General features: G+C 32.0%; 2 protein-coding genes and 1 pseudogene across 2 annotated transcripts; all 3 read right to left on the bottom strand.

Moving 5' to 3' along the window:
- Positions 1-17,451: 17,451 nt before the first annotated feature.
- Positions 17,452-37,589, bottom strand: LOC133194859 (uncharacterized). The gene is made up of 13 exons (XM_061330767.1): positions 37,459-37,589; positions 37,042-37,126; positions 33,050-33,150; positions 25,856-26,071; positions 24,209-24,340; positions 23,059-23,214; positions 21,842-21,970; positions 21,563-21,700; positions 20,044-20,172; positions 19,852-19,905; positions 18,998-19,115; positions 18,631-18,769; positions 17,452-17,848 (listed from the first exon to the last, which is right to left on the bottom strand). The coding sequence occupies exons 1-13, from the start codon at positions 37,484-37,486 to the stop codon at positions 17,531-17,533; spliced, it is 1,743 nt and encodes a 580-aa protein (XP_061186751.1). The 5' UTR covers positions 37,487-37,589; the 3' UTR covers positions 17,452-17,530.
- LOC133194289 (uncharacterized) lies at positions 30,823-31,628 on the bottom strand (annotated as a pseudogene).
- Positions 37,590-68,646: 31,057 nt separating the features above from the next.
- On the bottom strand, positions 68,647-69,553 carry LOC133194858 (piggyBac transposable element-derived protein 4-like). The gene is made up of 2 exons (XM_061330766.1): positions 69,244-69,553; positions 68,647-69,085 (listed from the first exon to the last, which is right to left on the bottom strand). Exons 1-2 carry the CDS (start codon positions 69,489-69,491, stop codon positions 68,728-68,730), a joined length of 606 nt encoding a protein of 201 aa, XP_061186750.1. The 5' UTR covers positions 69,492-69,553; the 3' UTR covers positions 68,647-68,727.
- Between the last annotated feature and the right edge of the window lie 2,536 nt (positions 69,554-72,089).

The raw sequence follows: 72,089 nt of genomic DNA, 5'->3' as shown, positions 1-72,089 counted from the left end.
TATATATATCTATATCTATATCTATCTATCTATCTATCTATATATATATATATATATATATATATATATATATATATATATATATATATATATATATATATATATATATATATATATATATATTCTTAAAAAATATATAATGAATACATTGTGAAATAGGAAATAATGACAAACCGGGCTGTCTGAAATATCGTGATACTCAGTTTCGTCCTCTTTTGCATGAATTGAAAATTTCCATTCAGTCTCAGACAACAAATTAACATTTTGTTTCGAGAAAACCATGATGCCGTCATTTCTGCAAAGGGAAAATTGGGAAGATAAGTATTGATGCAAAGCAAGTTATGTATTCAAATTATTTCTGTTGCAAAAATTAACTTCCACGGGTGAATAAAAAATGGGAAAATTATTTAAAAATACACTACATATACTTCGATAAGGAAGTTAACTGATCACCCTGACTGTCTATGAACAAAAATTCGCAAAATAGAGAATGAGCTGATGTTAATGGTTACATGAATGGGTTACCCTGAAGGGTGTCGAAAATGCGCGCGCGCGCGCGCGCGCGCGCGTGTGTGTGTGTGTGAATAAACAAATAAATATTGCTGATTCAATCTTAGAATGTATTCAACTAATCAAATGCAACGCGTATAAAGGTAATTCAACATTATATAAAATATGTCAGATTGCTACCAAATTCTACCTGTAATTCCATTTGCGTATTTTAATAAGAAGGCATACGAGAGTTGTTGATAAGATTCCAACGAGAAGTCCACCACCTCCACTTCCAACAGCAAAAAATAAACATTCCTCCTCCCGAGTTGGTTGTGCTGTGTCTTTGTACATTGACAAGTATGTTTAATAATAAAAACCCTAGAAATTTCACCTACATTAGATATCTTAAATAAATGAATTATGATATGCCGTATATCGGTACTTTTTGACGACAATCTAATTTTGGCCTTATTTATTAGCGATGGTCTTGACAACACTAAAAAGAAATGTTACTAATTATTTCATTACCAATTTTTTCATAAAAATCACGCTATACGGTTATTTTGCAAATTATAGTATATTTTTGTAAAGTTAAAGGACATTTTATAAAGGGAAATGCCTGACTCTGTATAATAATTGAAACAGAACACAACCTTTCAAATGACATTTATCATCACAGTATGTAATAAACAGCTGGATATATTTACAATTATAAAATTAGATATGTCCAATATTTATTGATATTTGATTACAAGGAGATTTTCAAAAGCCTCATAATTGATTATTATTTGTGACCTTGTTACTTGTCTCAGTTTGTTTAGACTTCTAAAAGAGATGAAACAAAGAAGATGGGTGAACAAGGCGTACAGAATTCCTATAGCTTCAGATATTGAAAAAAAAAATCATATTTAATTTGTGAATTAAGTATTTAAAGTAGAGTTCTCATTATTGAAATTTATGAACTTTTGATCAACAAATCTTTTCTGAGAACAAAAGATGTCGGAAAAACATTATTCTTATATTAAAAAATAAAATGGTATTCATGGGATTCAAACCCTAGCAATAAAAATCCGGAGTATCATACTGATTTAAGACTAACACGCTAACCACTACGCTACACAGCTCCTGATGAATTGTGACATTTAAATCATGTTTGTGATATGACCCTTGACTTAATGGACTTCAAGTATTTCTCGGAAAGATGCGAATGCTTTGTCATGAAGGTGTACTTTTAAGGCGTAGTGGGTCTTTGCTCCATGTTTTTGTAAACCAAAAAATATATATTTTTATGGAGCGAAGACCCAATCATTTCGAAAAATTTTGAAAATGATCCTTTTTGTCCTCTTTAATGTGTGTATGCTATTTTATAGGCAAATAATTTCAGTCTTTGTGAGATTTTTGTAAATTGTAGAGATTTAACATAAAGTATACTTTAATGTTAGATGAAATAACAAAGAAAATTTTATTATAATTGAGATTTTATTTTACACTTCATGTTTGTCGCACTGTAGGCACTTCGCCCGCCTTTTTCACCCATCTTCTTTGAACTTTCTACATTCCTTCATTGAAGACAAAAAAGAGGCTGAATAGAATCATATGAGCATAACTGTTAAAGTGTTGTAGTAACTACATGTGTAATTTGAAACTCTTTAGTTTTAGTTACATGTATGTCCACCATGCTTTCACTTTCATTTATTGCAGTGCAAACTTGATACGTAATCTATGAATAAGCAAGTTAACTTTACCAAAAAAAAAAAAAATCTAGTTTTTATGGTAAAAGTATAATATTGAGAAGAGATACAATCTTGTCAGTCATAGGTAATAATGTGAATTTTTGGATTGAAACACATCAATGCCCCATATATATATATATATATATATATATATATATATATATATATATATATATATATATATATATATATATATATATATATATATATATATATATATATATATATATATAGCCAACATATGTTTAAGAATTTATGCGATTTTGACACTTGAGATATGACCTTGAGTTATAAACATGACGCATCTATGAGTTTGGAATTTACAAAGCATACCTGTAGAAACAATATTACAGAAATTTTGAACTCATTTAAATGAAGTTATGTTTTATGTTTAACACTTTAAAGAGTTTAACATCTCAGTGACTCTAATGAAATAGAAAATACAACCTGTACAATCATGTAAAAAAACTAACCCTAACCCTAACCTCTATTCACTTGGAGTTGGCCACAGATAATAATGTCGATATATATTGGAACTATATGAATATCGCAGTTAATTACCTGTAATGATGTTGGAAATCTTTTCCATTTCGCCAATAGAACAGTTTTCTAATTTACGGTGTCTTATGTTACAGTATAATGTTGGAAGATCGTAAACACCCCACTTGTCATAAAAAATGGCCGGTTTGGAGAACACTGACATAATTATTGCGTCTTTCTCTACAAAATCAAAGAATAAGAGACAATATTTCTACCCGTTTTTCATTTTTTTATGTAGCCTCTTCGTAATTGCTTCGCGGAAAATAATCATGCCAAAAGCACAGGAGTTTTTTTTTTTCATCTTAAACTTTTTTTTCCTTTAATTTATCGGTTATTTGAAGATATTTACCCTTTTCGTTAATACTAGAACAATCGACCGACATACAATCTGAAAGAAATGCAAACATTCTTATAAATATCCAAATTTTTGGAAAAGTGACAAAAGAATTATTATTACATGTATTAAATTCATATTCTATATGTTAATACCAAATGCCTTCCTAAAAACTCATTTTTTTTATGTACCTTGAAAAAACGGTGAGTTTGGTTGTTGGCAATAGAAGTCTACATTTTTGATATTTTCTCCACAATTCTTATCTTTAATGGATACAGTGTACTTTGTCCTACACAATGATCGTTTTGTGGTTTCATTTACTACAATATATCTCTGAACTGTTTCCAGTTGAATGTCTTGAGAAGAACAAGGAGAAGAAGGATTAGTATCCGCTGCTTTGATGTAAATGTCTATACCTACGTAAAACGATATAAGTAAATTAAAATGCAAAATTATCCATGTTTTTAAAATGCATAATTATCCATGTTTTTATATATCATTGATAAACTACCAAAATACCAGGGCAAAGTCATACGCGGTATATATTCTTACCTTGATATCTTCTGTTAACAGTTTCATTTGAGATTTCAAAGCAAGTATCCTCTAAAGTAACCGGATTGATTTCGTCAGTATGAATGAATGAAAAGCAACTGAAATAAAACGACTTTAGAATATATTCATATGCAATGTACGAGGGTTGTCCAAAACGTTCGTGGAAAATGCGTTTTTGTCAAAATGAATGGATCAAGATAAAGTTATTGTATACCAAAATATTAGTTATGAAAATAACACTCAGAATAGTTCGGTTTTTATTCTTTGAACTTAATATTTTTGTAAAAATCATTAAAGGTCGCCATAGTGCGCACGGAGAATGGTTAAAATACCATAAATTTTGAAATAAAGTATTCTATTTAAAATGATTATGTTCTAAATAAATAATAAATTAATAAATAAAGTCAAAGCTTAAAAAAAATTGAATTTGTCGCAAATAAAGTGGCTATCTTCATTTTCTGATATTTAAGCATTTAACTTTTAACATCAAAAGATAATTGTACGATGTGAATCAAGACTGTTGCCTGTATGTTCTTAGAGGTGTTATAATTATGCAATACTTTTAAAAACACTCTTTGTCAACGATGAGAGAGTTTATAATAAAGTCAGGGAAAATAATTGGTTGAATGTGTGATTTTTTTTTCAAAATAGATTAATTAATTTAGATGAAATATATGAGCAAGAAATAAAAAAAAGCACGTAACCCCCCCCCCCAACACACACACACACACACGCACACACACACGCACACACACTCACAAAAAACAAACAAACAAATTACAAACATGCCAAAATTTGTAAAAAAAAAAAAAAAAAAAAAAAAAAAAAAATTGAACCCTAGGTAGATTTTACTTTTAATTGCGGAGCTATCCAAATTAATGTTTTTCTGTTTGGTCCTTCAAACATGGGTAAATGTAATAAGTCTTGTATAATTTTTGGTGAATTACTTAAATTGTCATGTTATTAAAATTCTGTAACTGATATTGTTTCTGTTAATGGATCTTCGCTACCCACCTTCTTATATACTATTCCTATTAAAACAATTATAGCTGAAAATATGTACCTTGCATCTCTGTATGCATCAGCATTAATCAAGCCGTTGAAATTAATGACAATTAAGCAGAAAATACCTATTAAAATAATAACATATCACAAATCTACATATTTGGTTTCTCACAGACGGTTCAAATATGTAAGAATTAGAAACTATGTAATCAAGTATCATCTAAATAATCATGCATACTAGTAATTCCATATTTATGAAACATTTCATTAAATTTATAACCAAAATATATTTTAAATGTAAAGAACACATTGAAGATTGATATTATAATTTAACAATCTGCATAACAGCAAAAAATATTGACCTTCACTTTTAAAAATGTTGTCCAAATTGTTGTGTGAATTTTAATAACACGAGAGATAATTACATGTGATGGATATAAAATGAATATCAGTACTTACTGTGTATAGGAATGATTATACCCATGGATGGTGTTAAATAAATGTTTTAACCTAAAAAGTGAATATTTGTCAAGTGAAATTAACCACATGTGCAACATACATGTAGATGATTAAATTTGTAACTCTGACACTGATAATTTAATAGGCATCTAATTTTTTTATCAATTCAATTTCCTGGTACAACCTACTTCATATGAATGAGGCTGTTTTATTTGACTACAATATTCTAGCTATATAAGAACACGGCAGGGTTCCATAAATTGTGTAAAGGACGTTTTGGAAAGCGTCTACATTTTTTTTTTTTTTTTGACTAACCGACATTCTACAAAAATGTTTTTGTTTTTATTGAGGAATTCTTACGGTAGTTTTGGTCAGCTGTTCTATTCAAAATTAACCTTAACTTTTTAAATTAAAGACAATAATTTATCACTAAGGTTTTACATGATTTAAAATGTAAGTTTTATGCATTTTTTAAAGCGAAATAAGATGAAACATTACATTCTTTAAAAAAGTAAACACTTTCGAAAAACATGTAGATTTGCGATATTTAAAAAAAAAAATATTTATTTGTTTATTTATTTGTTTGTTTATTTATTTATTTGATTACACACCTTTTCTGGTCTGCTTAAACTTATTTCATGGAAAACTACAATGCAAATGTGATTTTAAATTATTATCACGTTACTAGTCTTCTCTTGATTTTATTGGATAACGACATATTTCCACGTTATAAGTGAATAGGTTTAGCAGATGTAAAGAAAAACTAGAGTGCATAACTCTCATTACTCACAACTGCAGACTTTATGAAAAACATCGTTAAATTCAGATCATACTTCGTATTTTTTGATTAGAATATATCTTTATTTTTTCTATGCTTACATTCCATATTTATGTTTCCTCAATACATTATTTTTCTATGCTCAAGTGTAAAGGTACAGGTGATAAATATATTATTTAATGAATTGGTGGAATTTTCAGAGGAGAAACAATTAAATCGTGGGGATTAAGAGTCTTTTGTAAGAAATGTATGCTAAGGATATATTGAAAGTTTAAGGTATAAAAAATGTATCTGGCTAAAACTCAAAAATTAAACAGAACATGATTCAAACTTCATGATGATTTTGATTCCTGAAAATTAACATTCCAAACTGAAATATTACTCTTTTTGTCATAGTGTCAAATGAATTAATTTTATTAATTAATTAATATCCATGCTATTAGAATTTTTTGCGAATAATTTGCGAAAAGTCTGTCTCCATCAATGGTTTATGAATTCATTTCTTTAAAATAAGAATACTTGTTTAGTTCACAAGTGAAAGTAATGTGAATGTCAGTGAAAATGTAGTTGGACTCTGATAGTATTTTAATTTATGAAATAAGCGTTCTTTAGATTTCATTTTCTACATTGTTTATGACGATTATAGGCAACGGATACAGACCTTTTTCTTTGGATGTAAATAATTATTCGAATTGAATCTTCATCTGAGAGATTGTTGGGAATTCAACTTCTGCATAATAATTACCAGGTATATAAAATAATTTTAAAAAGATTTTTTTGAAATCTAAAACAGAACTTTACTTCAACAAATTAAAATAAATTCCTTTAAGACAGATTCCATGAAAACACTGACAGTATTAGATAGAAATTCAGAATAATGCAAAATAGTAAGCTTTGTATACAAATTGAAATTGTAAAAAAAAAATAATAATAATAGTCTTATCTTAATTACAAGTAATTTCACCGATATCCTAGAGTTGTATACCTTTGAATGATTTCTTAATAGAAGAATTACCTTGTTAGCTTAAATCGCGGGCACTTGTAGACAGGAAATAATCCCCATATCCACCAGCATTTTTAAAATTCCTTTTTATAAAGTATTCTTCTGCTACTCATTTAATTGTATTTAATATGAAAAAAAATAACATTATAAAATAGTGAAGGTAGGTCTCACAGATTCACAAAACTCTTCTTGCATATTAGGTTTAAACAATTACACACCTACTTCATGTTACCAAAATATGTCTTGGTAAATATTTTCATATATACTTAGTACATTTTCAATTTCTAAGCATTTTAGCCAAGATTGATGATTTTAGACAGGAATCAAAGTTAATTAAAATGAAAGTTTGTGTTTAACACTTCATTAAACCGATTTACACATATATAATTGCATTGAAGGGTAATATGATTGATTGATTGTATGTTGTTTTACGTCCCGTTCTAGAATTTTTCACTCATAGAGAGACGTCACCATAAACCGGTGAAGGGCTTTAAATTTAGACATTACTCGGCACTCATGGCCAGTGAGCAGTGTGGATTCTTATCATGCCAACGCCTACCGTGACACGGGGCCTCGGTTTTTAAGGTCTCATCTGAAGGACCCGCAACTTTCACTTCGAAGTGACGAACGATTCAAACACACGAGTTCCCGATCGCGGAGCGAGTGCTCTACCGACTGAGCTACTGTGTCGGTTTTTGAAGGGTAATAACTGTACAATTAAAAAAAAAATCTTCTGTAGCTACATTTGAAATTAATTTTAAAATGTATTTCCATTATTTGTATAACCATATAGATTCATTACAGTCTATGAACAGGATTTTTTTAAAAAAAGTATACTGTAAAAAATAGATTTCAAATAATTATGTTAAAACGTTTTTTTAATATATTTTGATAAATAATCGCCGTTTACTCTGATGAAATTAGTATCAAGTAACGAACCTTCACTATTTTTAAATGATTAAATACTATATCTCAAAACATATTATTGATAAAAAGCAAAGCTGCACCTTTTTAATGCAAAAACCATTTCCTATTCCTCGACAAGGAAACCAAAGGACTCGCGCCAGTAAATGACTCTTTCATTTAATGTGAGTTTGACAAGCATACACAGCTATGTTAAGGCTGCCCTGAGCATTAATTTGCATTCAAAATATATCATAATATTTCCAGTTCGGTTCGGATCATACATGTACATGATCATAAATACAGACACTATGTTCATAGGGATCTCTCAACTACATATCAACACATTCGTTGCTATATCACATGACCCTGTTCATCACGTGACTGTCAATTTATTATAGTATCCTATCCTACATGAAAAGTGCTTTGGACTGGTCATAGCATTTATTAGTGTACGAAATATTTCATGAGAATTTCAACCTACCCATACATTTGAGGGTATATTCCAATCTTCATCGTAATTTATATCAAAGCGAAGCTTAAACTTCCATCCAAAACTCATTTATAGAACATTTTTCACAAAATATTAAAAGTTAATCATTATTAATCATTTGCGCCAGCTTGTTATTTACACACATATAAGTTCTATCTGTAATCACGGTCATGTAAATGGGAGCATTTCAAAGTCTCGTTTTTGCAATATCGTATTGAATACACCTAATTCCACTCTAGAGGAATTAAACAAATAACTTTTTAATATTCAATAATAATTACACACACTCAGGCTGAAAACTACAATCAAGACAAGTAAATTTTAAAATAACGTTCTAACACTCTACAGGTTGTTTGATATAAGTTGTGAATTTTATGACACTCTCCCCATCGTGACTGATCAATATTGCAGTGATCTGACATTATATTTAATTATGAAGTCATATCTTGGTAGTTCAGAGAAGGATGACTGCACATGATGTATTGTGATATTCTTCTGGAAACCTTAACGTTACTATGAAAACGTATCTTAAGTTAGCAAATTAATTACATTGTATCATGTAAAGAGTCAATAAAAGTTCAATTCAGCGAAATCATAACAAAAGACGAGGAACTTAACGGTACCCTAAGTATAATATAAGATAACTCAGTTAAAGATCTACAGAATGACTTTTTTGTTTTTTGTTTAAAATAAAGCAAAATAAACTGATAGAGGAAAAAAGTGTTGCTCAAAATCAAGAGAAAAGACCGTTCAGGACTACAAACAATACAACTCTGTGAACAAGACATATAACATGGACCCCTGAAAATTGCAGAGATCGGATCAGGTGTCAAGAATGAGTAAGCATCCGATGTCCACCTGTCACACCTGCTATGAGCCCTATCCAAATCGGGTAAACTGAATTTTCCCTAGTCAAATGTAGTATGAAAACAAATTTAGTATAAGAAACCAACAGGATAAATCGGAATTATTATCTTCCAGTTGAAAAATCCAAGTATAGGCTTGCTTTAGCTTTTTCAAATAGATTATTCAAAAATTCAAGAGAATTGAGTAAAGTATAGTTAGAATATGATGAAGAACTAATAGGTAAATGTGAATCAGAAAAGACATCGTGTATATTTGGTCTATAGTACATGTACAATCTATGTCAATGATTACGCCTATGTCTCGGTGTATTTCCAGAAAGTCCTTTCACATTCACATTGCCACACTGGGGGCTAGACAGATTCCCAAATCATTATAATCATTGCCATCATACGGAATTTCAAATGCAGTGCCTAGTTTTCTGCTCCAGTATTTTTCTCGCTGTCTATGAAATGGAGTTGATGGCCCCTATTACTAGTATTTTATTGAGTGAACATTTTCCTATGTAGGCCAATATTAACAACATTCCCTTTGTAACTTAGCAGGAAACTGTAGCGTTCTTACCCCCTATAAATTGTCTTTATTTAATTTAAAGTTTCAAAATTTTCTTTTTTAACATTTATTAAATTAATTTTCTACAAATGAAAACTATATGAATATTTTTTTTGCATTACGCATTAAAATTTAATGAACAAATTCTTTTATGCAAGTGACAATTTATCATGGATGAATAAAAAAAAAGGGGGGGGCGGGGGATTTATTTCTCTCATAGTAGAGTGAAAATGTCCCTTTATGATCAATATAGCCCAGCACTAGCGCAAGAACCCGTTAACTAGTGGTAAGGAATTTCACATATCTTTTAAAACATCCTTGCTTATTACAACTATGTATACGTACTTCACTAGCTATAGCCCCTAGTTTCCAATGTAAGAATCAATGAAAAAGATTTTCAAAATATTAATGCATATTCATTATATGATCAGTAGAGTTCCACCCTAACACCAGACACAAGGGTCATGAATTTCACAAATTTTGTATCAGGTTCAGTGTTTATCATAATCATATCAACAATCTTAATGCATACTGTCCAGGAATAATGAAGGCTTTTTTTTAAAAAAAAGATTGAATAAATTTTAATGTTTTTCTCCAACCCATTATACCCTGGGAAGGCAGAGACCATTGGATTCTCAATTTATTTTTTTTTTGCCTACCATAATGTTGTACATGTAAAGAAAAGTTGGTTAAAGAATTATGTACTTTATAGTAGATAAAAAGTAACTAGATGAATCAAAAGGTCCCTTTATTGCTCAATGTCATATCTGGTATGCATGTACAAATTTAATGTTCATCCATATTTTTTTGGCATTTTTTGTATTACAAAATAGAGTACTTCAAGTACATCGAATTAAGGTTCCTTGTTCGAAATTGATTCATAAAGGACATAATGCAAGGTAAAAATATAGAACAGGCAGCACGTTATTATTTTAAATTGTGTTGTCCCCATTTTGTACATATGCGTGCCAATTCTTCCTGTGTGATCATTTTCTTTTGCGTGAAATTGTTAATTTGGGGTCCTTTAAATTGCTTTCTTTTTGCGATTGTTATATAAAAAAATGTAGCTGTTATTATTAAAAGAGCTAAATCCACGAAGTGCCAAAATCGTCCCAGTCATCAAAATAAATAAAACTTTCTCACATAATACTCTCAGATTTGTATGTTATAAAACAATTTATTTTTTAACAATATCTTCTCTGGTTTTCTTTTTAAAGACGTTTGAATTTAGTGTTGTTTTCCTTATCAACACTATCACGCCATTACGTTGACGTTACATACTTAAACGTGGTGACGTTGACATTTTTTAAAGAAAGTTAAACATGTACGTAAATGGAATAAAAATCTTCAATATATTATGGGCTCTTTTATAAAATTTAAGGAAGTTAAGCAGTCCAAAATGAAAATGCCTTACACATTTTACATCCTCAGACTGCTGTTTTACACAAATCAAGAGTTTAATTTCACACAAGTTTTAAACATTTTGTAAATGATTGAAATTTTGACTTAAGTATAGGGTGAATTAACCATGCATCGGACACATACCTTGCTTCGGACAACTTTAAGCAATACACTTTCATTGAACCTGAGTCTCCCCGTGTTTTTACTTGTTTCTGTCTTAAAGGTGAAGATTAAAACTTTTTAATGAAGACGACTTTTATTTGCATGTTGTGATACAAATACCACAAGAATGGCCTTGTAATAACGTCATATTTTGCATCATCAAAGGGGAGTTATAAGAATTTTACGATTTTGCAATTTTAGAGTTGTTTTTTACTAGTATGTTTATTTCACCATACATCGGACACAAATTAACCATGCATCGGACACTTTCCGATGCATGGGTAATCACTTCCATTTTCATATAAAACCCAAATATCAGCTTTTTTTTTTTTTTTTTTTTTTTTTTTTTTTTTTTTGTTGTTGTTGTTGTTGCGGAAACAGAAAATACAAGTTATCAATATATGACCACTAGAAGTGGACTCAGTTTATTTCTTAAAACTAGATGATAATAACCCACGAGACAAAGGCGCGAGTTGCCATATTACTAGCAATGTAAAGCCCTTCTAAGGCGATGTGATGAAACTAAAATCTCTTCTCATTTGTAGATCGAAATAGTCATTCATATTTTACAAGAAGGTTAATTCTTAAATAAAAGACAAAAATGTTTTGATATCACTAATTTTAAAGCACCGAGATCAAGATATGATATTTTCCGGTTTAAATACCGTATGTCCGATGCATGGTGAATATTGTCCGATCCATGGTGAATAATGACTTATTTCGAAAAAATCGGTATTTAGTGATATTTTCTCAATAAAAAGCACACAATTTATGTTTTAACCATGTACTACATATTAAGCCCCATTCGGTCGGTAGCGACATCGCTAGAACTTGTTGAAATGCGAGGGTGTCCAATGTATGATGAATTCACCCTAAGTCTGGTTATACCCCCCCCCCCCCCCCACTCCCCACCCCTATGTATTCACACTACTATAAACATGTTTGCTTAGCTCGGTTCTCTCTTCCTTATAACTAGGTCTGTTACATTTAAGAGGAGTTACTCAAAATAGAAAGAGATAGCAATTAGCCTCCTTTTTTTCCAGTGTGTTGGCTAGGTCACAGCAAGCAGGTGGTACTGAAATTACTTAAAACCATAAAGAGTTGTCACTACATTGGTAGTAAGTTATTCGTTCATTATTACACGCGACCTGTAAAACCATTTCTTTTTACTGTTTATTTGATTTGTCAACTCGAATTTTCTAGATTCAATATTTCGTAAAATGTGTTACAGTCCCTGAAACGTTCCACTTTCCCATTTTTCCGTTCGCTCACCGTTCGTTCAGCGTGCGTTCACCCTTCGTTCACCGTTCGCTCTCCGTTCACAGTTTTGCGTTCAGCGTTCACCATGCGCCCGCGTTCACCGTTCACAAAGCGTTCACCGTTCGCTCTTCGTTCGTTCATTTTGCGTTCACCTTGCGTTCAGCGTTCACTCATCGTTCAGTCTTCAGTGTCATTCGGAACTCAGAAGTTAAAGGATTTATCTTTTTAAAGTAAGGATTTACAGGTTTTGAATTTAATAAATAACATACCGTGTTTAAAGAATCATTATTTCATGAAAAAAAATTATTTTTATTATTTTAACTTAGCTGTTAGGTTATTTATAAAATTTATCTGGAAAATAAATGTTGTTATAAGTACATGTATGTACCTATGTAGAACGATGCTGAAAAATTAAATTTAAATACAGACAAAATACTCATACTTCAAGCACGGCAATATTTTGTTGTTATGTTAAAGACGACAAATCGTTAATGGATAGATAATAATCGAAGTCAATTAATTTACCAACTGCAGCAAAAATACGAAAATATTTATTTCTATCACATTTTTTTAATACGGAAATACATGTTAGAACTTGTTCTGAGAATGATAAACAGTACTGCGGATATCCAGTTCATTAAATTTCTTTAGAGCGAATTAAATTGACAGTGTGGTATAAAAAATGTTTGTTTCAAATGTAATACATAAAAGAATTTTTTCTACTTTACATATATAAAGTCTTTAATTAGAGAGAGAGAAATGCCTTATTAACATGATTATCATTTATATAACCAAGGTGATTCTCCAGTAATGATATTTTTCTCCGTAACTTTATATGTTTGTCATTCGATATTATTAAGAGCCCCCCCCCCCCTTTCCCCTAAATCGGTTACTTAGTTGATATTTCCAGTATATTTTAATTAACATTTAAAAAGAAGTTATTGTGTTTTGTAGCACAAAAATTTCAGTCTCGAACAAACATGCATCAAAACCAAGTCATTAAACAATAGTAGTTCAAAATATACATGTGCCGGCGGTGATATTTTAAATTGGCATGGAGTATGTTTCAAATTCAAGCAGCTTAATTATTCCAAGTATTTATTCCCAATGTATTTTATTTATTTATTTATTTTTTTAGAAGTGTTGGAATCAGATCTAGAAATGATAAGAAAAAATATTAAAACTTCTTGGAAATACTGACACTTTGCCTTCGGTGTGACGAGACTTTCACACCTGCACAGTGTCGAATGATTTTGATTGACAGGTCAAGCACGTGGACTAACTTGAAGCAGGAAAATAAAAACCGATTATGACTGTAAAACAAATGGATTTGTTGATAAAATAAAGGTTACTTTCATTGCCTGATATATTTAAAAAAAACAAAATTTAGAATGTTTGTTTGATATAGGTACAAACATTTGAGGAAGGGAGGGGGCTAAAACCGAATCTCTCTCTCTCTCTCTCTCTCTCTCTCTCTCTCTCTCTCTCTCATTTGTCTGTTTAATAAAAACTATGACAGCATATTACTTAAATATCAAGTTGTGAAAATTTGATATATAAAAAATAACATGATTGCCTCTTTGTATCATCTTGTCCGACTATAATCACGGCCGGGAAATGTCTACAGATACATGTAGAAGTCTGCTCAATAAATCATCATTAAAAATAAAACTGACACATAAATATATCATTGCATTAAAATCTTAAAATACGAGTGTATTTATGCAATACGTCAACATACCTTTGTAAAATTTATTTCTTTTTTTCTCATTATTTTACACGGAATCGCCTTGTATGGTTGTTACAACCGTTATAATTCATTCTATAAGTCCGTAGTTTTCTCTTCTTTAATCCACATTATTTGTAATGGTTTTATATATCAAATAAGAATAAACATATTTATTTTACAACTAAATTAATTTCATCTGTTATACTACAGCGTTCGGCAACAATTACAATGATTTACAGCGATAAAAATCGTGTTATCAAAAAGTTGAATTTAAACATCGAACATATGTGCAGAAAATATTGTAAGAAACTTAAATTAATAATTTTACTTAATGTGCATGTATCGTCTTTCTTAAGACAATTTTCATTGATTTGTTTATTTATTTATTATTATTTTTAGCACCAGGCATGCGAATACAATAGAATAGTTTCAATGCAATGAAAAGATTAGAGGCATTCCGAATAAATCGTTCATCTTGCGTTCACCGTTCGTTCACTGTTCACCTTGCGCTAGCGTCTGCGCTCCGTTCGTGTTCTGCGTTTGCTCACCGTTCACACATCGTTCACCAAGTTGCGTTCAGCGTTCACACATCGTTCACTCACCGTTCGCTCTGCGTTCGTTCAGCGTTCGTTCAGCGTTCGCTCACCGTTCAAGTGGGAAAGTAGAACGTTTCAGGGACTGTATGGGGTCTTAGATCTGAAAATGTTTTCACTAATAAATATTAATTAATCGTTTGTCTAAGAATGTCAAAGGAAATTTCTGTAACACGTATTGGTATGGGATAATCTAGATTCTATTAATCTTTAACTATAGCCCAACGTTAACAATTTTTATGACCATTTTTATTGCAATGCCTATCGATGTAGGCTTACGACATAACAATTTGTGTTTTGTAAGGTGCTAAAAAATCATTACATAAACGTTCTGGTATTTGCATCCGATGTAATCTGTGTATGTTGAATCTCCTAGTATATTTCGACTCGGCCACTCAGGAAAAACAAAAGACGTACATGTTTTTCGGGTGATCTCCCTTTGATTACATAGTGACCATGGTGACGAGGAGCCGGGAGGTGGAAAAATGAAATATATACATGTAGAGATAACGAACAGAATTCAAGCTCAAAAGTCCATTAAATAATACAAAATAGGAGCAGAGCAAACAGGGACCTCCAAAACATCAGAGATGGGATCAGGTGCCATGGAGGACAGAGCATCCCCTGCAAATTCAAAACACAAACAAATAGGCTGAGGAGAAAGACGATAAAACGTGTAAATTATTTCAAATGTTTCTTTCGGTGCACGATTCTATTTTTTAAAAGATATTGTTATATATATTACATTGTCATATATATTATTATTTCAACAATATATCAAATCACTCCAACTTACTTTGATAAAAGAAAGAAATCTCGATTTTACATTATCTTTACAACGAAATGATATATAACAGTTATGATACTATATACGAATGCGATTTATAACTATTGAAATCTCCTTGTTTCATTCTTTTGTCGGGGACAAAGTAGTTAATCTATATAACATTTTCATTCTCCTTTCTTTTATCATGACCTTTGTGGTTTGAAATTTTACTAACATCCCTGAGTGATCTCTAAAAGTTTCTGTTACTGTTGTGAAGCACGAACAGCATTGTCAATTGTCATTGTGCAATATATTTCTATGGATCAGAAAAGATTATTTCAGAGAAAAAAAGATATATCCTGATGACTATCAGTAACTTATCTCCTATTACAAAACTAAAATAATAATATTATTAATAATTATCATACTCTAAATCAATCATCTAAATCCGTTTTTCATTGCAGTAAATGATAATGTGCCTTTTTTGAAAAATAAATAAATACTATTCAAATTATTTTCATTGATAAATGAATAAACATTTATTTTCCTGATAAACTGTACGTGAGTTAATTATTAATTTTATAAGTTATATGAAAATTATAAAACTTTTTTTTAAAATATTCATCTTAACCATACTTCTTTTCTCCCATTTTTTTTCAGATTTCCTTCGTGTCAGTCACCCCTATCTTCAAATACATGCATATTTGATTAAACTAGACATCTACAACAAATTTTAATGTCAATTGTTTTAGAAGAAAAGAAAAAAGTTCCCTTTGTCAATTAAAAGATCAGACATTTCATTTAGTCTAATGATAAGAAATGGTATCAATATTTTCAGTTAATTTAGCAAACCTGTTTTATCTCATACATACATCACGTCATTTTTCTTAAACTTACAAAATGTAAGTAACTCATGACAATTCCATTTTGGAATTGCTAAAAAAATGGAAATTAAGACGAGAAGATAAAATTGATGTACTAAAGAATGTTTAACATAATAAGCAAAGTCATATTAAATGAGTTATAAAAAAGAAGCAAAGATGTTCCAAAGTTTAAAACCAATGTCAAATGACGAATGTATATGGCAAAATGTCAGAGGAATGTCAGAGGAATGACTCTTGTAACTGAAAATGGAGGGGCTTCCAAAATATCTGCTTTTTCAAGTTCATTTCAGTATATGTTATCTACATAATCATATATAAATAAATAAAGTGTTTTTAGTGTCAATAACTAGTTTAACGTCCTTATTGGGTTTTGATGAGAAATAACAATAACTGGCTTTATTTTAAATAACTACAGGAAACAAAAGTGGCAAATACACCAAATGTATAGACATGCATTTTTCTATTACATCCTTATGTTATATGAATTTGTCATTACTCTAATTATTTTAAATCATGTTTAAAAGTAGAAGTAACTTTAAAAAAAGAAGATAAAATACAATAAATGTAATAGAAAAAGACAAGCATAACGTGTTGTGCAGTATTAAAGACAGTGAGAACGATACATGAATTTTATTTCAAGCGTTTCTCTCAGGACAACAAACCGTTTTTTAATGTTTCGATATCACAATTCCCTTTTCTTAATAAACAATACATTATGCACGATTTAAAGTAGAACATGCAAAATATCGAATAAGACTAACTTAAATGTTTCAATTTTTCATTAAAATAGTATTAATATATTAATAATGTAAAAATGATTGCAATTGCAGATAAAATGTACATCAATTGAACTTACAATCTATAGCAGTTATATCAGTTACTGTTTTAAGTTAACTTTTTTCCCATGCAGGGAAAAAATATCAATTCTGATAAAAGAAAAATATCCTGTTCTACAATGTTTTTACAACGAAATGGTTTATACCTGTTACAATAGTATATAAATATGAGATTGATATTGACGGTGTATTCAGATCACCTGGTTACACTCCTTTTCGAGCACAAAGTAGTTATCTTCATCGTTATTCTCCTTACTTTCATCCTGATCTTTGTGGTTGGAAATTCTAATAGCATCTGATAAAAATCTATCATTTTCTGAGTGATCCCTCGAAAGCTTCACTTCCTGTTGTGCAGCACGGACAGTTTCAGGATTGTCATAATTTCCAGTTTCACCCTCGTCGTTCTTTTCAAAGAGATGATTGTATACACCTACATCTTCTGATGGTTTATTTGCTGTGTCATCTTTTGGATCCGTCCTTGGTTCAATAACGCAATACATACTACATCCCTAGTAAACCAAAACAAAGAAAGAATACTTGAAGTGTAAATATACTCCGTGTTTCATATTACCTGAATCATATTTGGTGTTTACTTTGAGAAAAAAATATATAAAGTTATTAAAGAGGGATAAATATGTAATTAAATAAATAAAACAAGTTAAAAAACCACACATATATATTCACATATATAAACGGTCCGTTTCGCTTTATGCACGGTTCGTTCTGCTTTGTGAACAGTGCATTTCGCATTTTGCACGGTACGTTTCGTTTCTTGCGCGGTACGCTTTGGGTTAACGGTATGCAAATGAAGTTGCCGGAGCCTGTTTACTTCAGTCTATGATTGACTGCTAAACAAAAAAGTCTTCACTTATTGATTTTTTGTTAATCTATTTTTGTTTATTTTAATATAACAACAATGCTGCAAACGTTTTTAACTACCCCCCCCCCTCCTCACCCGTATCCTTAAATTAAAGCAGTCAGTTACATGTAATTTATTTATTTAAAAAAAAATATGTAAGATTAAACTAGTCTATTTATTTTCACTGTTCACTACAGTAAAGTAAATAAATATTTTGTTCGCAGTCACAATGCTGGCCTTTTTGAAATATATAGAACATGTAGATACTCCTATTTTTAAAATCTCCCTTATAATTCATAGAATAATTTAAAGTATTTTGTTGTTCTTTATTTATATATTTTTTTTAATTTCATTTAATACACTTGTCAAACGATTATTTTAATCTTACTAAAAAACAGCAAAAATCGAAAAAAATAAAATAAAATTGTGTACCTTATTAGTGTTGTTGAATTTTGCATTTTCTTTCTTGACATTGTTTAAATGATCATAAGTTTCACGCTTTGAAGCAGACCCAGACTGCATTCTTGGTTCATAAACTTCTTGGCCATCTCCTGATTTCGGACTTTTATTCCTACCAAGATTGTAAGGGAAAAAAAGGATATGCATTTACTTGCTGCATACATGTAAATATCTGAAAAATGACTTACATATAGTTCTGAATAATTATCAAGTCATATAAGTTTTAATTTTTTTTTTATTTTTAATTAATCTACTTTTGCTAAGATATTACTTGACCGGTAAGTAAAGATTAATTTTTGGAATGCATAAAAATAAATGAAAGAAAATATGATAAACACACCTTTCATTTTGACTTGATCGTTTCCTTTGAATAAGAAACATGATGAGTAAACCTATCAGAACACCAATGATTAAGCAAGAGATACCTGCTCCTACTGCTGAGGCAGTTACATTATTATCTAAAAAATATAATGTTAACGATTTATTTAACATGTACATATATATGAGGAATATGTTTTTCAAAGATTTTTTTTTTGATTTTCGAAGAACGAATGAAAGAATAAAATATTACAATTTGTCTTACGATCGAAAAAAAAATTCATATTTGTAACAAGAAAACCGATTTTTTTAAAGAAAATAATTTCATTTCATTTAGTTTTCCAATGATAGCTTAGCGATTGTGAGACATCATGGTTCAGCGACTGTAATATTGAAAACTTATATGTATTTGACAACCAATTTTTGACATTTTGAGTCAGCTCACTTGTCATGTTTGCTTATTCTTTCTCGTTATCTCTATTTTTCGTAAAAGGAATGGGATTTGTCCTTAGAAGTTCCTGTTTTACGTCTTTGAAAGTTTTAGTTTTATTTATAATGTGTAATGAAGTAAAATAAAAATTCCATGCTGAATGTAAAAAAAGTACATATAAATTTTAATGTATATACAAAGGCAATTATTTGACTATAAAACGAAACAAAGACATATAAGAAAACATACTCATTATGCCGTATTCTTTAAAAGAAACTAGTTTCAGAGGAAATACTCTCATAAGACTTTTCGATTAATTAAATCTGTAACAAAATATAGTTATTTTTAGATATAGTATTGAACTTTTCTTATTTGAGGGAAAAAAAACAGAAAAACGAAGTCAGTGAATAAATTCTTTAATTTATAAATTATTAAAAATGAAGTACCTTTGTCTGCCTTATTGGCCATAGATTCCAATTCTTTTGGTTCTTTATCAATTCCTCAAAGCAAAATAGAAAAAACTTTTTTTAAAATTTAAAATATAGAAATAAAACGTTGACAGCGCCATTGAGATTAGTTTATCTATATTTTTACGTAAAATCAAATTACTGAATCATTTATCCATTTAAGCCACTCACTTTTACAATTATTTTCCACTGGGACGAATCCAAAGTCACAAACACATTTCCCTTCATAACAGACAGTTGCGTTGCTGGTTCCCGTACATTGCAAAGATATTCTGCATGGGATTTGAAGCTTCAAACCAGCTATTTATGTACAGTAAATCTTTTAGAGATTATATAGAAAACTATATCTAAGTTTATAATAAGAGTTTTAACACTATGATTTTGTGATATAATGTTGATTTGGTTTTTATAATAAGCTTTTCTTTTTTACTTGAAGAAGTGCATCTAAGATTCAGAATAATGTAATTGTTTCAAAATATTTCCAATTTTTATTGACAAGATCTAGATAAAATTTAAGTTTTATAAATTAATTCTGTTTATTACATTTTCAACAGTGAAATGCTTCGATTTATTTCTTGAATAAAAGTGATATTCTGTCACAGTGTGAAAGGATGTCAAAGTAAGTAAAAAATAATTTCCGACCTCTCTTAAGATAACGGAATCTGAACCGTCTTGATACAGACTGAAAGTGCCAATTTCTTCAAAAATATGTTGCTAAAATCCATGTTACAAATGTACAATGTTTTCAGTCTCATAACTGCTAAAGTATGACCTCTCAGCCACTCAACTATGACATCACAGCTTTTGATGCTGTGTTAAGAAAATACAGAGACAAAGAGAAAATCACAGAAAATGTAATAAACAGAAAATTCAGTGTTTGTGGAAATGGAAAGTATTTCACTCATGAGACAGGATTTTTTTTTATATTTTCACTCGTGCTTAGCACTCGTGAAAATAACAAATATCCTGTCCCAATCATGAAATAAATCCAATATCCAACAACAAATCATTGAATATCCTCTATTTAGTTTATAACATTATTAGAAAAATCTAAAATTGTTTGTCATTTTCTTTGCTTTTATTGGTAGAATTAGGGTATGGTACATGTATGCAGAAAGGTGGCGTGTACTTCATTCAAGGTTGCATGTGTATTTCTAAAAAAAAAAATAGCATGTCTCCAAAGTCAATACAAAAAGACTGACAAATAAATGATACCCGTGCTTGTTCTCGTTTAGGTTAATAATTAATGTTTAAAGTCATAATACTTAACTAGAAGGAGAAGTTAAAAGTATTTTAAATACTTTGCTTTTAAAAATATGTCAGGAATATTTTTAGATAGAGGAATTGCCCAGAATGAAAGTCAACTCAAGCTATATTAATCTTACATCTTGTTGTCAGTTGATTACATCAATATTCATGTGAAAACTTAGTATATATGCATACAACAATTCATTTTTTTATGATCACTGTGTTGTCAACGTACTTTTTTTTTAACTTAACATCTAATATACGTGTATAAGGAGCACATTGAAAATAAACCCTTGGATTTCATGGGTTATCCTTGGTATACGAACATGTTTTATTTTTATTCTCTTTAAAATTGACTGATTTTGCCACAACGCGCTAGCTATAGTTAATTATAAATAATAAGTGATCTAAATAAACTACGTTGATTTTACATCAATATTACCTTTTAAACACACATTTTGAAGCCGAGTGTAGTCTTTCTTACAAGTACATTTGCCGTTTAAGCAGGTAAGCGATTTTTCCGTTCTCTCGCACTGGATTTCCGAGTTACATTTATCATCTATTTGCAGGGCTATGTCATCTAGTGGATACAACATCGATTTTGTATAATGTATAACAGATTGATATGTATATCAAAACAGTATGAAATGATAAAAAATTCCTTCGTTAATCAATTATAAAGCAAAACACTAAAATAAAACAAAACAAAAAAAATATCCACCTCTGATACACTTTTTGTCAATCTCAAGGAATTCATCAGTGCAAGAACAGCGATTCCTCAGACAAACCATTGGATAGTCAGTCTGATAACATTGATCTTCGGAGTCACAGGTATCTCCTAGTTGTTTAACTAAAGAATTAACAATCTAACTATTACTGGACGGAAGATGTTATATAGGTAAAAAAAAAATCATTGACTGTATCGAATTAAAGGTATTCAAAAGTAAATTTGTGAACATAAAAAAAAAGAAAAAAAAATGAAAAGATGATTAATACATCTATAGCTACTTAGCCTCTCAGCCTCTCAAGATCATGACAGAGGAGAGACAGAAAACCAAGTTCGACATGGTCCTGAATATGACGATAGAATAACATGTGGTTGGTAAATTCTTATTCAAGAGCTATTTATGTTTTTAAATAATCATATAACATTATAATATGTACTTAGTAAGAAAAACATGGTAGAACATTTTTCTTATGAAAGATTAATGAAACACCTATGACGCCATTCTCACTATTTATAGTTTTCTGTTATCAATATTGCATTCTTTAAATCAGAAGTGTTGCCTACCGTTTTTTTTTTTTGAGTCCCCCATAATCAGATGTCTTTTTTGATATGATCAAATTATTTATATAAATTCAGGTCATTTCAGATGCCTAAATTTTAAGCTTACTCAGATCCAAAATTTATATCTTTTTCATTCATTCAAAAAGTGACATTTTGGTTTTTATCTACGCACTATGCTTTGTGTATTAGTTACATATGTTTTTACGTAGGTAAGCTAGAATTTCCTGCAATATATTTGATGTACATTTATGAAACTCTATTGTCTAGTTGTAAGTTCAGGTACGTTTTACATATATCACGTTCGGCCGTGCGGCTCTAGGAGTGCCTGGACGTCGAAAAGAATTTCAAACTATTTTTTTTTCTTACAATTTATACAATCATGATAAATTCAGGGCGGGCTTGGGATGGCGTTTACAATCCCATACCCAATGTCCTGACTCTTCAATAATTACCTTGCAAAAAAGTCACGCAATATATACCTTTGTACTATTCTGAAGAATTAGTATGTCGTTATCATGTTCATAATATGAGCATCGTCCCAACCATTCATGGACGAAGATATTATGGACCGTATATTTACATTGAATACATCTTGATTTTAATATGATGACTTTGAAAAGACTCTTCTATACATTGGTTGTGCAACTTACCCTCAATGCAATTGCTTCCACTATACACATAGCCAGAAATGCAGGAACAGGTTCTTGAACAGACACCTCCATAGAAAGAGCACTGAAAATTTTCTTCGCATTCCTGGTCATACTGGAGAATATTCTTTTGTATCATCAAATGCTCGAGGTCTCCATCTAAAGTATAGTTCTCCAAAATATGGACAAAGCATTTTTAAGCAATTTTATAGTCACACTTTGTTTTAAGAAAATGAAAACGATAGATGCAAGGAGGGGGTGCTGATATTAAAGCGTGATTTTGGATGATTATCACACACTTATACACATCCTGATATTGCAAACGACAGGTGATTGAAATAATTTGCTATAAATAAACTGAAGTGGGCTTATATTTCTGAATATCTTTTTAAAGAAATTGTTAAAGAAAGTAAAAAGAAATCGACGAAAAAGTATTTTTTAATGCTTGAAACAAATTCTGCTTTACATTTTTTCTTGTTTTAAACAAAAAAAAAAAAAAAAGAAACAACAACAACAACAACAACAACAAAAAAAAAAAAAAAAAAAAAAAAAAAAAAAAAAAAAAAAAACTGATTACACAATTTCGAATAACTTATTTTTAAAGACTTTAGTTCTACGCAAAACATAAACACAAAGAATTATTTAAGAGCGAGACAATGATACATGTATAAAAAAAATTGCTACATGTTAGGCATGTTATTGTAAAGTAGGAAAAGCCAAGAAAACTTTAGACTTTATTTTTTTTTCATAAGAATACTTTTGAAATTTTTAAGATTTTCGTTTTCTTCTCCATGAAGAGGTGTTTACAAATCACAACTCTGACCTTCTAACAAATAATAAATACGTTTGTTTTGGCTATCATTGATAAACTATATCTCCCAACAAATATTTTAAATATTCTGAAATTGAAAATATAAATGTTTCTCTGCAGGAGTGAAATTTATCTACTTGCGACTTCGATAATAATTCAGGTATCTCAACAACAAAAATATTTTGCTGATGTATAGTATATGTTAGACTCCTAAAATGCTTTGTGCATTTTTGAGGCTGCAAAGGACACAAGGACACACACAATGAACATAAAGTCATGTAGTCCTCTTTCTAATGTTTCTTCAAAGTGTTTATATCTGATCTTAAGAGATTATAAACATACCGCTGATGCATCCTCCATTATATTCTATATACCCAGTCCTACATGAACAGCGACTCTTAAGGCACCTCATATTTGAATGCTTACACTGCATATCTGATATACATCTCTCTCCTAGCTGCAAATTTTCCATTTCTATAACATATTAAATATTTATCTATGATTTTGTGTATTTAAAAAAATTACAATCATTATGGTAAAGACAATAAAAAATCAAACAATCAAGTGTAAAATATATGTCATATTATAAACAGTAATTTATTTGTGCTTCTTTAGTAGTACAAGAGCACTGTCTTCATTCTCAATACGTATATTTTGTGTCCTCCATATATGAAATAATAAATTAGCTTTATGCTAAAAATATTGACAAGAGAAAGAAATAATTTGTTAATGTATAAAACTGAGTAAAATAAACGATAAAAAGAGCATTTAAACAAATCAACAATTCATAGCCTGAGTAAAAAACATTGACATTATTTTTAGTTTTAATTCTTAGTTGTTTTTTTTTTTTTTCAATTGAAAAAGAAAATCTCTGTTTTGTACGAACATAATATTTTATATTAGCGTTCAGCAAATATTTATTCAACTACAGAAGATATCATCAAAATTGCATCTACCCCCTATCGCGCAATATTTAGTTCAAACAATGCATGGTTAATCAAGTCCTACTTATAAGGAGGTATCCCTTTCTACATATAACATGTACTTGTTGAAGAATTTTAAAGTTTTGATACGATTGCAGTTTTTTTAAATGCCTTCAACATACAGTATTTATACTTTGATTATTTGTTTTACGTTCCTTTGAAATCGTTTTACCTATATTGGGACGCCAAAAGTTGCAGGTTGAGGGGTACAGATTTAAACCTGTTTTGATGACCATTGAGCAATGGCCATGCCAGCATCTACTGAGACACTGGACTTTAGTCTGTATGGTCTCACTAGAGAGTCGGCTTGCATGTCCCGCAGTTAGGTCGAACTTGCGACGTAAGGATTAAATCTCCTTTCCTTGCGACTTTATCCGTCACGGAAGCTTAGTCGGTAGAGCGCTCGCTCCGTGATCGAAAGGTCGTGAGTTCGAATCTCGGCCGCGACTGACCTAAATCGATAAAAAAAATAGGCAGCAGCTGTTTCTTCGCCAAGCGCTCGGTACTTTGAAGTGAATGTTGCGGGTCCTTCGGATGAGACCTTAAAAATCGAGGCCCCTTGTCACGACAGGTGTTGGCACGATAAAGATCCCTCACTGCTCCATGGTCGTGAGTGCCAAGGTCTAAAATTAAAGCCCTTCACAGGTATATAGTGACGTCTCTATTTGAGTAAAAATTCTCGAATATCGTTAAACAATATAATCAATCAATCAATCTTTGCAAACAAAACAACTAGTGTGCCATGCGGGCGACTATATGTTCATTATTTTTTTGTAATTGAATATATGACATTTTATTCAAGAACTGATTGTTTTGTTTTACACAAGTCCATGTTATACTGGTACTCCATGTCGTGCGTAATATGCACTGAAATAAAATCAAGCATTAAAACACTACATTAAAAATGTGTGCATTCAGGACAACATATAGTTTCATTTTTGTTAAAATATCTTCAGTTTATACCGTTTTCCTCTCTAAAATTAAGCTGTGCATTTACTATACTTACTATATAGTGTGTAGTTGCACTTTCCTTGAACCCTAATTTGGTTAAAGGATTTGGAACCCGTGCAACAAAATTTGAACTCTTTGAAAACGTCAATCTGATGATCATCCATTGTAGATTGAAACGCTATAGGACATTCGTTTTGTTCAACACACAAAGGCACTTCGATTATTTTCTTGGAGACCGTTACTTCACAAGATATAAGGCATTTTCCCAAATCTTTAAATGATAATATTTGAAAAGTAATTAACCAAAATAAATACATCTACCCAATTATTCTTCGAATTAAAACTTGCAGTACGCTTTTGCATGAAATTTTGAATTCAACTATGAAGCACAAACTCAAGAAAGTTAATTTAAAGGTTAAACAAGACTTACATGAAAGGTGAAGTTTGACTGTAATTTCTTCCACCCAGTTGGGTGCCAAGGGATCAAATGAGATCACACGGTTACCACGAGGTTCATACTCCAGAGCACAAAAAAAATTGGATTCGTATATGTGTGACGAATATGTGGGATTATTCACTTAAACTTATTGAATTAATAGGGTTGGGCATTTGAACCCTCGGGACCTATTTGGATCGAAGAAATTACAGTCAAACTTCACCTTCCACGTAATCTCGTTTAACCTAAAAAATTCTTTTCCCTAATTGGGGCTCTGTACATTTATCAAATAAGACTTTAGAGTTAGAATCCGAATTTGTGAATTTTAAAGTTGTATTTACATGGATGTAAGATTATGAACAGAAAAATTAAAATATTAAATACTTTTACATATCTTTATATAAATATTCCTATACAAGTAAATGCATGTCACGATTGATACAATCAATGACATTATTTTATAATTATCTGTTTATCTTTCTCAATTGTGAGCGATTTATGATAAGTAGGTGCAAATCTGACACCTGGTTGGCTTGACATTAATTTCTCAATTACATTGCAAGGAACTAATTTTCTTAAAACATTGATGCTGATTTCAATGCTTCCTTTCCATGCTGATTTGAATGCTTCCTTTTCTGGATGATTTAATGCTAGTTATCCTTATCCTGATACTACCTTTGCTGTTTTATAATTAGGTCAATGCTACCGAAAGTAGCATCATGCTGCCAGAAGTAGATAATTGAATTTCAGCATTGCAGTTCAAAGCAATAAAAGTGCCATATGGAATCATTTTATCATAATATTTCATTGTATATTCCTTTTAAATTAACCAGTTTCATCTCTGTTTTCAATATTTTACTGAAAAGAAAACCAATTTATTTTCTAATGTTAGTAGGTCAATGCTGATTGTATGTAGGTTAACACTAGTTATACTGGTTTATCCTTTACTTGCTGATGCTGATCCTGGTAATGCTGTTCTTTTTTTTATAAATGCTGATCCTGATGCTAGATGGATGCTGATGCTTATTTATGTAAAAAAAAATTAGTTTCCTGCACTGTAGTTGCGCGAATTCTTTTATCGTCACTTGACACCGATTACGAGTTTCTCAACACTTTTCTTTAATTGAATTAGCTCGATCTTCTGTAAGGTATATAGTTATAAATTCTGATTTTATTACAAATCCAAGAAACTGAATAGATTTTGTAGGACAAAAAACAGACTTTCACAGTTAATTGTTAAACACAGACTGTCTAAACGTTTTGCGGTTTCTTTAACATTTTCTCTGCTTCGATTTCAGTTTTACATATAGGTAGGGAATCATCAATGTAAGCTACATTCACATGTCCTCGTTTTCGCAAAGTAGAAAAAAAAGTTTTAACGTTTTGTAAATATCCGATGGACCGATGGTTAGCCCATTCTTAGGCAGGTAAATTGATACTTTTTCCCCTCCAAATAAATCTTAAATACATGTCTTTTTCGAATACGGTGCAGGAATTGTGTGCATCTTTTAAGTCAATTGATGCGAAAAACAATCATTGGTCATCAGATGAATTGCAGCTTCTAATGTTTCCATTTTAAATGATGATGCTTAACGTATTCGTTCAAATATTCCAGGTTCAAAATAATTCTAATATTCCCGTTCCTTTTGGGTGTAATGAAAATATTTGAAATTAACTCATCGTCATTGATGTCAGAGTTAGGAACAAGTTCCCCTATTTTCTTTTATAACATTTCATGTATTTTTCTGTTAATTACTGTCATATCACCCTCACTGAATTAAATTTGTTTGGGTATCGACTTCTGATGGCAATCAGATTTTGGAACGCAGTTCGCAGTTCGCAATTCAAAAGTGAACTGCATTCCAGAACGCAGTTCGCAATTCAAAATTTAAACATAAGTCATGGGGTCTGAGATTTTGAGGGTAGGGTACTAGTGGTCAGTTACCACTTCTATGAAAAAATGGTGATGGTACCATCTCTAGTTTCCGAGATATAGCCCTGCAATTTTTAGGCCTACTATATAATACTATATGAATAAACATCGGGCTCGGGCACATCGAAGTCCCCTGTCCCCGGGTCTGAGATTTTGAGGGTAGGCTACTAGTGGTCAGTTACCACTTCTATGAAAAAAATGGTGATGGTACCATCTCTAGTTTCCGAGATATAGCCCTGCAGTTTTTAGGCCTACTATATAATACTATATGAATAAACATCGGGCTCGGGGACATAGAAGTCCCCTGTCCCCGGGTCTGAGATTTTGAGGGTAGGCTACTAGTGGTCAGTTACCACTTCTATGAAAAAAATGGTGATGGTACCTTCTGTAGTTTCCGAGATATAGCCCTGCAGTTTTTAGGCCTACTATATAATACTATATGAATAAACATCGGGCTCGGGGACATCGAAGTCCCCTGTCCTGGGGTCTGAAATTTTGAGGGTAGGCTACTAGTGGTCAGTTACCACTTCTATGAAAAAATAGCGATGGTACCATCTCTAGTTTCCGAGATATAGCCCTGCAGTTTTTAGGCCTACTATATACTATATGAATAAACATCGGGCTCGGGGACATCGAAGTCCCCTGTCCCCGGGTCTGAAATTTTGAGGGTAGGCTACTAGTGGTAAGTTACCACTTCTATGAAAAAATGGTGATGGTACCATCTCTAGTTTCCGAGATATAGCCCTGCAGTTTTTAGGCCTACTATATAATACTATATGAATAAACACCGGGCTCGGGCACATCGAAGTCCCCTGTCCCCGGGTCTGAAATTTTGAGGGTAGGCTACTAGTCATTAGTTACCACTTCTGTGAAAAAATGGTGATGGTACCATCTCTAGTTTCCGAGATATAGCCCTGCAGTTTTTAGGCCTACTATATAATACTATATGAATAAACATCGGGCTCGGGCACATCGAGGTCCCCTGTCCCGAGGTCTGAAATTTTGAGGGTAGGGTACTAGGGATCAGTTACCACTTCTGTTAAAATATGGTGATGGTACGATCTCTTGTTTCCGAGATCCTCCCCTCCACTCTTTATGGTTACTATATAATACTAAGTGAATAAACATCGGGCTCGGGGACATCGAAGTCCCCTGTCCTGGGGTCTGAAATCTTGGGTGGGGTACTAGGGGTAGGTTAGCACTTCTGTGAAAATATGGTGATGGTACCATGTAGTATTATATAGTAGGTCTAAAAACTGGAGTTCTATATCTCGGAAACTAGAGATGGTACCATCACCATTTTTTCACAGAAGTGGTAACTGACCACTAGTACCCTACCCTCAAAATTTCAGACCCCGGGACAGGGGACTTCGATGTCCCCGAGCCCGGTGTTTATTCATGTAGTATTATATAGTAGGTCTAAAAACTGGAGTTCTATATCTCGGAAACTAGAGATGGTACCATCACCATTTTTTCACAGAAGTGGTAACTGACCACTAGTACCCTACCCTCAAAATTTCAGACCCCGGGACAGGGGACTTCGATGTCCCCGAGCCCGGTGTTTATTCATGTAGTATTATATAGTAGGTCTAAAAACTGGAGTTCTATATCTCGGAAACTAGAGATGGTACCATCACCATTTTTTCACAGAAGTGGTAACTGACCACTAGTACCCTACCCTCAAAATTTCAGACCCCGGGACAGGGGACTTCGATGTCCCCGAGCCCGGTGTTTATTCATGTAGTATTATATAGTAGGTCTAAAAACTGGAGTTCTATATCTCGGAAACTAGAGACGGTACCATCACCATTTTTTCACAGAAGTAGTAACTGACCACTAGTACCCTACCTCAAAATTTCAGACCCCGGGACAGGGGACTTCGATGTCCCCGAGCCCGGTGTTTATTCATGTAGTATTATATAGTAGGTCTAAAAACTGGAGTTCTATATCTCAGAAACTAGAGACGGTACCATCACCATTTTTTCACAGAAGTGGTAACTGACCACTAGTACCCTACCCTCAAAATTTCAGACCCCGGGACAGGGGACTTCGATGTCCCCGAGCCCGGTGTTTATTCATGTAGTATTATATAGTAGGTCTAAAAACTGGAGTTCTATATCTCGGAAACTAGAGATGGTACCATCACCATTTTTTTCACAGAAGTGGTAACTGGCCACTAGTACCCTACCCTCAAAATTTCAGACCCCATGACTTATGTTTAAATTTTGAATTGCGAACTGCTTTCTGGAATGCAGTTCACTTTTGAATTGCGAATTGCGAACTGCAAACTGCGTTCCAAAATCTGATTGCCACTTCTGATAAGGTATTTTGTCAAATTCAATAGAATAACCTTTCACATTTTCTAAAATTTTTGATAACTTTTTATCAACTTCCAGTTTTCAAAATTATTTGAAATTTTCCCCGCAATAAAATTGATTGATGAATTTTGAAATTCACTCATTTCCTGAAACAAACTGGTCCTGGGTACTTCTTAGACTGTTTGTTGTACGGTTTCTTTTGTAATTCTGAGTCGTTTCTTGCCCTAAAAAGACTAGGCTCTGTAATTTGGATTCTAGGAAAAAGATTTTGCCCCTATTGGTAGGGTTTCCGGTTTTAAAAAATTCAATTTTCCTGTTCATTGTGGCTTGAGATCTTAGATCCGACCTTTGGCAATTTCCTCCTTTTCCCCAACTTCATCCTCAAACAGTTTATCTGTTACCAGGTGTTCTCTGGAAAAAAGTACCCGGAATTCCTCGTTCTTTTCAGACTGAATAATCAGCTCGCATCTCTGTTGGATAGATCACAGTAGAGGTATGTCATTAGTTTCAGTCCGTCTATCGCCAAGACAGTCAAGTCTTTAACCTAGGGAGTGTTCCCCTTTTGTTTTGAATACAACAACATATGTATCTGTTGAAGCTGTGGCACCATGGATTTCGCAACAAGTGTTTTTGTTCTTTAAATATGCATGTCTTGATTGCGGATTTTGCGGCCCAAGTGCACACAAATTTCTTCCTTAATTTTTGGAGTACCTAAGTTCTGCATATTCTTCGACCTGTTGTTTTTTTCACTTACTTTCATTTTTTTCGCATTCAAAGTTTTTCTTACTCCTTCATTAGTGACTTTAGCCAGTTTTTCATGTAAAGGCTCTCCGCAATTTTCGTCGGAACCGAAGCATTCAGCCAACTCGTCTAGGATGGGGTCATTTTCTAAATGTTCCTTCTTGTCCTGGTCATCAGTTAACTAAAAAAAGTCATCTTTTGCCATGTCTTATTTGTCCAAAGAAATGTCACTTGACTTTTTTGCATTAAAGGGCTCAGGCAGATTACTCTCAGTATCTGCTTTGCACTTTTCCCCTCTTTGCTGTAGGGATGGCACTGAGGATAACATGGAGCAATTGTCCATTTCCACACCCCACCTTCTTCTTCTCCCGTAGTCAGAACAAGTGAAGTTGTAATACATACGTTCAATACGCATATAAACTTGTTGCGTTTAAAACGCAAAATTAGCCTTCAAATACGCAAATACAGAGTTCAATACGCTATAATGTCATACGATGACACACTTTTTTAAATGACAGATAACACGAATATTTTAAATGGATCTCCTACTGGAAAAAACACAAACTAAAATCCATGTCACAAATTTTACACGTCTGAATATGAACCACGCGATAACCTCATCATCTCATTTGATATATAGGCTCCAATCGGGGAGAATAATTATATTTTAAAAATAAACTATCTTTTGTGGATTGCTAGATAATTACATCTTTCAAATATCATCTCGATATGTATCTTCAATTACCTACATGCAACATTTTCATATTTTATATTAACAAAACTTGAAATAACAAAATAGCGATGCTTCATTATCAAAATGACTAACATGATCTTATTTTTCATGAAAAGACTTTTGCCTATTTAATGTGTTATACATGTATTTAGATTTTGAATCTTTGAATTTACCTTTCTTTTATCCAAAATAATTTCATCTCAACACAATAGACTATACTGTAAACAAACTTAATGTGAACTACCCTTTAATATGAATAATGGCCCAGTAGAATCTTTTAAGAGTGTAAAGAATAAAGACAACGGTTTGAACAAACATGAAGTTGTTCTACATGAAAACATTAAGTCTTGCTGTTTTTGAGAACAGAAATCCTCTATATTCCATGTAAATCTTTGTCCTCTTATTATGGCAGATCCTATCTCAAGAGAGAGGCCTTTCTTTACAAAAAAACTTAAGACTAAGTCTTGATTTTTTCTATATTTCTATATTTTCAAAGTCATGTTTACTTTTTGTTATTTTTCGATTTTACTTATATAAGATTCCTTCACTGAATGCTTATAATTTTAATTAAAATCACAAGTTTTTTAACGCATTTAGTTTAAAGGGCAAAGTTAATTTATTTTCGACTTATGTAAAATGTGTCCTATATTTGAATTAATTGAATCTGCACTATCCGTGAAAGTTTTCATGTTATAATTACATGTACCTATCATTGCTTATTGGTTCTGAGAATATTTGCTCTTACATACCCCACTATAAAACTGTAGTCCCACCCTTTCTCCGATATTATGATAAATCAAATCTTCCCTACATTAGGATACGTGCATATCGCAACTATTATGATAATTTATGTTAAGTTCCCTTCACTGATCTAAAATCAGGCACTTTAATGAATACATATGCATTAATAAATATACATGGAAATTTAATCCATTAACTTTCCCTTGTTATACACATGTTCAAGGAGAAAAATGAACCCGAAATTGAACATCCAAATCAAAATAAATTGTTGGGAACAAAAATAATTTAAAGAAAATAAAGGCTACATATGAATTCTACGTATTAACTTTATCAGAAAAGAAACCTACCTTCGATCGAATTACGTAAAATAATGTGCGTCTCATTGGCTGCCTGGCATGGTGTTGCTTGAAGATAATGAAGAAGAGCTAGCACGTCCTCAGAGCATAATCTAACAACATATAGATGAATATAACGTATTCCATTGTATAATGAGGATTTTGAAGAATTTAATTAAATTGAAGCATATTTTATCCAAGGGACCAGAAGAAAAAGAAATCATGCATTACTATTAAATACGAAAATAATAGGGATTTAATTCATTCAAGGAAGGGACTGTTAAGGGCATATGTTTTTGGTCTTGTACATTTAATAAGGAAAATCAAAACTCGTTTCTCGTGTCTTTACTAAAATGAATCATTTCAAGCAAAAATTACGTGAAAACGAGGATAAACTCGCACATAAAGTAAAGAAATCACCGAAGAACAAACTAGAAAAACTAAACTAATCTAGTATATAAAAGAAAAATGAATAATTTTTATGCCCCCATAATCGAAGTTTCGGGGGTATATTTTTGCCCTGTCCGTCCGCCTGTCTGTTTGTCCGCAAAAACTTTAACCGTGCCCATAACTTTTGATTGGTTGGAGCTATGGCTTTCATATTTCACATATGTATTCTTTGTGACAGGAATTTACTTTGGGTACTTTTGATCAAATCATGACTCCCATCAGTAAAGAGGGGCCATATCAGGGGATCATAGTTATACAAAGGAATGTAAAGGAAAAATCAATATAAAATTCTTCTTAAGAACAGCAAAGATATTATAAGTTATGTTTGTTCAAATCATCCCCCACCACCCCGAAACCAATTCATTATTAAAACTTTTCAATACTGAACTGATTTCTGCATTTTCCTATCCAAAGTGCTCAGGTGAGCGATGTAGCCTATGGGCCTCTTGTTGGACAAATGCCATTGCCTAGTTGGCCCCAACTGGGTCGAATTTGTTATCCCATATAACGGGACCATTGCGCAGATTACTAGAACGTTTTTATATGTAGTACCATCAAGGTATCCTGAACTACTGTACAGCAGTTTAAAATCGCGGTCGGAAAAGATCGCGATTTGTTCAACTTGCAGCAGATCGCGGTCGTTTGAATTCTTGGAAAGGAAAAGTTATACAAAAAAAAAAAAAAAAAAAAAACATTTTCCACACTGCAAGTATTTTCTTTGCGTATTGTGTCGATTCTGAACCCGATTAAATAGAACGAAACACCGAACTGATCCCGATTAGAAGACAAAATGTAACGCATTCTGATAAATTTTCTTTCTTTCTCGTGTTTTCTTTTTATTAAATATTTTTTGAAATACATATGAGCCTATACTCGAGTGATTTATTCAAGTGATTTCAAGTCGTATCCCATACATTCATGTAAAAAAAAAAGATGTTCGTTCATAGGTATGTTTTGAGTAGAGTAGAGTACAGAGTAGTATTAACTGCAGTATATTTAAGGACATTGGCAAGTCAAGGTTTTCCGGAGAAGAAAGGTTTAATACATGGTTTTTTTTTCACTTATAAAATAGTGATTGAGAGTGATCTCCCGTGTAGAATTCTCTAAGCGGTGGAAACCAATAAAGCGTATGTTACAGAGGTTAACAAAAGCACGTGTACTTCCTTTAACGGGTAGAATCATCTATACAACAAGAAAGAAAAGTAGTAATGGCTTTGTTGTGCATTGTTTTCAAGAACAAAGAGCCAATAAGTCGTCATTTACCACAGTTATTCTCAGTATGCTGGGAAGGGCAAAGATTGACATTTACTGAAAGGTAGGCCGACTGAGAACAGTAATCTTAGGTCTTGTGAAGGAAGCAGTATTTAGTAACTACGAATAAAAAATAAAAATAAAATCATGCATATATTTTTATGACAATGTGTTTCAATCAATTCAGTCAATTACTTGATAAAAACAATCAACCAGTCTCTTGATCAAATTTAGCTGTTAAGGGAAGCAACTCAGAAATAATGATCGGTGCCAGTATATCCGTGTCTTGTTTTTATATAGACATTTTCAGCCAAAATATCTAGAAGTCATAGGAAATGAAGATACAATAATGTATATAATACAAAGACTGTATGAAATAAGTTGGTTATGGATCAATATTATGGTGAAAATTTATGTAGGTCCCTTTTATTAACATTTTACATAGGAAATGCATTAAGAATTGTGAAAACACTGATTTGACAAAATCTAAAAAATCTAAAAAAGAATGTTCGATTGGTAGGTTAAACGATCCAGAATATAGCCTGTTTAGTACATTTAAAACTACTCAAGAGTTCTTGAAAAATTCTATACGATAACCAGGAACCTTGCCAATGTCCTTAAAACTGAATCTAAATAAGTTGTCAGTACCGGTAGTCAAAATGTTGAACTGTTAATGAAATTGAATTAATGTTTTACAGTTGTCTTTACTACGTAAGTGCCTTAATTAAAGATAATAGGACTGAGTGTTACGGACGGGTGAAATCTAACATGTTTTATAGATAATTACATAGCACCTCTACTGGGTGGCAGAATTAAATGTTAGTTATAGATGTTTATTTATCAATTAAGTTTAAAAAAAAAACAACTACGTGTTAGTAATATTTGTACACCCGCATAATTAGGAAGACAGTCTACATCTCCGCTATATCAATTACTGCTTTTATGTTTTCAAGGAAAAACAAATAGAGTTAACGAATCTAATCACAGATATCGGTAATATTTCAATTTATCCTAATCAATTTTTGGAGAATTATTCACTGTATGTTAAATTTGCGGAATTTTTATTTGGGCGAATATAGCGAATATTAACTCCGCGAGTTAATTTCCTGCTGTACAGTACTAGAAGTGAACTTACGGACTGGAATAGAGACCAGGGATAAAGTCCAAGAACAGAATTCAAAGAATTTAGATGTATTCTATGATATCGTTTGGTAAGAGTTTTTTTTTTTAGAATCGTTGTAAAACAAACTAAATAATCATATGTAAATCGTCGTTAAAACATTGAGTAGGTAACATTTGTCAGACTAAGGCAGTTTATTGATTAGAAATCCAGTCCCTAGGGAGAAATACGATATGTGTCAAGGAATCGCTGATCCTTTAATGAAGCTGATCCTTTAGTGGAGCTGGATTATCTCAACATCCAGTTTTGTAAAATACTGGCACAGATGTGCAATGCACGTTTGTTTACAAAACTAAATGCATACTACACACAAACACAGTGGAAGAAAAATAAGAAAAGAATACTTATGAAGACGAAGATATCTGTATAGAGCTTAAATAAGTCGCAGTCAAAACTTTAGATCTTGCAATTTCAGTTGTACCCATAAAGTACGGAAAATTACAAAATATAACTCTCAATGTAGAACAAAAACTTCTCCTCCTTTGCACCAATAGTCCTAAAGCAATTAGATTTCTTAGTTGAATTATCTCTTCTAATATATATTTAAGACTTTCATGACAGTTTGAATGAATTTCATTAGAACAATGATTCAAAATTCTCGTATTACTTTTAAACATTATTACTTTTTCGATCAAAAAATTACACAATAAGTCTTTTATTTTATTGTATAAAAAAAGTTTTACAAAGTTATTAGAAAGTTTAGAAATCCAAGTTCAGCATTATAGGCACCAAAAACACGTTGAAAAATTAAAGACTCACAGTATAAATTACCTTAAAAAAACCTCGGATACAGAGAAAATTTCGTTAATACAAGTATTGGGTAGTTATAGATTTTCCCATTCTTCATATAATATCACAATCTTTTATTGGGAAAACAGCTATTAGGAAGTAATTATTTAGAACTTCCTTACAAATACGTGTATACATGAACACACGTACAAGGAAGATTTTTGTTTATATATATCGTCTCAAAGCAGGAGATGTTGTTAGTGGTGGTAATGGGTACTTAAGTAAGACGGGAATTTTTTGTTGTATTTTGAAAAGGTTTAAGACAGAGGCCTTCGAATTAATACCCCTATTATCATCGATTATCAATATCAAATATATATCTTTTATTCCTCACCTTTCTCGTGCCCCGATTTTGATGTCCTTACGGGTAAAACTGATTTGAAAGAAGCACAAACACGATACAGTGTACATGACAAAGCCTGAAAAGTAAAATAGTTTGATTACAATCTTATGTCAATGATATGTGATTTTTATTTATTTATTTTTGATTTTTTATGTTAAATGTAAATGTAAAATGTATGCATGGTAAATGTATGACATATTTAGATAATTTTTCTTTACTTCAGAGAGCTTTCAAAGCTGTGCATGGTGATAAATTACCTTCTTCATTTTTTTTTTGTTTTGTTTGTTTTTTTTTTAATTTCATATACCTACAAAAGCATTGTAATCATTGTAATGCTGTTATCAAGTATTTGAAGTAATAATTATCTTTCAGCATTACAAATTTCCTTCAAAATGTATAAGGACTTACCAAATCTCAATGTTTTTAAAGTATTCATTTTATTTTGCTGTCTCCCCCCTTTTCCTCATTTAAAAATTTTATTTTTGAGATCTCCTTTTTCGGCCATCAGATGTAAACATCGCATCTTTTAAAATTTACTTTTATCTATAAAAAGATTAAAACATGGTTTAAGTAATACATTATTAGAGTTTGAAATGCAGGCAATAAGATAAAAGGCATTCTAAAGAAAAAATAAGAAATGCGGAAGTAAATTCATATATACTCTTGTTTGCAAAATATTAACGTACCTGACATTATGTGTTTAAATATCTATAGAAAATTAGTTTCCCGGCCAGTATATGTAATTATCAATTTTACGACTTACTAGCTTTTTGCAGTATTGAAGACTTTAAAAATATTTATTTTTGGCAAAACAAATGTGTTTGTACCGCTTTCATATCTATAAAAATAATACAGTTGTATCATAAAGCATAAATTGTTCACATTAAGATAGAATACCTTTTTAAAAATGTTTGTTGAGAACACATTAATACATAATTTCATTTTAAACAGTGAGCTTAAGAATTTTGTTTTACAATTTAACATTTATTTACACCCTTCATGACTATGAGAATACTACTTTCACTATAGCCTTAACATTTCCATACAATTTTTATCTACTCTGAAGCGTAACGATATAGATATTTGGCACTCGTGACATCTTCCTATAACTTATCTTTGTTCTGTTGACATATTAGGAAACTAGTTCACTTACCTGCATCTGCCTTCATTACACCTGAATATGATGTCTTCCTTTCAGCCGTGTAAAATTATCGTAATCTGGGTCAAATCAAATACCGAAGGTAGTGAACCAGAACGATGTTAGTAAAGAAGGCTTAGGTATTTTTTACGTGACATTTAAATTTTAAATAATTTCGTCCTGCTTTTCGAAATTAAAAAAGACGTAAAATAAAGTACATGCGATAAATTTATAAAATATGGGTTTCTTTTATTATTGATATAAACTAGAAAATAAAGAGCATTTCGTTGATAACTTACCATCATTGTTGAATTTTTGAATTTGAAGTGAGATCTTCATAAGATGAACAGGAATTTGTCATTTTTCCCTTCCCTTTTTTACTCAAAAGTCCGTCAAATTCGTATTGCAATTTTGAGATTGACGAATCAATTTTTAAACTAAATGAAGATTTATATTTATTAAAGAAATAGTAACAAATGCATAAAATTAACATCTCGAAAAGTATACAATATCATAAAGATATAAAAGATACTTTCCAGATGGATCGAAATTAGTGTATGGTCATGCTCTAAAGAATCATTCATGCTCCTACCTAAGTTGAAAGAACTTTAACTTTGAAATTCTCATCCATACAGATTTTTCTTTTTTTTTTAAAAATATTATAATATGCTCAACATACGTATAGTTTTGAAAAAAAAAATCGATCAGACACATAAGGTGGAATGTATTTTTTTTTTTTTTACATATCCCCCTTAAACATTTCGTAATTGAAACTCTGTAGAAAACATCAGACACTTACTGGATCTTAATACAGATATAAAGGTACCCAATAAAATATTTTTTAACATTTTATATAAAGATTGTGGCTTTTTCTCTTTCTTTTTTAAATGTCTAATAATTATCGTTACGTTATATCATGGACATTATTTTCCTTTCGTTTTAAATGTTTTCTATTTTATGAATGAATCTAAGTCGTATAATGAAAAAAAAAAAAAAACAAAACAAACAAACAAACAAACAAACAAACAAACAAAAAACCACTGGAACAAGCTTTTCTTATATTTTTTGGAAAGGAAAAAGCCTATCAAATATTATTTTTCATATTTTTTTTTACATTGCATGATGCTTAATTAAGAATAAAATTAAGAGTAAAATATTATGTTTGAATTTTTTTTATCTACTTTTTTATGCACGTAGATGCTGTTGAAAATTAAGCAAATTTGAACAAGTGTAGTATTCAAATTGACGCATAATATCTTATAGAATGACAATAATCACAGTTATCGATCTCATAAAAAACTACAAACAATACAAATTTGTGGGCACGGCATAAAACACGAACCCCTGGAAATTCCAGAGGTAGGGTCAGGTGCCCAGGAGGAGTAAGTGAATCTCCTAAAAGAAGGAGTAAGATTACTTCTTAGTGATATATTCCTTTTTATTTTGTCTTCTTATCTACACCACATAAAAAACAGTAAACATTGTTTGTCCTCCAAAAATCGCCATGTTTTCATTCCATAAAGCATTTTAGCCTTTTGTTGCATTGCATCACTCCGACATATTTTTGTATCCACAATTCGAAGATTATTCAAGACCATACATGTATATTGAATTGCCTTTTACTGGTCGCCTGCAGAAGATATATCATCCATCGATTGTGAGTTATTGCCTCTGAAAAAGATATCATATAACGCTTAGTATCATCTTATAGATATCTGAATATTTCGCTTTCTATCTTTTTATTACCTAGCAAGAATCATGGAGAATATATGGTAATGCAGATGTGTGGCTTAGTGAGAGAATGAGTGTTTGCGTGAGGGAAGTAATTATACCAAGATATCTGTTCATTTGCAAGGGGATGTCTTGCCTGCTAATGCTCATGTTTAATTTGCAGTTGGCGAATAAAATAGTCCAAAGAGTTACAAAAAGTGTATAGAAATATTTGACTAAGTTTTTGATTTGATTGATAAAATTCTCTCATTATGAAATATCTTTTTTTTATAAATAGAAAATAGTTCAGTAGATTATTCTTAATACACTGTTTTTGTTATGGCTATAGCTAGTTCAACATAAGGATACCTGTTCGATTGCTCCGATCTTTTCTTTTGAAAAAAGAACATGACGGTAAATCCTACCAACACCCCCATTGTTAAACCAGAGAAACTACTTCCACTGTAGCAGCTAATACCCTTTCAACTAAATAGATAAATTATTATAATTATGAATAAATAAACAACTGACACAGAAGGCATGCGCGATCTGAAGCATAAGTAAAACCGTGTTTATATACAGGTTCTCCCATGATTTGTGGTTGAATATGACTTTTTATCCATTGAGTTGCGATGTGATAAAAACACAAAACGAGTTGAATAAGAATTCTTTACTAACCACGAATCACGGGACATTCTTTTCATAACTTGTTTTACAAATATCCATCTCTTGTTTTAAGATGTGTTATATGTTGTAAATCCGCAACATTTGACTTGATCATATTCCCGCAAAAACCATTGTGACATACTATAAATCTTAAGAAAAATCCAGTTTTCAGTACAGTAAAAAACTGATATATGCGATGGCAAAAATCAAGATTAACAACAAGACTAAAACAATCATTTTAACTATAAACGCTTTCTGCCTTTTAATTGCTCTTCAGACAATTACAAATTAAATAGCAAATTGTTAAAAGCAGTTTTGGACAAAATGGTTCGAAAATTTGATCATAAATAAAGATATCCTTATAAAATATCATGACACATATTAAAGAAGTTTATTGAATTGATATTTCTTTCTCAGAGTATAAAAAAAACAACTCATGTCCTGCAACTATCAAATTAATCAATATTACCTTTGTTACATGTATCTCTGTTTTGTTCAGATTCTTTTTTGATTCCTTGAAACGAAAAACGAAGACTTTAATTTTACTTGATTTTTACTGGCAAAAATGCAACTTTCAGTAAGAAAATATTGTTTATAATGCAAACACCATTTCTTGTAATATATATATATATATATATATATATATATATATATATATCATAAAATGAAAAGGTAGTTAAGAACAACTACATTTCTATAGAAGTCTTTTTGTCCCTGGATATATTATATTAATTAAAACGAAAGTAATTTCCCCTCACTACAGGATGATATATTAGCAGTCTACATGTATATATATATTGCAAAGGTATTCTACAATGGCTAAAGAGCTAAGTATGTTACGTATTATTCGAAGGCCCACAACTTTTCGTATTTTTATATACACGTTTGAAAAAATATAACTACTATTTACATGTATATGAAGATTGGTAGTTTTGATATATGCATAACAAAATTTCGCAAGTACGTTGATTAGAGGTATTCACAGGATTTAAACATCCGTTCTTTCCGGAAATTGCTATTTTTTCCACTATTTTTACAACAATTTCCCAAAATTGAAGTAGTGCACACCCCTCGAGCAAAATAAAACATATATATTTGAAAATAATTTGATGAAAGACAAGCAAAAATAAGGGTAAGAATTTGCTCGAGGAATGTGCAGTATGTTAATTTTGACATTTCATGACTATTTCCGGTGGCGGATACAAAGTTAGTGGAGAGACGAATTCTTATCTAGGAGTAAAAATAATAGTGTATTTCGTGTAATAATGTTAAAAAATAAATTCATCATTGATTGACCATATCTATATTGCTTATACAAATATATTTGTCATGAAAATAGCATATAAACTAAAAAAATGTTTTATAGAAATGATAAATTGCGATAATATTTTATACAAATAAGCCTTGCACTTGAAAAATGTTGCCAGCAAGAAGGGAAGAGATCAATTTAATATACTAAACCAATAAAATAAAAATGTTCAGCTGACAAATGAAATCACTAAAAGTATATTTTGCAGAAAAGAAAATGCTTAAATCCTAGCCTTTATTTTATTTTGCTACTGAAAAGGCCTAGTTGACGTCTGCATTTACGTAAATAAATTACGCAATAAACTCAAAGATGACGTCACAATAGGTCCCCTTGCAACACATTTTTTTGGATTGGGAAGGGGGATAAATTCCCAATCTTTTGGATGCCGTTGGTCAGGACTGATCAGATTAATTAATATTCTGAAGTCTTGTATTTTCAGTCATTAAAATACCAGTGCACGGTTGATGTTTCAATATATTTTCAGATTTTATAATTCCACGCACAATATAAGCGTGTTGCATCTGCATAAGTTTATAATGTAGACATTGTCGATAATATTAATTATGCATATAAAAACAAAGGCTCATATTTCACCTTGTAAAATTTATTTTTTACCCGTATATTCTACTTAAGATCATTCCACATATACCAGAGTTGTAATTTCTTATCTGTCGGGGATCCAGTGAAGTTAAAAGAAGACTGGAATGAAAAAGCGACAGAAAGGTCCAAAAAAGAATTTCGGACAAAAAAATAAATAAAAAGCTGTATCGGATAAGGGGTTCACTTTTCAGCAAGGTTACCTGTCACTAAATTCTTTCACCCCATTACGGCGGTGTATGTGTAGCACACAATTTAATATAAGTATATACCGTGGAACAAAATTATCTGTCAGTGTGGACAAGTCTGAAGAAAGTTATTTATCAGGCACGAAGAATCAGGGACGCAGGGCCACTTCCCACTTTTTTCCAAACTTTGAAAATGTTCATTGACAGACTGCCCCCCCCCCCCCCCTTTGGTTGTAGCATAGGTAAAGTTTAAGAATTTAGTCAATCTGATTAAAATCAGATCTTTGTTACGCTCCGAAATTCAGACCATCAGAATTTCGGAGCGTAACAAAGATATGATTTTAATCAGAATGGGAATTTAGTGTATTGGGGAAAAAAATTGGTCGTGAAAAAAAATTGTGAAAAAAGTTTGAACCTACCGAGACACGGGGCCTCGGTTTTTAAGGTCTCATCCGAAAGACCCGCAACTTTTTAAGGTCTCATCCGAAAGACCCGCAACTTTCGCTTCAAAGTGCCGCTTGACGAAGGAACACTTAGGTCGGTCGTGGCCGTGATTCGAACACACGACCTTCCGATCACGGACTATACCTGAAATGGATTGAAAAGCATAAATGCCTGTAATCTTTCTCTCCATAGATTTGGTATCGAAGGCTTACAATACTTATATACTTAAAGATAGGCTCTCATTTTTAGCAAAACCTCAAGCAACAGTATCTATCTATAATTATATGTACGTATTTAAAAAAAGATCGTAAAAGTGTTCTTCAAAGTAAGTAAATGTTTATACATGTTTATTTTTATTTTATTTTTTAATTAATTAATTAATTTATTTATTTATTCATTTTTTTGGAAAAGCTATCCTGAATTGGTGAAAAAAGCCTCAATAAGTTGCTAAAGAAAATGCGATAGAAAGTTGCCTATGCCAACTATCCAAGAGAAGTGCTGCACATCTACCAGCTTGTAAAGGGGGGTGGGGGTGATACTTGATTCGTGCATTTGAGAGAACCATCCGGTGACATATAAAATTATTAATCGAATGGCAGTACTTTTTTAGTTTTTTTTTTTTTTTTTTTTGGGGGGGGGGCTTTTTCGGATGACGACAGAAACGTTTTAAACACATTTTGTTTAGATAAATTCGCGTTAGACGCTGCGACTTGTTGGGAAGGATGGACTGGGGAATTTGCCCTTTCCATGTTATCTATTAATTAAAATTTCAAATACTTTTTCCAAAATATCTTTAATGCTTTCTCATAAAATTTTATAGGGAATCTGACATTATATAAAATAGTGTTAAAAGTTTTAATGCAATCTTAAAAACAAACCAAGGAATTCGCATAAAAAATAGTCTAACTTTAAAAAATCAAACTCTTGCTTGAATTGAATAATCGGATACTTATAATAAAAGTACTATTAAAAAAAGAGATAGCAAAATTTTGTGTTGTACTCTGGAAATCTTCAGAATAAACTCTGAAAATATTGTAGTGAGCAAATGTCAAAAGCGATTTGTGCATATGTGTATAAATGATAGAGGCTGTATTCGAATGATTAAAACTCTGTATCAGACAAGGGCGGTCTGTGGGAAATATATATTATTATAACAGTAACTTGATCTGAAGAGTCGTATCACGTCTCGTTGACAGGCGCGGATCATCAGATCAAACGAGACGCGAAGCGTCGAGTTTGATCTGATGATCCGCGCCTGTCAACGAGACGTGATACGGCTCTTCGGATCAAGTTACTGTTATAATGATAAATTTATTATATATCCCCCTTACAACTAGCAAAATATAGTTTTAAAAAACTTTTGAGATCAATTCTTATAAGATTTTTCCATTAAACAGAACATTTTGTCAAGGAACTTTCTGATGCGCATGAAAAATAACGTCATGTTTCTGTGTACTACGTCATCAATTTCAGAGAGGGGTGATATGGATTCAGAAAACCGCAGTGTGGTGATCCGGAAAGTCGGATCACACCGTCGCGTGATTGTACGAAATCTACAGTTAAATTGAGTGATACACACTTGGATATATAATAAAATGGATTATCTGTAAAAAAAAAAAAAAAAAAAAAAAAAAAAAAAAAAAAAAAAAAAAAAACTGAACAGAAACTTTGAGTTGGTTAAGTCAAGGAAAGAGAAAGGCGCTTCACAGTTACTGATCTTGTAAATGCAAAATTACGCGGTAAAATAAAAAAAAAAAATAAAACATGGACAAATAAAATTAAATTATGCTACTTGTACGATTGTTAGCAAAATAAATTAAATTTGATAGAGAAACGTTTTTAATAATTGGGTATTGGACTAAACTGTGTGATATGTAAAGGGGGATTTTTTAATGAAAACACCATGACGCAATGTTTTTTGACTTTGTAACGCAGCTCCGTGGTTACCAAACATGTTGATTTTAAAATTAAGTAAATTGATTTCTGTTAAATCGAATGAAATGAAACTTCACATATCAACAAAATAAATATTTTTTATATAAGAAAATGTGTTCTTTTTTAATATTTCTTGAGAGTAATATAATGAACTTTCCAACAACCCTCGTATTTGCGTAGCCTCGCTAGATTGACGTCATAACGTCATAGTGTTATTTTCCAAAGAAACTATCTATATTCAGATAGCTTTGTAGGAAAACTGATTTGAGATAATTACAAAAATTACGCTAAATGAAAAAGAGGACATCTTAGACATGCTTCAAAAAAATCTTCGACAGATTCGGGGACAGGGCCGATTTTGGTACATAACGTACTTTCTTCTTTGCAGATTTAATTGAAGATTTTTGATAAAAGTAATTTGTTTTATTATTTGAATACGTATGTGAGAATTTCTAAATTTTAATTGAATTTGGTAATTTTTGATTTAATATAAGAATTTATACATGTACGTGTCTTCCATGTAAGATAAAGCTTTAAATTAGTCCTTACATTAAGATTATCCCAGTGAATGCTAAAACTGTAATACGTACAGAAAAAAATAACAATATAATCTTTTTATCTAGAGAAAGGTATATGACTTGTTTCTTTTATTGTTATTATTTTTTTTTTTGTTTTATTTATTTATTTTTTAAGTTTTTATTTAAATTTTTATTCTTTTAAGTTTTTTTAAAATATAGATGGGACAGAAGAACATTTTAAGTAATGTTCTTAGAATATGAGGATAGTAATGAATGACAGAGTTTAAAATTAAATTCATTTGACACTTCGGTATATACATGTATAACAAAATAAGTTAACATTTGTTAAGCAATTTTTAAAAATGCTGAAAATGTTCAATGTTTATGGACAAAAACGACAAAGGACGAAAAATGATAGGAATATAACCTGGCCCGGGATCATGAAACATCTTAAGCTTAAGTTAAAATCCTTATATTGTACTAAAATGCTGTAAAAGTAAAACAGCCTTTTGTACAGCTTTAGATTTTTCATTACTGCATAACCAATGTTCTGTTATCTGTAAATAAGATTAAGTTGACAATCAACTAACATCTTACAGGTAATTGAAAATTTGCCTTAAGTCTAAGTCCGTTTCATCATCCTGAGGCCAAGGACCTTGAAAATAAAACTGAAACGTGTTTTTTCCGTTCTATTGGTTTTAATCATTTATTGTGAATATTTCTTTTATTTCCTTTTAAAGCTTTTATAGTAAGAGCATTAATCAGTCGTTGTAAAAACATTTTTTATAGTAAGATCAAAGCTATGTCCATGAAACCATTTCTTCTGAAGTATTTACCTTTATAACAAATACTTTCCTTGGTGTCGTATATAAAACCAGATCTACAGAAGCATATTTGGTTTCTTGAACAGATTCCTCCATAGAAATTGCAGTGTTCGTTGTACATGCATTGCTCACCGTATAAAAGACCTGTTTTTTTTTTTTTTTAAGTTCATGTAGATATAAATAATCAAAATAATAAGGTTGATAAAGAAAACTTTGCAAACAAAATATTGCATTACTTATTCTGATTTTGGAGAAAAAAAACAATAAAGATAACTACGAAAGAATTTTTAAATAAAAATTCGTAAATATATCCACATACCACGTACACAAATGCCATAAGTGTTTATGTATCCATCAACACATGTACAGCGATTCTTTGAACATTTTAGAAGACTGTTTGTATTGTAGCATTGTTGGTCTGAAATGCATATTCCTCCAAGTTGCACATTTGACCTCTCTACAATATAACTGAAGGCATCTTGTTATGATATTTAGCTACAATCGGACGAAAATATCTCTTTTCTTTATAAAAGGTGTATAGTTATTCATTGATCATTCTAGGCTTAATTTTTTGCTCAAATTCAAAAGAATAAATACCGGTATCAGAAATTTAAAAAAATACGCTGAATATTACATGATTAACATAAACGTACGGTATATTAATATTCTATAATCACACTCTCCATCAATGTCGACTTGTCCTGAATGCTGCCATTGGCTACTGGCATAGCAACAGTAATGTATCAAGAATGAAAGATATCCAACTTTTTTTCTCTTTAAAAAGTGTTGCTGCTTTATTATGCAAAAGCCCCCCGCAACTATTTTTAGAAACAGCTGCTATGGTACAAGGAACAGTGCAATTTCTCTTATCTAAAGAAGTTAAATAATTGTTTAAGATATTGATAAAAATATTGTATCCTCACTCTATCTAACATCAAGGTTTGAGGACGACTGACAAATTAATGTATTTGAAGATATACACTTCAGTTCAGAACAATTATTCCTAGCATATATAGTCTGCATTCTTTTGTTTTTTTGTTTTGTTTTTTTTAGTTTTTTTTAAATTTGAAATTGTTGTCTATGACGATCTCCACTGTATTACATGTAATAATTGCTTGTATATAAAACAAAATAGTGGAAAACTATAGGAACATAAAGTGTGACAAAACATGCATCAAAATAGTAAGTACAATTTCTAAACAGCAAGGTTTATATATTGTACATGTCATCTTTATCAAGGATCAAGACAAAGTTGTAACTGTCATCAAAAATGTGCCCAATACATTTTCCTTGATCATCTCTTGCTGGTAACATTCTCTTTATAGCAGTGCAAAATATTTTCTTAAACAACCTATAGCTATGTTATAAAAGTTAAAGTTTTTTTGTATAGATTAGTACGCCAAACTTATTGATACATATTGTTATTAACAATCAATGATTGTTTGGTTAGAAGTACAGTCTGTGTTTACAGTCTTTTTTTATCTTTTGAGTGCTGTCTAAAAATTATTTATCATCTTGCAATAAAAAAAAATAACCATTATTGTAGATAAGTGAGACATTTAAATAATAGTCTTGGATTGCTTTACAAGTGTCAATGGATACTGGAATAAATAAACATAAATGAAGTAAGGTGGATAAAAATTTTGAGCTTGAATTCTCATCAATCACTTCTTCCAGAACTTATGACATATTTTCAAATTGCTTTAATACAAAGTTACTGGCTTTCCATGCAAAGTTTACGTTAATACTCCCCCTTCCCCCACCCATTTTTGCCAAAAAAAAAAAAAAAAAAAAAAAAAAAAATAAAAAAAAAAAAAAATGATGAAGAACAATGAAGCCAGACATGAGATAATTCTCCCAGATAATTGAACAAATAGAAAAAAAAAAAAAAAACAATAACAAAATCGTGTGCATCTTTCTTTTGTGAATATATGAATGTATAAAGAGGACCAAGGGCACAACGCTCACTTGAGTCACTATGACCCTGCTGGTCTTCATCAGCAGATCCCCCAGATATTACTGCGTAAACATTTTATCACATATTGAGACCCCACCCAATCCCTGAAGTCATGATTTGAATCTATACTATCTCGGATGTTTCCATATAAAGAGACTAATCATTGCTTTGCTGTTTTTGAGAAAAGAAAATCTTGTATACTTTTCTCTCATTGCGACTCTAGTCTACCCCACTGGTCACAATTTGAGAAAATTTGTAATTACTAGCATTACTGGAAGGAAAAGGTGTTTAGAATCCCAAATTATACTGATAATGATTGGTAAGTACTGATTCCGTGATTTTCTTGCTTATGAATTCTGATATTATTACTGTTGCTAATAATTTTAGTTTTTTTCTGATAAATACTGATGATAACTATATGATAATAAATACTGGTAAATTCTATTGCTGTTTTTTATGCCCCCGGATCGAAAGATCCCGGGGTATGTTGTTTTTGTCCTGTTTGTCTGTTTATCTATTTGTCTGTTTGTCTGTTTATCTGTTTGTTTGTCTGTTGTCAACTTTAACCTTGCCCATGTATACCTTGTGTATTCCTTGTGACAAGACCTTTCTTTGGGTACCATCATATTTGACCTTTTGACCTTGACCTTGGAGTTTGACCCAATTTTGCAAAATTTTATGAGACTTTAACCTTGGCCATAACTTCTGAACTGTTGGTGCTTGGGGTTTCAAACTTCACATGTGTATTCTTTGTGACAAGGCATTCCTTTGGATACCAACAACTTTGACCTTTTGACCTTGACCTTGGAGTTTGACCTACTTTTGAAGAACTTTAACCTTGGCCATAACTTTTGAACAGTTGGTGCTTGGGGTCTCAAACTTAACATGTTTATTCCTTGTGACAAGACCTTCCTCTGGATATCAACCTCTTTGACCCTTTGACCTTGACCTAGGAGTTTGACCTACTTTTCAAAAACTTTTACCTTGGCCATAACTTTTGAACGCTTAGAGCTAGGGCTTTCATACTTCACATATGTAATCCTTGTGACAAGACCTTCCTTTGGATACCAACCACTTTGACCCTTTGATCTTGACATAGGAGTTTGACCTACTTTTGAAAAACTTTAACCTTGGCTATAATTTTTGAATGGTTGGTGCTAGGGCTTTCATACTTTACATATGTAATCCTTGTGACAAGACCTTCCTTTGGATACCAACAACTTTAACCTTGACCTTGATGTTTTACTTACTTTTAAAAAACTTTAACCTTCGCCATAACTTTTGAATAGTGGCAGCTAGGGCTTTCAAATTTAACATTTTATATCTTTTGGCCTGGATTTTGACTTGCATTTTAGAAACTTTAACCTTTGCCATAAACTGCCATACGGGGGCATCAGTGTTTCACAAACACATCTTGTTTTTTTTTTTTTTTTTTTTCGTCCAGTTGTGTTACGGATGTTTTATAGAAATACGAATAATGAAGGATTTTCTGCTCTCAAGAAAAACATCTTTTCTACATACCGTATTCATATGTAAAACTTGACCTCCCATTGAGGCGTCACCCTACACCCGGGAATCATAATTTAAATAATTCTTAATTTACATTACCTGAAGATACTGAAGATACTTCCATATTAATATGACTAACCGTTGTTCGCTGTTTGTGAAAAGCAGGGTTACATGTTATAGACTCCCTCAAATAGTCGGACATTTCCCTGATCGTCTTCTACTGAATAACTAGACTTGTTCCATGAACATAGCAAACCTTGACATATATTGCATGCGAATCAAACAATATAAAAAATAATATTTTCCCCATTATGGCCAAACACTTCACCCGGTATTCATGATTTGACCATATTTAAATCTACATTAGCTGAGGATGCTTCCATGTGGATTTTCTGCTCTAAGCTTGAGGAAAGGATTTTTTATATACTCATATGTGAAACTCTGACCCCATTGTGGCCCCATTCTACCCCACATGGTCACTATTTCAACAAAAATTAATCTATACGATTTATTGAAGGCTTCGTTTCACATAAGTTTCATCTTTTCTGATTCAGGGCTTCTTGAGAAGAAACTAATTGGAAGATGCTATGCAATTTTCACTAATTCGTACTAATCTCATCTTGAACAAGAAACCCACGCCCTACCCCCGGGGGTCATGATTTGTACAAATTTAGAATCTACACTACCCCAGGATGCTTCCATATAAGTTTCAGCTTTTCTGGCCCTGTGGTTCTTGAGAAGAAGACTTTTAAAGATTTTTCTTATATATTTCAATGTAAAACTTGGATTCCCTATTGTGGCCCCGCCCTATCCCCGGGGGTCATGATTTGTACAAATTTATAATCTACACTACCCCAGGATGCTTCCATATAAGTTTTAGCTTTTCTGGCCCAGTGGTTCTTGAGAAGAAGATTTTAAAGATTTTTCCTATATATTTCAATGTAAAACTTGGATTCCCTATTGTGGCCCCGCCCTACCCCCGGGGGTCATGATTTGAATAATTTATAATCTACACTACCCCAGGATGCTTCCATATAAGTTTCAGCTTTTCTGGCCCAGTGGTTCTTGAGAAGAAGATTTTAAAAGATTTTTCCTATATATTTCAATGTAAAACTTGGATTCCCTATTGCGGCTCCCCCCTACCCCCGGGGGTCATGATTTTAACAATTTAGAATCTACACTATCATAGGATGCTTCCACATAAGTTTTTCTGGCCCAGTGGTTCTTGAGAAGAAGATTCTTGATTATCTCAACTTGTAAGGGGACTTGGCCCTTTATTTTAACAATTACACTCCCCTTCACCCAAGGATATTTTGTACCAAGTTTGGTTAAAATTGGCCCAGTGGTTCTTGAGAAGAAGTTGAAAATGTGAAAAGTTTACAGACGGACGGACAGACGGACGGACGACGGACAACGGGTGATCAGAAAAGCTCACTTGAGCTTTCAGCTCAGGTGAGCTAAAAACAGTGTTGCCCTTTATTTAAAACGGAATTTGATTCCCCTTCTCCCTAGAATGTTTTATGGCAAGTTTGTTTGACATTGGCCTGGTGGTTCTGGACTAGACGAAAAAATGCGAACACTTTGACCATTTTATGTGTTTTAAAAAATTCTTAAACTCATTAGGTCGCCCATGTGGCGCAGTGGTTAGAGCATCTGCTCTAGAGTCCCGAAGTAAGGAGTTGATCCTTATGTCGTGGGTTCGAATCCCACTAGTACTGTGGGACGCGGAGACCGGTCCTTCGGATGAGACCGTATAAACCAAGGTCCCATGTCACAGTAGGTGCTGGTACCAAAAAAGATCATTCACTGCTCAATGGTCATAAGTGCCGAACATATGACAAAATTTGCAGCTCTCCATTGGCAAGTGGTGGTATCTCCATATGAGTGAAAAATTTTCGAGAGGGACATTAAACAACATGCAAACAAACACACATCAGTTGGACAGCAATCAATAGCAATGAGTACTTCACTTAATCCTTTGACAATATTAGTAATTTAAATACACAAGTTACTTGTTGCAATATTTAAATTTACAAATGAATGATTAAACATTAGACATTATGCAGAAAGTGTATTTTTACATGTCACTGAACTTCACGTGTATGGAATTCACCACCAAATTTTGTATGTCCATGCACTAAAAAGATACTGAATTGATTTTTTTTAACAAAATCTCGTTCACTTTATTTTTCTCAGATTTACATTGTCATATCAATTACTGAACAGAACAGGGACCAACATAGTTTGTCAAAGTTTTTAGTATTCTCTTGGTGATGGAATAAAGGCATTGTAGTAAAAAATATATAGCAGTGCAATATTTTTAGTACATGCCTTATCCTACACAATTCTTATTATAATGACACTGTTGACCAGGGTCCCAACCAAAAAGATGCAACATGTCTTGTTACACATGTGTTGATCTTGAATCTGGTGGTAGTAGGCAAGGTCAGTTTTCAGATGTAAAGAATCTTCCTCGTATTCTGAAATATGAAAATATAATTAAAATTTATGTAAACTAATGTAAATTTTTACAGATAAATTTTGCCAAGTAGTCGGTGATAGCCCAAAGGAGCACTGGAGTAATAAACCTTTTTATGATATTATAAACAATAACATGTACCTAAGTATAAGTCTTTCAGATAATGGACTGCATCTTCACCTGTTTATAATGCAGCAGAGTAGGTACACTTTACTTTCACAAACTTGGAAATTGCTGTCCTAGTATACAGAGTCTGGTAAGATTCTTCACAGAGAGGAGGATGCAGAACTAAATTATGTGAAACACCTTAAGCACCCAATCAATTCATAGAGCCAAATTCCTGAAAAAACAAACCCAAATATTTCAATCATTGAAAACTAAAACCATGTCCATTGTACATGAATGCCCTGCCCAGGGTTCATTGTAATGCAACATGATAAGAAATGTGCTTTACTTCTTTGTTAAAAAATAGGTAAATGAGAGATATTGAGGTCAAGGTCACAGTGAAAGTTAAGTCAGAAAGATATGACACAGTTGAATAGCTGTGACCAATTTGTGTTAGTGAATGAGATTTAAAGAAAATCTTGAGAATAGTTTCTTTCAAACTAATATTAAAACAAAACAATTAGTAAAGTCAAAATGTCATGGGGGAAAGACAAGGTAAAACATAATGGACAGAGTTGATAAGTTTTCACAAATAAGTTTTATTATATGTGACAGATAAAAATATATTTAATGGTTTCTTTCAAATAGAGTTTAATCAGTTAGGTCAAAAAGAAGGCAAAAAACAGCTAGTCTGCAAGATATATACCCCGTATGCAGGGGATGAAGGTAAATTGCTGCATAAGGGAAGTTGACGATTGAAAAGTTAAAAGTCATCACGTTTATTATAAAGCTTGGTTGTTAAATTACCATTAACGTCTTTTTCAAGTAAAATATCCAAATATGAAACAGATGTGTTTCATCACGTTTATTATAAAGCTTGGTTGTTTAATTACCATTAACGTCTTTTTCAAGTAAAATATCCAAATATGAAACAGATGTGTCAGATTTTGTGGTGTCTTTTATCTCAAGCTCACCAGGATATATCGTATCGACATAAGAATGGAAATAGCCATTGTTAATTGACAATACGTTGTCGATATATCTAAATGTCGAGTTGAAGGTCACAGCAAGTGTTTTCTTCTTTTAACGTACAAGATTTTGGACAAATTCTGTTTCATATGATTACAAAAAAGGACTGCTAATAACGGAGCACAATTGGTACCCATGGCAATTCCAATAGATTGTTGGAAGACCTGGTTTCCAAAAACCACATAGATATTGTTAATCAGAAACTCAAGCATCTTATTAATGTCAACTTCAGAGTACTTGTGTGTGTCCACAGAAACTTTCATTTACATTTTAAACAAACAGTTGACACAAAATACATAATCTATTTCATGAAAGGTAGTCTTAGTGGCAAATGCATAAAAGCTGAAAAGTTATCAATAAGCCTTAAAAATAAGATTCTTGCCATTCAGAAATACATTAAGTGTTAATTAAACATTCAGAAATTAAAATACCTGAACCAAGACTACAGTAACAGTTTTATAATTTGGGTAAATTTTATAAACAGTATGTGTTTAAATTTGAGATTTGGTCCTTGTACACAATTAGGACACTTCATGATCAATTTGTGTTAGAGATTGGGGACTTATCTTTCTAATTTGTTATAATAATGTATAGACTCTTAATGATCATTTTTTTGAAGATTTGAGGGATTTATCCCTCCCCAATCCATTTCTTTGTACAATGTTGGAAAATTTCATCATTAGTGTTTTCAAGATTGTGGATTACCCCCCCCCCCCCTTCACACACACACCCCCCGTCTATTTCTCTGAATTTAATGTAGGGAAAATTCATGACAAATGTGGTCTAAGGATGGAGGATTAATCCCACATGTCGATAAATAATGTAGAGACATTCTATGATCAATGTGTTTTAGAGATAGGGGATGAATCTCCCATTCTATTTCTTTAAAGCTTTGATCATCAATTTGTTTAATATGAAATATACGGAGATAACGAACAGTATTTCAGCTCAAAAGTCCATTAATCAATACAAAATAGGAGCAGAGCAAACACGGACCTCCAAACATCAGAGGTGGGATCAGGTGCCATGGAGGAGTGAGCATCCCCTGCCGACCGGTCACACCCGTCGTGTGCTCCTTGTCATGATCGGGAAATAACGGAAAAATCCGTCGACAATTCTGTGTGTAAATAATGGCCTAACAATTATTATGAAAAACGTCAGTCAGCATTTGACTCAATGATAAATTGTATTTGCTGACAAGGTCATTGTATCGACCATAGAACTTACGAAATGATGACTTTAAACGAGACAGCTGATATTCTTGTTTCATCAACTTATTTGTCAATAATTTACCTCGTTTTAGAAATTGTACATACGTAGAGCATGCTCTTGCGTATCGAATCAACTGAGAGATATATACCCCGTATGCAGGTGATGAAGGTATATTGCTGCATAAGTAAGGGAAGTTGACGATTGAAAAGTTAAAGTCATCACGTTTATCACAAAGCTTGGTTGTTAGATTACCATTAACGTCTTTTTCAAGTAAAATATCCAAATATGAAACAGATGTGTCAGACTCCGTGGTATCTTTTATCTCAAGTTCACAAGGATATATCGTATCGACATAAGAATGGAAATAGCTATTGTTAATTGACAATACGTCGTCGATATATCTAAATGTCGAGTTGAAGGCCACAGCAAGAGTTTTCTTCTTTTCACGTACAAGATTTTGGACAAATTCTGCTTCATATGAATACAAAAAAAGGTCTGCTAATAACGTGGCGCAATTGGTACCCATGGGAATTCCAATAGATTGTTGGAAGACCTGGTCTCCAAAAACCACATAGATAGTGTCAATCAGAAACTCAAGCATCTTTTTAATGTCAACTTCAGAGTATATATAATGTTTTAAACCTTGATCATCAATTTTGTAGCTTTGTTTTGACCACCAGTTAGTTTAATAAACAGGGGATTAATCCCCCATGGCTATTTCTTTGTTTGTAATGTTGAAAAACTTCATCACAAATATGTTCTGAAATTTGGGATTTTTTCCCTAAGTTAATTTCTTTGTTCATAATGTAGAAAACTTCATAATTAATATGTTTCAAAAATGATTGATTAACCCTGCAAGTTTAATTCATCCTTTACTGTGAAAGTCCATTTCACTGTGCATAGTGTAGAAAAAAGCTAATATCATATCTATCTCTTTCTAAGAAGGGACTTCATGAATGTATGTAACATTGAAACCTACAAAAAAGGACTTATGGAATTTCTTTTCGATTTTGGAATGCTTTCTTCCTTTCTCAGTTTTTCAGCATCAACTTGGGTCGATAAGAAATTTTCCTCCTGTAATTGTGCATTATTAATTTTAACAACCCACCCAACATACCCATTTAGAATAGATATTGCTTTTCCTGTTTACTGTATTTTGAGATGAAGATTTAAAGCAGAAATTAATCTCAACATGACACTTCTAAATGAATACTTAAACACTTAGGACTTTTGATATATATGAAAATTTTGACTTACTGAACAGTTAAGGGGAATCATAAAATTACTGTTTTACCTCAGAATAGTTTGGATTCGGATAAGAGATTGGATGTGAAATTGGTAAGTTGAACAGCTTTGTACAAGAGCCATTCAATAAGTAATGCAACGTACAGTTTATCATAATAAATGTAAAGGTATTTAATTTTATTTTTCAACAGTTGAAAAGTTCTATTGAAGAACTCCTAATCACAGAAAACCCCATGCGTTTTCCTATTGTTGTCGCAAAGGAATTCACATTTTAAGTAAGAATGGTCACTTCACTGAGCTGAAAACTGTTTAAACATGATCTCTGCCAAGAAGATAAAAACTTTGCTTCATTACAAAATGGCTGGATAACACATACTAAAGATATGATTTTGATATGTGGAAAGACTAGTCTTCCACGCTGTATAGTTTTCAGATGGATTCAGAAATTTAAAAGAAAAAAACTTACAATTAAAAAGTCAACAGTCAAAGTGGTCGATCGGAATCTCTCGGGGCACCAAAATATTGATGCTGTGAGCAACATGGTATCTGAAAATGCCAAATTTTCATTGATAGACTTTGCTAAAACACAAAAAAAAAAATGTCATTGTCATAACAGTTTATAGAGTTCTGACAAATGAAATAAATCTAACAATAATTCTATGAGATGTGTGCCTTATTTATTCACAATGGACTAAGAGAAAACACACGTTATTTAAAAATAAACATTTTTACAAAAAGAAGATTTGATAAACTTGAGTAATGGATGGAGAAACATTGGTGTACTTTTTATAGCCGAAAAGGAAAATCAAGAATAAAATGTGGAATCAAAGAGAAAGCTCCTATTATTGCAAAGAGACGAAAGGACTCCACATACGTCTTATTAATTTTCTTTTTATTTAAGAGGCCCGGTAAAACATGTACATGCACCCAAAGGAAGGACTTTCAATGGTAACTTTATATTAAAATTTCACCCAGGAAAGTTTAGCAGATTTCCTGCAAAGCAAGACCAAATACCAGTCCCCGGAGTTTTTTTTTTCGACACCTGTAAACGCTGCTGCAAATAAGCATAGAGAAATAAATAAAATCTTGAAGAAAGGAAAGTTCACAGAGCTTGGGCAATCTCCATATTAGCTAGATTACAGTCATTGTGAGACCTTTTTCTTCCCAAAACATATGAAAGCAATCAAAGGAAGATTTTACAATTTCAGGTATATCATGGAAAGTGCTTTTCATCAGGGTCTTTAGAGCATCCCTAAAGATGAGTATGCTGAAGTTTTCTGGTCATGGGTACAAAGACGTTAGACGTGTGTAAATGTTAACAGGGAATGCTTTGAGGGATTGAAAGTATTAAGAATCTGCTTTACATGCTTTTCCTATTTTTTGATGACCTTTTGCATTATTTATTGAACGACCCTCGTATATTCTGTGTCAAACTTGCGTGAAATAAGATGTGAAAGTGATCCATTCCATCATGCACAATTCCCGCAGTAGATAATAACTTTTTAACCATAAAGAATAATGTAAATTTACAGGATCTGATACAGCTGTCTATTTCTTTTCCAGCTGAGTTATGCATCAAATTCAAAAGCACGCATTCGATTTAAATTGATATAAATAAGTCCTTGACCTCTGTTACTCCCAGGGTCAAGGCATTTACAGCTTTTCGAAATGGTGCTTGTGAACTTTGACCTTTGAAACAAACCCTATTTTGAAAATTTTGTGTGTGAATTTTTTGATTTGTTGTGATGTAGAGCCTATGCATTGTGTTGCCAGAGACATAATAAGCATTGATAAATCGTGTCTCTGTATATAGATTTTTTGCCACTATAAAACATTCTTTTAATATATGCTTTGTGTTTAAATTAGCACTTATCTGAGATAATATATCAGATTGTTGATTCTAATTAAAAGACTATGTTTATATTTAAAAGATATAAATAGTTTTTTGGACAGAGTAAATACTGTTCATTACAACAATTTAAATCTATATTTTAATGATTTATGCCGGTGCATCCACCAAAATAAGGCCACAAGGTTGTAGTCCGCTTTTTTGTCCATAAAATCTGAAAAAAATGTCAATGGGAATTAGTTTATTTTTATCTTAAAAAGTTTATCAGATCATAGAACAATCTAAAATATATGGAAAAATTTAATTCCAAGTAAAAATGCTATCATATATTTCCAGTTAAAGCATTTATTACACATCATTTGCACTGATATTCTCATGAAAAGGTTGAAACATGTATTTTGAATCCTCATTAATATATACTGTAAATACTCACCACCATTTTTATTTCCTGATGATTTATTGCAAAACGGATTCTAATCGTTTTTAATATTTGAATGTCAGTTCTCCTTTTGCAAAATGTTGATGAAAATATAAGTACGCTATTTTTAAATCATTCCGAAATAATATGACACAAAAAATAGCCATACATTTATCCTATTTCTTGTAATTGATAATAAGCACAGATATAATTCAATGTCATCGAAAGCTACAAATATGCTAATGTGTTGATATAAAGATAATTATTCATTTGCATAAACCTTTCCTGATTTCAAGCAAACACATTAAAAACAATCATTGTTTATTTACTTGCTCACCCGACTTTTATTGTGATTTTTTGACCGAAGAAGTAAGGTAAAAAATGTTGCTGTTCTTTATAAGTGACTCAAGCATCAAAACACAGTACTCGCAAATATAATATATCAATTGAACCCGACTGATCAATAAATTTCTTATCATACAAATATTGCCAATTTCAATTCACTTACACTGTAAAGTTGATAGAACTCAGTGATTCCTGTCAGAGCTTACTGAATAGTACAAAAAGGAATGAAAATGTAATAAGACTACAAAAATTAGTATGCAGAAGCAGTTTTGTTAAAAACAGTTTACAAGCAACCATGTCATAATTTTTCGTCTTATTAGCTGGGGCATATATTTGGACATAAATGTCTATCAGTGTCAGAATATCATGAGAAAATGGCACCAAAATAATATGAAATCAGCGCTATAGTTACCTGTTATGATCTTGGAAATCTTTTTAATTTCGTTAGCAGAACATTTTTCTAATTGACACTGCCTCATGTTACAGTATGATGTAGGAATATCGTAAACACTCCACTTATCGTCAAAAATTGTCGGTTTGGGAAACCCAGACATAATAATTGCGTATTTCTCTACAAAATGAAATCAATGAAGTGTTAATTCTGTGCACTCTATTGTGTATTGTATATAACTTCTATGTATCTTTGTAATTATGTGCGTAAAATAATTGTGTGAAAAAAGCAAGAATTGTTTTATCTTTAAAGCAAATTTTATCGTCATCAGTTACTGTAAAATCATATGTATATTCGTGTGATCAAATTTTCGTAGTTTGAGGAAAAATTAGGGGTTTGTGGGATTTATATTTTGGTGGGGTAAAATTTTCGTGGTTTGAGGAAAGGCTATTGGTGTGTCGGATCTGATTTCAAGAACTGTTGAGTAATGATGTGTAAGACTTTTACGTTTCGTGAAGGCTATGAATTCATGGGTCTTTTCATACTTCGAAAATAACGATAATCAAACCCCAACGAAAATTAGTTATTTTACAGTAATCGAATATCATTACCCTCTTTTCCAATACTAAAACAATCCACCGACGTACAATCTGAAAAGAAAACAATGTAAACATTTTCTTGAATATTCAAGATTTGAAAAATATGACAAACGAATTCTTAAATGCATAATCTATTTTTAAATATCGATTTTCTCCCGTAAAACAAAGTTAATACCTTGAAAATACGGTGAGTTTAGCTGGAGGCAATAAAAGTCTACATTTTTGATATTTTCTCTACAATTCTTATCTTTAATGGATACTGTGTACTTTGTCCTACACAATGATTGTTTTGGGGTTTCATTTACTACGATATATCTCTGAACTGTTTCCAGTTGAATGTCTTGAGAAGAACAAGGTGAGGAAGGATTAGTATCCGCTGCTTTGATGTAAATTTCTATACCTACACAAAAACGATAAAGTAAATTAACATACATTTCTTTATTTATTTACTAAATACATATCATCAGGTCAATACTTAAACATATACACAGCACGTATCCTTACCTTGATATCTTCTGTTAACAGTTTCATTAAATTTGTTCAAACAAAATAAGCATGAAAATGTTTTCAACATTGATCTGTCAAACTTATAATATTGAAACATAATGGTACGTTGTAAATCAATTCTGTTATGTTCTTGGAGATGTTATTTTAATACTTTAAATACACCATGTGTAAACAAAGAGACAGATTATGATAAAGTCGGGGGGGGGGGGGTAGATGCCGAGGTAAGATTTTTATCAATTTATCTTTAATAAAGATGAAATATATATGCAAGAAACCCTTCCAGTACGAAAAAACAAATACAAACATACATACGGAACAACCCCATTCCCATAAAAAAGGGGAATTAAAAATTAAAAAATCCCCGCCCTTTTCAGGTACGTATGCTACGAAGGCCCTGAAGGGACACTATAATTTCTCAAAAACGTAAAAAGTAATCTGAGATCTCGAGTTACACAATCCGTTCCCACAGATTATCAATTTGTTCTCTCGATTTATAACTCAAGATCTCGAATAATATATTACGTTTCCACACATTACAAATTCGTTCTCTCGATTTGCTATTCGGGATCTCGAATTTCATAATATCTTCCCACAGATTAAGATTACCAATTCGTTCTCTCGAGTTGTAGTTCAAGATCTCGAATTTCACAACCCGATCACACTGATTATCACTTCGGTCTTTTGCCTTAAAAACACTCTGTTCTTTCGGCTTTCAATAACTTAGTATTTTGGTTTGGAGAATCCATTCTTTTGAATCAACCAATACGTTCTATTTTGTTTATGGAACCTAAGTTGATTTAAAGTAAGTTAATGTAGATGTAGACTAATTTAAAAAATATTTACACATTACACATAATTACACATTACACGCATCTTTTTGAATTTTATTAGGACCTTCCATGATTCTAAAATAACATATATAACAGAAAAATCTAAGATTTTACTCCTACAAACTGTCAAATTAAATGAAGAAACGAAGGGTAATCTGCAGCTGTGAAAACGAACTATGTTTCTCGCAGAAACGGTTTACATTCCAAAGGACAGAATTGTTTAAATCGAAAGACTGAATTATAATCCTTGATTACGGATCGTCTAATTCGGGGGAACGATTTGCATTCCGAGGGAACGAATTGTTTAAATCGAGAAAACGAATTACAATACGAAAGAACAAGTTGATAATCTGAAAAAACAAAGAGTTATTAAATTTGTTTTAACAGACTTTTACACTTTTTGGAGAATCCTCATGTCCCTTCAAGGCTTTCGTAAAACTTAATAAAAGGTTGATGTTTTGGCATTATGTCAGGTACACATAGGATAAGCCACAAAGACACTCTTGATCCCCCCCCCCCCCCCCGCAACTCAAAAATTATCAGCAGGAATCCTGAAAAAATGTCAAATAAAATGTCAATATCGGCAGATCAGATCTAACTTCTTATTACTTTCAATGATGTAATATCATTTTTGATTCATTTCGAAGAAACTGCATAGCTTAGTCACAAATTCAGAGGGGAATGGGTGTGGGTGGGTGGTGGTGTCAAAATGCAACCTAGTGATATACATTTGAGAAGCAAAAACAAAAAAAGATAATTCTATTATTTTCGGGATATTCTTATTTCTCAGATCAAAAACGTCGGAGCCGGGGGAACAAAAATACTCTTGCCCCTCTTCAAACTTAGTGGTTGGGACAGTACCCCTTACGACCATGCCTATGATCTAACTGCTTATGTCTCCCCATCCACCTTGCTCAAAACCTCAGAAATTATATATGTATCACACTTCAATCGTATAAAATAGCAAATATATGGTAAAGTTAGCTTTTGTTTCTGAATCCCGAGTGAAGTGACGTTTAATTAAAATTCCCGATCCTGCGAAGTTAAATCAATATTACACTATTTTCATACACAGCCTTGCCCCCGGAAATATTAATATATTTGATATCGATATACCTATATATTTATTGTTACATATCAACATTACTATGTTTTTATGATTCAATATCTTTCTTTGATAAATATTTTCAAATCAATATTTTTAAGTCAATATAACTTACAGCAAAATAATCAATCAAATAAAAGCAGGAGCCTTACATTATGCTAAAACACATAGATACATGTACAGTTCAAATTACGTGTATAAATAAGGAGTTATTATACAATTATTATTGGTTTTTGAGGTCAATACGATGATTTAGACACATGAGGAGTACATTATTCGGGCGAGGTGAATATTGTACTTCGAAGGTGGCTAAATCATCGTATTGACCGAAAAAACAGCAATAACTGTTTTATTTTATGATTCAATGATTAAGAGACACACACTCATCAAGCAATCCGTGCCATCTTACTTGTTCACATCTACTGAAGTAATAGCCGAACATATTGAGAGAAACGGGGTTTTATAAAACCAGTTGTATTACCCCGGTATTTTGGAATTTTTAATTCTAGTTTAGGTTCAATGTAGAAAAAATAAATGTCAGACACATATATAGGATCGATTTTGAATAAGGGGGCATTAAGAGAAAAAAAACCCAAATCTTTTGACAAGCCCCCCTCCCCCCCCCCCCCCCCACACACACAAAAGGAAAGGAATTCTCCCAAATTAAAATTTTATTTGGTGGGATGTAAAGGTCCATAAACTTTTCGAGGGGATAGGGGCTTTCATTGAAAAATTTTATCCTTAAAATTTAAATTAAAACTTATCATTCTCAAAAGATGGGGAGAGGGGCAGGCCTCCTGCACCCCCCCCCCCGACCCCTCACCCAAGAATCTATGTGCCTTAATGTTATGTTCATATGAGTGGATGTCAGATGCAAGTGAAATAACTTTCCAAAATGAAATATATGGAGATAACGAACAGTATTCAAGCTCAAAAGTCCATTATACAATACAAAATAGGAGCAGAGCAAACACGGACCTCCAAACATCAGAGGTGGGATCAGGTGCCATGGAGGAGTGAGCTTCCCCTGCCGACCGGTCACACCCGTCGTGTACTCCTTGTCATGATCGGGAAATAACGGAAAAATCCGTCGACAATTCAGTGTGTAAATAATGACCTAACAATTATTATGAAAAACGTCAGTCAGCATTTGACTCAGTGATAAATTGTATTTGCTGACAAGGTCATTGTATCGACCATAGAACTTACGAAATGATGACTTTAAACGAGACAGCTGATATTCTTGTTTCATCAACTTATTTGTCAATAATTTACCTCGTTTTAGAAATTGTACATACGTAGAGCAAACCTATTTTCATCAATTTGGAATTTCCCTTTCTATTTTTGGTCCAATGAAGAGTAATTATTTCCTTTTATTGACCTGGAAGATACTTGCAGGCAATATACGTAGTATTTTTTTTAACATTGTTGGATCTCAGCCAATCAGAGAGATGGGCATTATTCAATCATATAATTAAACACTTTGTTTCTTGATTAAAAAATAATGTACAAGGCAATGTACAAGTTAAAACACAACAAAAGTAGAAACCTCTACGCTTCTATGATAACGTCCATATTTTTATTAATTCAAAGTCCATTAAAAGTACGAGCATTTTATTCCTACATGTATATTGTTATTAAAATTTCTTTGAAATAACAAGAAAACTATCTCCTTATAACGAGATAACTAAATCTATAATAAGATACATGTAAGTATCTCGTTATAACAAGATACTAATTCGTTATAAAGAGATACTAAGTCGTTATAACGAAATAAACATTTTTTTATCCGTCAGAAATGAGGCTATCCAGTTTTTGTATTCAGGAAATGTCAGAAATTTTGAGCCCCATGAGGTTAATTTTTTTTATTTGAAAGTGGGGCTTTCCGAATTAACAATGTTCAGTTTAATAGTGTAAACAGGGATAATGAAATTTATTCCTTGTAGATATTGAGTGATTTATCATCATGTTTTATAAATTCTGTAGATTGTTTCCATTCACGGATCTTCGTTATCCAGCCTGTTGTAGCTAATTCTTATTTAGAAAAAAAAATATCTGAAAGCATATACCTTGCATCTCTGTATGCATCAGCATTAATCAAGCCGTTGAAATTAATGGCAATTAAGCAGAAAATACCTGTGAAAATAATAACTACATAGCAAACATCTATAAATTTTCTTTTGCACATACGGTTCAAATATGAAAGATTTAGAAATGACGTGGTTAGCAGTAATCCAAATTAACATCTACTATGAGACAAACTTACAAAATATTTCATAAATCCAAAATGTACTTGAAATTTTAAATTCTTTAAAAGTAATATGAACAGATAAAGTAATGATACTATCTGCATAACATCAAAGAAAATTAGCTTTCACTTAAACATTATAGTCATCCAAGTTATTGTATGAATTGAAAATACACGAGATAATTAGATTTATTATATAGTCTATAAATAGTCCCTATGTAATCTATACAAACGCAAACAGTTCATAATACTACATATTCACTGGATTTGAAGCCGTATTCAACGGAATAAAAATGGTTGCAACGGCCGCAGCCAGCTGTATATCTGCTGAGCAGGAAAACTTTAGTCAAATTTCTCTTAGGATTATTTTCCAAACATTTCGATGTCTTACACACAGCAAAAGGAAAACACAAAAATTAGAAGTTATAATCTGGACATTTTTTTTTTTCATTTTTCTACGACAAAAATTCGTTCATGAAAATGGAGTCGTCATGCAGCCTTCAATGTCTTATTCATTCAAATCCTGACTATATAATAAAACAATTTCGGTGGTGAATATGGTTTGTTATTCACCAGAAATATATCAATATTGACCTCGACTTCGCCTCGGTCAATATTGATATTTTTCTGGTGAATAACAAACCATATTCACCACCGAAAGAGTCCATAATTGTATAATGTTGACTAAAATCCAATATTATTACTTACTGCTTTGTGGAATTATGATACCTATGAAAAGTGTAAAAGATATATATTTCAATTCTGACATTAATAATTTAATAAACATCTTATATATATTTATGTTATCAATTCTTTTTCCTGGTATAACACTCGTCATTTTACACTCACTTCACATGAAGGGGGGTGTTTTATTTGACCAAAAATATTCGGCGTTTATGCAAATTATCACGCAAGCCACTCGATTGATCACATCATGAATCCAAAAAATTAGACAGTTATTCCTTAACTACATCGCCAATAAGATCACGCTAATAGTTTTATCTTGAGTTTATTTGCTAATGACACATTTCCACGTTATAAGTGAACATGTTTGGCAGAAAAACAGTGGAGTGTAGGTGTATATAACTCTCATTATTAGTCCTCTACCGGTGAAACAGGAGGGGACTATAGGTTTCCTCTGAGTCTGTTCGTCTGTCTGTCTGTCTGTCTGACTGTCCCTCTGTCTGTCTGTCAGTCTGTCTCACTTGGTTTTCCGCACTTTTTTTTCTAAACGCTTGAAGATATTGAGCTGATTTTTTGTATGTGAGTGTACCTTGATGAGTTACAGATCAAGTTTGCATTTCGTTCCGCTTCATGAATTTTTGACGGAATTATGACCTTTTAAATTTTCAGGGTTTTCCGCACTTCTTTTCTAAACGCTTGCAGATATTGAGCTGATTTTTGGTATGTGACTTTACCTTGATAAGTTACAGATCAAGTGTGAATTTTGTTCCGTTTTGACGGAATTATGGCATTTTCAATTTTTAACGGGAACCAGATTACAATTGCCGGTAGGGGACTAGTATTGCTAATGCAATACTCTCAGAATGCTTGTTCATAATTGTATACTTATATGAAATACTAAGGTTGATCCAAAAGTAAGGTCACAACTCCTATAAAATCTTTGATAATTGAAAGTTATCAATAAATTCTTTATGTTTAAATACCTCTGTCTATTTGCCTTAAATATGCAAAACTATTCCGAATATTAAACTGAACGCAATGTATGGTCTCGTCTAATGCAACACGTCATGAATATACGGTCGTCGTTATGACATTTTCCTTCGGCACTCATTTTTCGTTCATCCATAAATCTATTGAATCTCTCACCTAAACGTTTTTTCTATGTACACTACAAAAATTGTGCAGGAGTGTCTATTTTTGAGGTATTTCATAAAAAAAATGTAACTTTCTATAATGCATTTGCATTTTTATTTCACAGTGCGTACATCTAGATCTAGATCAAGTGTAGCTTCGGAGTCAGAGGTGACGTGAAAGGCTCATCCTCCTGGCACGTTGTTCTTCCAAGCATCTGTCAATCTCTTATTTCCATTTACTTTGGTATTTAATGCAACTTTTATATCTTTATAATATGAATTATTTCTCTTATATCTCTCTTTAAGTTAAGGTATCAAAACCTTTCAACAATCCAATGAAGTAGAAGAAAGTGAGTGGACGATCGGTCAATCTTTAACGTCACTTACTGACAATACTTAAGATCTACGCAAAAGATCGAATTTGAAAATAACATTTGGACAAAGTTCAGATAATTTTACACATACAACTTAAAACAAGATGCTTCATAGCAAAATTGCAGTAAAGATTATAAAAAAAAAAAAAACATGTGAGAGGTTAAGAAGATTTGCGGTAAATTGAAAAATGAATATCGAGAAGTCACGTAAAAAAAAACAAAATAAAAAAAAAACAAAAAAAAAAAAAAACAACAATAACAACAACAACAACAACAACAACAACAGAATAGGCTTATTGTTTTGTAGAATTTTATGAATAACATTTGATTATTAAGGATTTCATAGCAGTTGTGATATTACTTTTGGATCAACCCTCATGCATCGTTAGATATAGACCAAAGTTCTTAAGATCTTAATTTATCTTTTTTTTTCTAAGGTTATGTTCTATATGATGGGAAGAGTAAATTTTAGTACATGTACATGTATACGACAAAGAAGTTAACAAGTTCTGGCTATCTAGCTATAAAACATATCATGAAACAAAAGACGATTCAAACTTCTTAAAAATAATTATTCCTGAATATCACCATTCCAAACTGAAAAAAAGTACTCTGCATGTATTTGTCATTTCATCATCATCATCATCATCATCATCATCATCGATTTTGCGATTATCAAAGCGCATTCCACAGTTTGAAAACAAAATTAATAGGTGTCTTATTAATTTGCAGTCTTGTTGTTTGAAGCGAAATCATCCAGATAACTGATTTGCATTCATGTAAGTGTTGTTTTAGTATCGAAACCTAAACAGATATATTTATATGATAATATTATTAAACTCTAGTTAGAATAAACCATGTATTGTATATTAAGATTTCATAAAGTAATGTAATGGGTAATGTATTTGGCTATACCTATCTTCAGTGAATCTGAGGGGATATTGGAAAATGGACTTTTCCAATAGGCTGATCACCCCTTTGGTAGGTAGAATAAGCCAAGTGTATAAAAGGAGACGCTAGCAGATGTCAGGCCCTATATAACAAAATCAGTAGAAGTGGAGACTGAGAGAAGAAAGCTGAAGACAAGAGGTAATAAAGCCACTCTTTAAGAAATAAAGGAAATAAAGAATAAATAAAGAAAAAAAGAGCAAAGGTTAGAAGTTAGACACTAGTGGAAAGGGAGCAGTCAAGAAGAATTGTGGTGAGGTACCGGGGCGAAGTAATTCTGAATAAGGGTGAAAGAACCTGGTACTTCACAGAACAATGGCTGTTCCAGGAACACACTGCAGGTTACCTTGCTCTGGAACCACGGCCTACCATTCTTAAATTATTTGTACATAGATCCAATTAACTACAACTCAGATAGAGTAAGAGGAAAAATATATATATAGAACCCTTGTCCCTTGTAGAACCCAGTAGGTTTACACGTTACAGTAAGATATGTGAAATGTTTTACATTTGTTAATGAAATAGGTGAAATATATTATGTACTAGTAAAAAAAGGTTATCCCAAAATCTACCCCGATGTAAAGTATTAAAGAACAGATGTGTATGAATTGACATGAACATCAATTTTCTTTGTCTTTGCTATTTTATAAACTTTATTCTAGATTTCTGTATAAATGACGATTTAATTTTCAACTGCTTTCTGATATGTTTCATATGTACAACTTACTTAACCGTGACGCAACATACACTTAATGTTCACGTCATAGAAATATTACGTTACCTTTTCCCCGCAAGCTCTAGCGCGGTACAAGATTCTCTAAAGTTAAGCGTAAATAATAAAATAAAACAGAAAAAAAAACAACTTTACGTATTAAATATATTTCCCTTTTTTGCAAGGTGTAGTAGGTATTGATTAAGAACTTCAGAAGACATTTGTAAACAAGATAATTCTATAATTCATATAGGTTAACGTTTGAAATATAATCTTTTAAAAAGTAGTATTATTTTTTTTTTTAGAAATAAATATCAATGCAATTTATTTGCAATACCAACAAAATTCAAAATATCTATCGTGAAAAATTGATGTACTATTCAAAATAAATCAGGAAAATGCAATTTTGAAAATTCAACAATAACTTTATTCCTCTCGCTGTTGTTGGATTCCATGATGATCATTAAAACGGGAATTGCTGCATAGATGGACATTACAGACCCGTAGCAAGTGTCTTTTCTTTTCCTTGGTGTTGATACGAAGCACCGCTTGCAGTAGGACCTGGATCTCACCAACCTTACGTACAAATTTATAGTCTGTCAAATTTTGAAGTTTGTGACTTGAAGTAGGCTCTTTTCTCCCAGAAAATTTTCCAATCAGCTGTTCCGCTTATGCCAATCGAAAATCCAGTTGACTGTATCTTTTTTTCCTTGACTGACCACTTTCTTTAAAGATGATGAAGGAGTCGATGACGGCCAAATTAATAAGGAAATACAATAAGTACTTCCACCATTTTCTACTCTGTCTGCCTATACTGTAGTTCGATCGTAACTGATCGAAAATATCGACCCCTCGGAAATAATTTTGGTAATTTGCGATGGACTCGGGTCGGCGAATCACCACTGTAGATCCGTCCTTAAGTCTCCGTGACGCGGGTGTACTTTCCTGTAGGGGCGAAGAATTTGTCGCTAACACAGCCACGGGTCTGGTATCCATCCAGACGGTGGCCGTCAATTTGCCATCCTGTCTATAAACAAAATTTTAATACATGTAATTTAAACTCTTTTTGAAGTCACTGGAATGAATTGTGTATTTAAATTCATCAGCTGAGTAATTTGACACTGATTTTGAATTTCATAATTCATTACTACTTTCCAAATAAATAGACCAGTAGCAATTTAGTACCTGATGAGAAAATCCCCTTTATTAAGTGTGGGGAGGGACTTCAAGTCAGTGGGAAAGCCTTTCCTGTTCCTTACTATAGTGCCACAGGAGAAGATTTTCTTTGCTAGCAGAACTTTAGCTAAGGTTATCGATGTGAAAAAACTGTCATAAAATACATGAAAGTTCTTTCCAACAAGACTCTCTGTAAGCCTCTCTACCACGCCCTGGCCCAGCGGAATACTCTGTCGCTGACCACGTGCTCTCCCCATGTACACCTCAAACTGGTGACAAAAGCCGGACACACTGTCGCAGCGTAACCACACTTTGAGGCCCCAGCGAACAGGTTAAGATGGAATATACTGTTTAGCCTAATATAAATATATGTACATGTTTGGCTTTCCAGAAAGCCTGAAATGTCATCTCTTTGGCTTCATTAATGTCACAGAATAAACAGTGGAATGTTCTATTATTTTCTAAGCTATTACAGGCAGTAGTATCGCTTTTGAAAAAAAAATGGGGGGTGGAGGATAAAAAAAAATCGACTATTTATCTGAATAATCTTTGACAAGGGGAAAAGGGCTATCTGAACTCAACATTTTCATTTCTTGGAAGGAGGGATTACAACTTTTCCGACAAACATATTTTATATATATTCTCTTGGGATGATTTGACGTACCATACTGCAACAAAAGGTGAAAGAGGGGCAAAGGGTGCGCCTTTTCAATGTTTGGGGAAAAAAGTGGAAGGGGACGGCCCTCCTGGTGCTATGTGCCTGTATTATTTTACCTGTTGTAAATATGCTTTATTCAGTTTAAATATATTTTGTAAAATGTCTGTAAAAAAAAATTCTAACCACTGAGAAATATTCGTAAGAATTATTTAAAGTCATATATTGCGTATTCTTTTTTTTTTATAAGTTCAGATTACCTAACTTAAAGGGTCTTTCTGTTTGTTTTATTACTTTATATAAAAATAGGACTTTCCTGTAAATTACACAATTTAAATCAATCACGTTTCAAAGATATTAGAAATTTATAACAATAACCGATTCAGATTTTAATTAACAGACACAGTTTATTTTTTTTTAATCAGTCGAACTATGGAAACATGAGGTTATTCAAGTTCAAAATCGGTGAAAAATTTAATTTCAACGTAATAACATATATCATGTTTAGTAAACCCAATCTCGTATTTTTATTTTTTAGCTCAGGTACGCCATATGTAGCTTTAACAATTATTCCGAAAGAAGATGGATAAAAACTTAGCGTTCCTTTTGACTTTAGTTTTTAGCCGCCTACCACGGCAGCAAAGAAGTTTTAAAGCGCCAACTTAAATTAATCTGAACCTGAATTAATTCCAAAGACTTTCCTTATGTTCCTTAATCGTATCCTCTGAAGAGACTTGGCCATCGAGCCACTGGGATTTGATTGATTATCGAGCCACTGGGAATATCAAGGGAAAAATTGAGACACTCCAGCATCATGCCCTTCTGCTGCCCATGCAGATTCATGTTTTAACGCTATATTATGTATAATATAAGAACATGTACATGTATACGCTCCTGGGAAAAAAAAATCATGCATAGAAAGGTAATAAAATTGAAACGTTACCATTTAAAATGAAGTATTAACACACCGAAAGGAACCCCAATCTACCAACATCGATTTTATAGGCTGTTCCATAAGACAAACATTTTATAATTTTGGCTTTATTTCAAGAATACGAGGAGTGATTTTTTTTTTACCTTTTCTCATTGACAAAAAAAACGCAAATTAGAATTGCATAAAGAAAATGGTAACAGTTGCTTTGTTTATTAATTCTTAAAATCTGAGCCAGGTAAAGAAAACTGTATCTTTTCCTAAAACTTTCCTACTGGGGTAAATTTAAATAAAAAAGAATATAGTGCACACATCCGGGAAGATACTCATAATGTTTCTTTATGATCTTTATTTCAAATCCTGCAGCACTGAGCTACTTAAATCAGAGGCATTTATGTTTCTGCCTAAATTGTGCTTTTAGGTAAAATTTCTTTTCTTCGAAATTTCTTTTTTTTTTTATTAAGTTCTGTTTTATTTTTCATATATATACGGCATTAATTATCGATTGACTAAAGTGCTCATAAAAGTAAAGTTTTTGCCATTGTATATATGCATTTAATGTGAGTTGTTATTTAAATGTTTTCACTGTTTTCTTTCGTCAGTAAATCTTGGATCCACGCCTTGGCTTAAACATTCAATATGCCATGTTTTGTGTATTTTGATCCCCGCGCGCTGACCATCGTTTTACGCAATAGCCTAGATACAATGTTTATGTACATATATAAGCCGTTAAAAAAGACCCACCACCACCCAAGTGATCCTACCTCTATTACTCTTAATGAACCCTGGTGTAGTTTTATTTTAAGATGCACCATTTTGTTTAATAATAATATGACAGACTTTGGTCAATTTTGTTTACATCGCTATATTTAGAAATCGTGTCATCGTCAGTTCCTTTGTCAGACCGCCAGCTTATCAATGGCAGCTTACACTAGGACTTCACTTCCGGTGATTCAAACTTAATGTGTCATCTCCAGAGGGAGATGACACTAATCATGATTAATTCTAATGGGCATTCCATTTTTGTTAAATTTATATTTTTCCCATCACATCTTTTTTTTTTAATTTTTCTTTTTGTAGATGGCCTGGAAAAAGTTTTAATAACTTTTTTTTTTAAATTGAAGCTGCGGGAGGAAAGCTTGTTTATTTAAGAATTTAGAAAAAAAAAACTAACTGTATGGCGGCCTTTGTACGCAATCATCCCTTCATCAATTGTTTGGTATTGCCCTGGACTGTATTACTTATGTTCTCTGACACCAGGTCCATCAG

Source organism: Saccostrea echinata, unplaced genomic scaffold (genome assembly GCF_033153115.1).
Source record: "Saccostrea echinata isolate AGI-Se365-2 ecotype Australia unplaced genomic scaffold, CSIRO_AGI_Sech_v1 ptg000029l, whole genome shotgun sequence".
NCBI classification, from domain to species: domain Eukaryota; kingdom Metazoa; phylum Mollusca; class Bivalvia; order Ostreida; family Ostreidae; genus Saccostrea; species Saccostrea echinata.
This window is presented reverse-complemented; position numbering and strand designations above follow the sequence as displayed.

What these genes read in the sequence shown, in the direction of transcription:
- LOC133194859 (XM_061330767.1), bottom strand. Translation starts at nt 37,486, where the DNA reads ATGAATACTTTAAAAACATTGAGATTTG. An exon ending in GTGCAACTACACACTATATA is followed by an intron (nt 24,341 to 25,855) that starts GTAAGTATAGTA and finishes AATATGTTATAG; the next exon opens with AAATGGAAAATTTGCAGCTA. An exon ending in TAATGGAGGATGCATCAGCG is followed by an intron (nt 23,215 to 24,208) that starts GTATGTTTATAA and finishes ACTATACTTTAG; the next exon opens with ATGGAGACCTCGAGCATTTG.
- LOC133194858 (XM_061330766.1), bottom strand. Translation starts at nt 69,491, where the DNA reads ATGGGGAGAGCACGTGGTCAGCGACAGAGTATTCCGCTGGGCCAGGGC. An exon ending in AAAGGGGATTTTCTCATCAG is followed by an intron (nt 69,086 to 69,243) that starts GTACTAAATTGC and finishes TTTTGTTTATAG; the next exon opens with ACAGGATGGCAAATTGACGG.